Source organism: Primulina eburnea, chromosome 5, assembly GCF_022965805.1.
Source record: "Primulina eburnea isolate SZY01 chromosome 5, ASM2296580v1, whole genome shotgun sequence".
NCBI lineage: Eukaryota > Viridiplantae > Streptophyta > Magnoliopsida > Lamiales > Gesneriaceae > Primulina > Primulina eburnea.
Window position 1 is genome coordinate 27,983,805 of NC_133105.1, and position 71,190 is coordinate 28,054,994.

Genomic DNA, 71,190 nt, shown 5'->3' on the forward strand with positions numbered 1-71,190 from the left:
CCGAGAGGAGTCAGCAGTAAAGTCATCCATTTTCACCGGGTTGCCCAAAATCTTAGCAAGGGCAAAAAGACTTTTCTTGTTAAACAGGTGAATGGGCAAACCCGGGAGACGCACCCAGACAGGGGCGATGGGAGATTCTTCCTGTAGATTGAATTCCGGGGTCCATTTGGAGAAACGGATCCCGAGAGGTCCCACCATCATCTGCCCACGCGTCCAAAAAAACGCATAATCCTCCTCACAATGAAGTGAGAGGATCAGAAAACCCCGAGGCAAAAACCTCAAATCAAAAGATCGCTTCAATCCCAAACGAGCAAATGCCTTAGAAATTTCCGAATTTGGGACTAAGGATTTATTACCAGAAATCTTCCCAACTAAAGAAAACTTAAAAGGCTCGGTCAGGGAAGACATTACCTCATCCGGGAAAAAAATACCCAGTTTCCCATCCTTGAGAGTCGATGGGGGCATTTCTTCCATAGCATTCACGACATCTCCAAAGCCATTCTTCCCCGAGCGAGGGGAAGTAGGGGCCAGAGCATCCCTAAATGACACCGGAAACGTCTTTGTCGCACGAGAATCAGATTTAGAAGCCATACCCGAGTTGTTGACCACTGAGTTGACCCGGTCAACGCGCTGAATTGACCCGCCCGAGTTGACCGGCGAGTTGACCACCGGAGACGTACCAAAGATCGGCGACGGCGAGGAGATCACGGAACCGGTCTTCAAACCACTAGAACCGGCCGGCAGAGGGGTCGATTGAACCAAGGAAAGTGATGAAATTCGAATATCACCTTGAAATTGGGGGTTTCCGACCGGTGGCCGGAACCGAAAATTGATTGAGGCAAAACACGACCCATGGCCGGACGAAGATCTTGGCCAGAGGAATTGAAGAAATACGCCGGAACAACGCCGGAAATCGGCGGTGAATTGGACGGCTGATTCGCGACTGGGGCCGAGAGAGTAGATCTGAAATTGCCGTCGACGGTGAACGGCGTTGGGGCTGAAAATGGTGCCATCTGAATCGTCTGACTATTGGCATTATAGATCGGGGCTTGTATTGGATCGAGGTTGCAAGAAACGGCCGGAATCGAAGAAATTAATTCCGGCGAGCTCGTGAATAGTACAGTCGGGACTTTGATCGGTGATTGTGGTGGATATACAAGGTTATTGAAGGCGAGGGTGGTACCAAACGAACCGTCTGGACGAGGCGAGTCCAACGGTTGGTGGTCGGCGCCGAGAGGAGCAGTAACCGGCGCCGACGAAAAAGTTGACGGAATTTGCGAGTTTTTGAACGTGAAATTGAGAGTGTTACCGGACTCCGATGCGTCTGATTTTTGGATATGTGGTTCGCCTTGAGGAGGCGGTTCTGGTGGTATGTGTCGCCGGTCAGGATCCGGCGGCGGTGACGTGGCGGCTTTGGAACGTGAATAGTGAGAAATTTAGTGTGTTTTTTCGCACCTTTTAGTGTGTGTTTTTTCAGAGAAAATTTTAGGGTTTGGGGTTTGGGGTTTGGGGTCTAGGGTCTAGGGTTTTAGGGTTTAGGGTTTAGGTTTTTTTTTTTTATTTTTATTTTTTTATTAGGGTTTAGGGTTTTTTTTTTTTTTTTTTATATATCCACAAAATAAAAAGTAACAGCAGAAAGAAAACCTAAAAGAGGAGGGGGACTAAACCAAGACCTCCTCAAAAAGGCTAATGCAGTAAAACATAAATACCAAGTAGCCTAGGGACATAAATACATAAGCAAAAATAACCCTAGACTACGACAAAAAGTGCGCCAGAAACTAATCAACTACGAGCTGCGCTAAGAGTCAACACGCCGAAGAAGACCAAATGATAACTGGGAGATGAGTGCAGAATCCATGAAGAAATTCTCATCTCTAAGCCATCACCCTGAAGAATCCAATATGTCAAAACGACTCTAATCTGAAACCGGGTAACTGTATGAATCCCAGCAGTCAAAATAAGATAAGGCCAGGAAATCATTGTACAATGACGATAGAAGAGCAAAATGAAGATCGAAATCCAGCCAGAACAGAAAATATCCAGCATCTGAAGTATAAATCTGACGAAGGTATCATAACCATGAAGAGGATCGTCCGGAAAGAGTCCCTGGAACCACCACGACATCCAGTAAACTCCTGAAAAAGAACTGAGACGGAGGACAAGGAGAAACTGCAGTAAACGCCCGCCAGGGACCAGAAGTGGACCAAAGAGAGGCCCAAACAGAAATAGCGCTCCAGGGAATATGAGAGGGCCAAAGAAGAGCACCAAGAGAGTAAGTGCGAGAGCCCACGCAATCCCGAGGAGACCAAACATGTAGTGTGCGAGTGTCTGGGCCCACTCACACCAGACTGGCAAAACGGGGGAAAAGAGAAACCCCCTAAGTAACAGTACCTGCAAAGAAAAAATATACATATACATATAGAAATATCGAAGAAATGGGTCCAAAAGAAGGGATGGGCTGCAAGCGGCTAAGAACATCGATATCTCAGGTAGGGAAGTCCGGAGGTATCCGAACGTGCAAGTATGGAAATGTGCCTAGGGAGGGAGGGACCTAACTCTAAGGTAAAGTGCCTAAGGGTATGTGCCCTCGCCGCCAACGCATCCGCCACCGAATTACCCTCCCGAAATATATGCGAAATATGAACAGACCGCCCCCTCAAAAGGACAACAATCCTGGATATAATGTGATCAAGACCCCAGCAACATCGACGGGAACGAATGAGCTGAATAGAAGTCAGAGAATCAAGCTCGATCCAAAGAGGGAAGAAAGAATGATCCGAACAAAGGAGAAGACCCCTCCAAACCGCCCAAAGCTCAGCCCGGAGAGAAGACCCAGCTCCGATGAACTCGCTGAATGAGAGCACGACCCTCCCGGAATCATCCCGAACAACGCCACCAGCAGAGGAGTCCTTAGATGTACCACGCGAGCTCCCATCAACATTAAGCTTGAAGCACCCGGACGGCGGCCGCAGCCAGCGAACAATCGCCGTCCTATGAAATCTGTGGAGAGCAACCGAAATACCCAGCAATCTCGCCACATGAAACACACCCAGCCAATGTCTGGGCTTGACAGTACGCGCAGAGTGGGCGAGACGCAGGTAAGACAAAATCTGAAACTTCACCGTCTCCCCAGAGATGGGAAGATGACGGTGCTTAGCATCGTTCCGCGCAGTCCAGAGGAACCACAGGACAATGCCGGGAAGAAACTCCCGTACATGGCCCCCCCAGGACCAGACCAAATCTCTCTTCCACGCACTGAGGAACAAACTGAAATCCTCAGTGTCGGGAATACGAACCCGAAACACGGCGCCAAAGAAGTGCCAGACAGACCGAGCAACCGGGCTGCGAATGAATATGTGTGTGAATGTCTCAGACAAATCACAACACTGACATCTCGAGGCTAACGCAAAACCACGGCGCTGGAGCACCACATCAACTGGGAGCCATTGATGCCAGAATCTCCAGAGGAAGAACGACATGGTAGGCCTCAACCAGCTCCCCCAACACGGGCGCAATATATCAGAAGACGGAGCACGCTGACGGATCAGCTCCCAAGCAGATCTCACAGAGAAAGCACCATCGGAGCTATGGATCCATGGTGCCAGATCAGGGTCACCCGAAAGAACAGGAATCAAAACAACTCCTCGGCAACCGAAGGAGGAACAACCGCACAGAGGCGATCAAAATCCCAGGACCCCTCAGAAAGAAAATGAGAGACCCGAACATCACGGCCCCCGCGGACCACACACCGGGAGGACAAAGGAACGTCCCCAAACCAAGTGTCATCCCAAAAGGAAACATCTCCGAGACCAACTCGCCAGCGAATGCCAGGCTCCGCGCGAGGGCGGATCCTGAGGAGACGACGCCAAATGGGGGAAATAGAAGCACGGGCGGGGACACAGGCAGGAGCATCCAGCCGGCAATACTTTCGGAAAAGGAATCTCGCCCATAAAGAAGAGCCCTGCCGAAATCTAAACCATAATTTGATAGAGAAACATTCCACGAGATCTTTCAATCTGCGGAATCCGAGTCCCCCCTCAAGCACGGGGAGGCAAGCCCGGGACCACCGGGCCTAGTGCCACTTCCTTTCCAAGGGTCTCAACCCCCAGAGGAAGGCGTTGAAGGCCCGCTCAAGCTTCTCCACGACAGCCAGAGGTGGCTGAACCATCTGAAACAGATAAATCGGCATGGAGAGGAGGACGCTACGTATCAGGGTCATGCGGCTCCCCGGGGAAAGGGTCTGAATCTCCCAACCCTATAACTTCCTACGAACAGACTGTAGGAGGGGCTCAAAAAGGGAGCACGGGCAATTACCCCGATAAAGGGGAACTCCGAGGTACTTGAGGGGCAGATGACCCTCGGCGAACCCAGTGATGCGCAAAAGCCGGGAGCGGAGGCGCCCAGAGCACCTCGGAGGCAAAATCAAAGAACTCTTGGCAGCATTCACCCGCTGCCCCGAACAGTTCTCGTAGTGATGCAGAAAATCAACAAGGCGCTGCATACCACGAGTCCCACCACTGGCAAAAATAATGACATCATCAGCGTAAGCCAGATGGGAAATCAAAATATCACAATCAGAACGGTACCTGAGCGCAGGATGCTGCAGGTAGAGGCGGTCAAGGCCACGAGAAAGATACTCCGCCCCCAAAACGAAGAGAAGGGGAGACAATGGATCGCCCTGCCGGAGTCCTCTGGTGGAAACAAAAACCCCGATAGCGAACCATTGATGTTCACGGAGAAATGACAATGGGAAATACAGGCCGAAACCAAAGCCACGACACGCTCTGAAAAACCAAAATGTCTCAAAACGTCGAAGAGGAAATGCCACTGGACCCGATCATAGGCCTTGGCCATATCCAACTTCAATATGACATTACCACCACGAGTGGGGAGAGTAATGCTGTGAGTGAGCTCCTGGGCAAGGAGAATATTATCCGAGATCATCCGACCCGGAACGAAGCCACTCTGATTCGGGAAAACAAGTCTCTCAACCACATCCCTCAACCGAGAGTACAACAGCTTAGAGATGATTTTGTTCGTGACATTGCACAGGCTGATCGGACGGAAGTCCGACCAGGCGCGTGCACCCTCGACTTTGGGAAGAAGAATGATCGTGGTGGCGGTAAAACCCTGAGGCATAGGAGAACCCTGGAAAAAATCAAGAACAGTACCAAAAACATCCTGATGGACAATCTCCCAGCAATGCTGAAAGAACGCCGAGGAAAAGCCATCAGGGCCAGCAACGCTATTAGGGTGAATGGAGAAGACGGTCGCGCGGACCTCCTCCAAAGAGGGAATCGCAGCAATACCATCATTCTCCACGACAGAGATAACCGAGGAAAAACCCGAAAAATCAGGGCAATCGAGCGCAGAGGGCTCCCCGGTAAGAAGATCCTGGAAAAACAAGGCTCCCGACTGCTGAATCAAATCCTGAGACGTCAGGCAAACCCCATTCTCCCATATGCGGAAAATTTTATTTGTCACACGCTTTTTCCTCACCATATCATGGAAGAGTCTGGTGTTCTGCTCGCCATCCTCAAGCCCATGGCAAGCCGCTTTCTGTTTCCAAAAATCCACCTCCATGGCGGTGATACGAGCCAGATCCTCATTGCGATCGGACAGGGAAGTCCAATTCGCGTCAGAAGGGTCAGCCTCACAGACATCCTCAGCTGAACGAACAGCCCTCTCAGCCTCAGTGAGTCTATCAAAGATGTTACCAAAAACATCCCGATTCCACCACCGGAGGTGATGCTTGAGACGCTTCATCTTGGCAAAAAGCCGAGGCATGCCGCTCAGACTGCAAGGCAGATTCCAATTAAGCCTCACAGTCTGCAAAAAACCATGGTGCCTAACCCACATTCGCTGGAAGCGAAAAGAGCTCGACCCACGGGCAAAAACAGGAGCGGTAACCAAAAGCGGACAGTGATCCGAGATAGTACGGGCGAGATGTTCAACCCGAATCGAGCTGAAATGATCTCCCCAATCAACAGAAACCAAGACCCTGTCCAATCGCTTCCAAATGGTCTTATTCGTCCAGGTGAACGAAGATCCCTCAAAACCAGCATCCATAAGACCAGAATCAAGAATAAAATTATTGAACTCCTCCATGGGTAGCAACCTACCACCACGGGAGCCCAAGCACTCGGACGCATCCCTGAAGACATTAAAATCGCCCCCAACCAGCCAGGGACCCAAAACAGGCTTAACCAAAAGCAAAGAAGCCCACAGATCTCTACACTGGACATAATCACATCTAGCATAAACAAAAGAACAAAATATCTCTGTCGGAAAGAAAGAGGCAGAGACTCTGATGTGAAGGAACTGAGCATGATCAAAAACACACTCCGCCCTCACATCAGCAGCAAAAAATACCCAGATATGACCGGAGAGATTAGAAATGACTCCAGAAAACCCCAAACGGCGAGTCATGAATCTCGGATCCAGATCAATCATGGGCTCCAAAACAGCCAAAACCTTAACCTGTTTCTCCTTCACAAAGGCATGAAGCCTCTGCTGGGACTCCGAACTCCGAAGTCCCCGGATATTCCAGATCAAACAATTCATGGGGAACGGGTGGAAGAAGGACCCGATCGCTTTTTATGCGATCGCCGACCATCATCCTGAGGTCTTTTTCTGGGGTTGGACATGTCAGTGTCCAAAATACTACACTCGGACCCACAGCTAACTCCAGACACAGAATGTCGATCAAAATCCTGATCAGGATCATCAGCCGACATGTGACTGGGGGTCATCTCGAGAGTAGGGGGGTCCCTGTCGAGCAATCAACTCGTCCAGCATAGAAGTGGCATCAGCAGGGGATGCAGGAAAAGATGGGACCGAGTGGCTGCTATGATTTTCAACACAAGCCTCCGGGATGCAGGAAAAGATGGTATTTTCTCATACACAACATCAATCTCCTGGGTATGATCACCCCAACCCACCCAAATTTGATTAACGGGTGGTTCCAACACATTCAACTCCACACAGACTCGAGCAAAAGCGCTCCGAGAGGAGTCAGCAGTAAAGTCATCCATTTTCACCGGGTTGCCCAAAATCTTAGCAAGGGCAAAAAGACTTTTCTTGTTGAACAGGTGAATGGGCAAACCCGGGAGACGCACCCAAACAGGGGCGATGGGAGATTCTTCCTGTAGATTGAATTCCGGGGTCCATTTGGAGAAACGGATCCCGAGAGGTCCCACCATCATCTGCCCACGCGTCCAAAAAAACGCATAATCCTCCTCAGAATGAAGTGAGAGGATCAGAAAACCCCGAGGCAAAAACCTCAAATCAAAATATCGCTTCAATCCCAAACGAGCAAATGCCTTAGAAATTTCCGAATTTGGGACTAAGGATCTATTACCAGAAATCTTCCCAACTAAAGAAAACTTAAAAGGCTCGGTCAGAGAGGACATTACCTCATCCGGGAAAAAAATACCCAGTTTCCCATCCTTGAGAGTCGGAGGGGGCATTTCTTCCATAGCATTCACGACATCTCCAAAGCCATTCTTCCCCGAGCGAGGGGAAGTAGGGGCCAGAGCATCCCTAAATGACACCGGAAACGTCTTTGTCGCACGAGAATCAAATTTAGAAGCCATACCCGAGTTGTTGACCGCTGAGTTGACTCGGTCAACTCGCTGAGTTGACCCGGCCGAGTTGACCACCGGAGATGTACCAAAGATCGGTGACGGCGAGGAGATCACGGAACCGGTCTTCAATCCACTAGAACCGGGCGGCAGAGGGGCCGATTGCATCAAAGGATGAGAGTAAATTCGATTTTGCCCTAGAAATTGGGGGTTTCCGACCGGTGGCCGAAAACCAGAAATTGATTGAGGCAAAACACGACCCATGACTGGACGATCATGTTGTGAAGAGGAATTGAAAATATTCGCCGGAACACTACCTGAAATCAGCGGTGAAGTGAACGGAATCTCACCGATTTGGGGGTTTTTGATCGACGGCGAATTTTCTGAAATTGATGGAATGGTTGTAGAACCCATGGATAGATGAGTATACGATAGTGAGGAATTAGCCAAAGAAACCGCCACGCCGGAGTAATTTGAGAAACATTCCGACGCAGCTAGGGTTTGAGGGTGGAAATCGGTAGATCTAAAATTGCCGCCGGAGTAGAACACCGTTGGGAACGGGGCCTGTGGCAATGGAATCGTCTGGCCCTCGCGATTTTAGATCGGGGCTTGTTGTGGAAAATGGTGACCGGAATCGGCCGGACGAAGCGGAATAGTGCTCGCCGCCGCGAGCAACAGTGCAGGCGCAACTTCAGAAGACGATTCCGGTGAAAATACTGAGTGGTTGAGAGCGGGGCTGGTACCATTGGCTTCGTCTGGTCGAGGCGCGTCTACTGGTATGTGCCCGACGCCATGAGGAGCAGCGGTCGGCGACGGCATGATTTTGGACGAAAATGGCACAATTTCGATCGGAAAAAAAGGTGGGTTGCCGGACTCCGATGACTGTGAAATTTGAGTATGTTGGTCGCCGTGAGGAGGCGGTTCAAGAGGGGTGGTTGGCCGGCCGAGATCCGGCGGCGGCGGCATGGCGGCAGGTAGGGCGTGAATAGTAACGGGTTTAGTGTGTTTTTTCTCACCTTTTACTGTGTGTTTTTTCAGAGAAAATTTTTTGGAGGCAAATGGTTGGTGGTTTTGGTTTAGGGTTTAGGGTTTGGGGTTTAGGTTTTTGGGTTTAGGGTTTCGGGTTTGGGGTTTGGGGTTTGGGGTTTAGGGTTTTGGGTTTTAGGGTTTAGGGTTTAGGGTTTAAGGTTTTTCTTTTTTTTTTTTTTTTTTTTGACCGGAAAACACCGCCGGATGCGGGGGGGTTAGGCAGACCCCTACCTGTATATATCCAAAAAATAAAAAGTAACAGCAGAAAGAAAACCTAAAAGAGGAGGGGGACTAAACCAAGACCTCCTCAAAAAGGCTAAAGCAGTAAAAACATAAATACGAAATAGCCTAGGGACATAAATACATAAGCAAAAATAACCCTAGACTACGACAAAAAGTGCGCCAGAAATTAATCAAATACGAGCTGCGTTAAGAGTCAACACGCCGAAGCAGACCAAATGATAACTGGGAGATGAGTGCAGAATCCATGAAGAAATTCTCATCTCTAAGCCATCACCCTGAAGAATCCAATATGTCAAAACGACTCTAATCTGAAACCGAGTAACTGTATGAATCCCAGCAGTCAAAATAAGATAAGGCCAGAAAATCACTGTACAATGACGATAGAAGAGCAAAATGAAGATCGCAATCCAGCCAGAACAAAAAATATCCAGCATCTGAAGTATAAATCTGACGAAGGTATCATAACCATGTAGAGGATCGTCCGGAAAGAATCCCTGGAACCACCACGACATCCAGTAAACTCCTGTAAAAGAACTGAGACGGCGGGCAAGGAGAAACTGCAGTAAACACCCGCCAGGGACCAGAAGTGGACCAAAGAGAGGCCCAAACAGAAATAGCGCTCCAAGGAATATGAGAGGGCCAAAGAAGAGCACCAAGAGGGTAAGTGCGAGAGCCCACCCAATCCCGAGGAGACCAAAAATGTAGTGTGCGAGTGTCTGGGCCCACTTACACCAGACTGGCAAAACGGGGGAAAAGATAAACCCCCTAAGTAACAGTACCTGCAAAGAAAAAATATACATATACATATAGAAATATCGAAGAAATGGGTCCAAAAGAAGGGATGGGCTGCAAGCGGCTAAGAACATCGAAATCTCAGGTAGGGGAGTCCGGAGGTATCCGAACGTGCAAGTATGGAAATGTGCCTAGGGAGGGAGGGACCTAACTCTAAGGTAAAGTGCCTAAGGGTATGTGCCCTCGCCGCCAACGCATCCGCCACCGAATTACCCTCCCGAAATATATGCGAAATATGAACAGACCGCCCCCTCAAAAGGACAACAATCCTGGATATAATGTGATCAAGACCCCAGCAACATCGACGGGAACGAATGAGCTGAATAGAAGTCAGAGAATCAAGCTCGATCCAAAGAGGGAAGAAAGAATGATCCGAACAAAGGAGAAGACCCCTCCAAACCGCCCAAAGCTCAGCCCGGAGAGAAGACCCAGCTCCGATGAACTCGCTGAATGAGAGCACGACCCTCCCGGAATCATCCCGAACAACGCCACCAGCAGAGGAGTCCCCAGATGTACCACGCGAGCTCCCATCCACATTAAGCTTGAAGCACCCGGACGGCGGCCGCAGCCAGCGAACAATCGCCGTCCTATGAAATCTGTGGAGAGCAATCGAAATACAAAGCAATCTCGCCACATGAAACACACCCAGCCAATGTCTGGGCTTGACAGTACGCGCAGTGTGGGCGAGACGCAGGTAAGACAAAATCTGAAACTTCACCGTCTCCCCAGAGATGGGAAGATGACGGTGCTTAGCATCGTTCCGCGCAGTCCAGAGGAACCACAGGACAATGCAGGGATGAAACTCCCGCACATGGCCCCCCCTGGACCAGACCAAATCTCTCTTCCACGCACTGAGGAACAAACTGAAATCCTCAGTGTCGGGAATACGAACCCGAAACACAGCGCCAAAGAAGTGCCAGACAGACCGAGCAACCGGGCTGCGAATGAATATGTGTGTGAATGTCTCAGACATATCACAACACTGACATCTCGAGGCTAACGCAAAACCCCGGCCCTGGAGCACCTCATCAATTGGGAGCCATTGATGCCAAAATCTCCAGAGGAAGAACGACATGGTAGGCCTCAACCAGCTCCCCCAACACGGGCGGAATATATCAGAAGACGGAGCACTCTGACGGATCAGCTCCCAAGCAGATCTCACAGAGAAAGCACCATCGGAGCTATGGATCCATCGTGCCAGATCAGGGTCACCCGAAAGAACAGGAATCAAAACAATCTCCTCGGCAACCGAAGGAGCAACAACCGCACAGAGACGATCAAAATCCCAGGACCCCTCAGAAAGAAAATGAGAGACCCGAACATCACGGCCCCCGCGGACCACACACCGGGAGGATAAAGGAACGTCCCCAAACCAAGTGTCATCCCAAAAGGAAACATCTCCGAGACCAACCCGCCAGCGAATGCCAGGCTCCGCGCGAGGGCGGATCCTGAGGAGACGACGCCAAATGGGGGAAATAGAAGCACGGGCGGGGACACAGGCAGGAGCATCCAGCCGGCAGTACTTTCGGAAAAGGAATCTCGCCCATAAAGAAGAGCCCTGCCGAAATCTAAACCATAATTTGACAGAGAAACATTCCACGATATCTTTCAATCTGCGGAATCCGAGTCCCCCCTCAAGCACGGGGAGACAAGCCCGGGACCACCGGGCCTAGTGCCACTTCCTTTCCAAGGGTCTCGACCCCCAGAGGAAGGCGTTGAAGGCCCACTCAAGCTTCTCCATGACAGTCAGAGGTGGCTGAACCACCTGAAACAGATAAATCGACATGGAGAGGAGCACGCTACGTATCAGGGTCATGCGGCTCCCCGGGGAAAGGGTCCGAATCTCCCAACCCTCTAACTTCCTACGAACAGACTGTAGGAGGGGCTAAAAAAGGGAGCAAGTGCGATTACCCCGATAAAGGGGAACTCCGAGGTACTTGAGGGGCAGATGACCCTCGGCGAACCCAGTGATGCGCAAAAGCTGGGAGCGGAGGCGCCCAGAGCACCTCGGTGGCAAAATCAAAGAACTCTTGGCAGCATTCACCCGCTGCCCCGAACAGTTCTCGTAGTGATGCAGAAAATCAACAAGGCGCTGCATACCACGAGTCCCACCACTGGCAAAAATAATGACATCATCAGCGTAAGCCAGATGGGAAATCAAAATATCACAATCAGAACGGTACCTGAGCGTAGGATGCTGCAGGTAGAGGCGGTCAAGGCCACGAGAAAGATACTCCGCCCCCAGAACGAAAAGAAGGGGAGACAATGGATCGCCCTGCCGGAGGCCTCTGGTGGAACCAAAAAACCCCGATAGCGAACCATTGATGTTCACGGAGAAATGACAATGGGAAATACAGGCCGAAACCAAAGCCAGGACACGCTCTGAAAAACCAAAATGTCTCAAAACGTCGAAGAGGAAATGCCACTGGACCCGATCATAGGCCTTGGCCATATCCAACTTCAATATGACATTACCACCACGAGTGGGGAGAGCAATGCTGTGAGTGAGCTCCTGGGCAAGGAGAATATTATCCGAGATCATCCGACCCGGAACGAAGCCACTCTGATTCGGGGAAACAAGTCTCTCCACCACATCCCTCAACCGAGAGTACAACAGCTTCGAGATGATTTTGTTCGTGACATTGCACAGGCTGATCGGACGGAAGTCCGACCAGGCGCGTGCACCCTCGACTTTGGGAATAAGAGTGATCGTGGTGGCGGTAAAGCCCTTAGGCATAGGAGAACCCTGGAAAAAATCAAGAACAGCACCAAAAACATCCTGATGGACAATCTCCCAGCAATGCTGAAAGAACGCCGAGGAAAAGCCATCAGGGCCAGCAACGCTATCAGGGTGAATGGAGAAGACGGTCGCGCGGACCTCCTCCAAAGAGGGAATCGCAGCAATACCATCATTCTCCACGGCAGAGATAACCGAGGAAAAACCCGAAAAATCAGGGCAATCGAGCGCAGAGGGCTCCCCGGTAAGAAGATCCTGGAAAAACAAGGCTCCCGACTGCTGAATCAAATCCTGAGACGTCAGGCAAAGCCCATTCTCCCATATGCGGAAAATTTTTTTCGCCACGCGCTTTTTCCTCACCATATTATGGAAGAGTCTGGTGTTCCGCTCACCATCCTCAAGCCAATGGCAAGCCGCTTTCTGTTTCCAAAAATCCGCCTCCATGGCGGTGATACGAGCCAGATCCTCATTGCGATCGGACAGGGAAGTCCAATTCGCGTCAGAAGGGTCGGTGATGCGATCATGGACAGCCAAGCGCCGAGGAAAGCATGGAAACACATGGGAGTGGCGTTTGGGAACCAAAAGAAAATCATTCAAGCATTGTTGGAGAAACCCGAGGCTACACGGACGTGTACACGGACCTGTACACGGGGTCCGTGCCTAGCGTTTTCTGCGCGGATTTGTTTCCTTTTCTAGAGTTTTATTATTTTGGGAGACTAGATTTTTGATATCTTTTGATATATAGACTATGTTGGACGAATTTTAACAGAACAATACACATATTATTTTGAGTTTATCAAACTTGTGAGAATTTTCTCTCAACTTTTCAAAGCTTTTAGCTTTGTCAAATCAAATCAAACTTATCAAAGTTTTTAACTTTGTGGCGTTTTTCGATCGTTGCTTGTGCGGATTGTCGTAGGCAAAGTTCTTCGAAGGTTCGTATAGTTCTCAATTGTTTATCCTCGTGTTTATTTGTTGCTAAACTCTTGCTAGTTTAGAGGTGAATATCACATAAAACTTGAATCAAAAGATCGGAAAAACACACGCGTCTTGTTATTGTAATTGAATAGAGGGTGCGATTCACTTTTAATCGTGTTTGCTATTTATTCGTATAGAGATTCACGTCATTTGGTATCAGAGCTCAAGGTTTATAGATTCAAGTAACCGTATCCGTTCAATTCTTCGTAGGATTTTCAATACCGATTTTCGTGTAGCGATTTCTACGTTGTTGTTGAATCTACAAAAAAAAAAAAAAAAAAAAATCGCGATTACTGTTCATCACCGGAATTACTATTTACGACGGAGTACTGTTCACGCGGAATTTACTGTTCACGATCGGTACTGTTCATGTCAAAAAAATTACTGTTCATGTTGGTACTGTTCAAATCTGAATTTACTGTTCATCGCGGCGGGATTTACTATTCATCGAGTCGGATTTACTATTCACGCAACAATATTTTTTGGATTCACTATTCACGCGAGTTACTGTTCACGGATTTTATTATTCATCGAATTTACTGTTCATGAATTTTCGAAAGTCCTGCACCTCCTCTGAATTGTTCTTGGTGGATCTAGTTTAGTCGTTGATAGATCTGATATTGAGAAAAAAAAAAAAAAAAGGGAGAATCTCGAAAAAAAAAGGGTAATTTGAGTTGTGTAAAAAAAAAAAAAAAAAAAAAAATTTCTCCCTATATTCGAATTTCTTATCTACACAGTCCAAGTGAGTCGGTCGCATTTGTTCACAAGTTTGAACTTTGATTGTTTGATATACCCACAATACAAAGCTTGAGCACACTTTTGAGAGTACTATCAAATTCGAGTGGAAACATTTGAGTGTGAGTATTATTTCTTTGGAGTGACTAGTGAGTATTTGTTGTGAGCAAAAAAAAAAATAAGAGAGGAGAGACGAGTGAATTTCTTTGGAGTGACCGGTGAGCTTTTGGGTGAGGAGTTATTTGTTTTCTACTAACATTTTCTTGCAGGTACAATTCTAAGAATTAGATGGATAGAAGGTGGGAGAATAAACGAGGTCGTAGAGTTGGAGGAGATGCGTTGTTGAACATGGATCGTTATAGGAGATTTGATGAGGATAAGGGGTATAGAAGCCGGGAAGGGTATAGACTTAGTGGCACGAAGATGACCATTCCATTTTTCAGTGGGGAAGCCGATCCAAAGGCGTACCTTGAGTGGGAAGAGAGAATGGAGTGTGTATTTGAGAGTCGGGAGAATTATACCGAAGCAATGAAGGTAAGACGAGCTTGTAGTGAGTTTACCAACTATGCTACTACTTGGTGGGATAAATTAGTACTGCGTAGGAGGCGATGTGGGGATGACCCTATAGTTACATGGGATGAAATGAAAATGGTGATGAGGAAGCAGTTTGCTCCAAAGCACATTCATAGGAGAGGTGTTCGGAGAGATGAGCATGGCTTGTATGAGGATTCATGGGCATCCAATTGGAGGACGAGCTTGGAAAAGAAAATCATTGCCAGGCCAAAGAAGGAGTCGAGACGTGAAGCTAGCAAATATGAATATCAAGGTGCATCTAAAATCTCAAATGTTAGTACTTATGATATTCAATGTATTTGGTGTCTAGAGTTTGGGCATAATATCACCCAGTGTCCAAGGGAGGAGATGACTGTAGTAAAATCGCCAGTTGAACTTAGATCCCAAAGGGAGGTTGCGGATGAGGTTGAGGTGGTAGTTGAATGTGAATCTAAGGTTGCAGTCGAGTGTGGAGTTGAAGTGAGCATTGATGTTGAGCCTAAAGTGGAGGTTGAGAGGATTGAGGAGGTTGGTACTCCACTAATTTCTGACTTGAGCATAGAGTGTTGTGCGGTGGAGGGTGAATTCTTAGATGGTGAATTTAGTTCTAATGTGTGTGCTATGGAGGAGAAAGAAGAAAGTAGTAATAATTTGTTGCACGCATGCTATGATTCATCATGTACTTTTCTTGATCAACCTATTTCAATTGTAATTACTGATGATCAACTACAATTTAATTGTGAGAGTGAAAAAGAATTTAAAATGGCCGAAAAAAAGAGTGTCCAAAAGAGTGAGATGGCCTTAGAAAAAGAAAAAAGAAAATATATGGTCGAAAGAAAGAGTAAACAAAAAGTGAGATGACCATAGAAAAGAAAAAAGAGAGAGAAAAAGAGGCCAAAGAAAAAGAAAAGAAGAATAATTTGATGGTCCAAAGGAGTGAAAAGAGTGAGGATGAGAGTTGTTTATTATTGCATAAACCATTACATGTACCTTTGTACAAAGTGGTTTATCCATATTGTGATGATATAGCCGGTTCAATCCCGAGCATTGTTAATTTTTCTTTGCAGGATTCTATTGGTGTCATGATGTGGAAGCGAGCAAGTATAGATGGTGTGGGAAAGCCATGGGATGACCCATATGACTTTGAAGGCAATCAAGGTGAGGTAAGGTTAGTTGCCAACGCAACAACCATGAGGTATGATTTGCTTCTTTACCTTAAGTCATTGTTGTTTTGTCTGCAAGAATGGGGAGAACGGGTTGAAAATGTGAAGTTTAGGAGGGATGAATGTGAGTTAATCTTTGTGCCTAGACCTCATAGATTTGAGAATTATGACATATTGAATAGATCAAATTTCAATGTTAGTGATTGCGAACTTTCAAGAGTTGTCAAAGCGATGAGTTTTTGTTATGACAGTGAATGTTATGCATTATGTTCAAATCTTTGTGATGGGTTAACTGTTTACATGGGTAGTACATCTAGTGTGTCCTATTTCCACGATTTATATTTGTTGGGTGATAGTGGTGAAAGGAGCATGAATGAATATAAGAATTTCTATGTTCATGATGAATATATTTTGAAGGAGCTTAAATTGTTCATGTTATGTTCATTTTATGAGTTGATCGCTAGTGGGGCGTACTGTTGTGATTTCATCATTGATGAAATGCATGACTATATGTGTTGGTTGCATATGAAGAGGTATTTCCAGTTGTGTGTTGATAGATGCATTGCATATAGGAAAAAGGCATCTAAGCTTAATTTTTATGTGTGGCATGAAGTAATTCTTACTCCTAGTGAACTATGGTTGTGCACTTGTGTGAAAATTTTTGTGTTGTTAACTAGGTCTAAGAAGGGGAGAAATCTGATCTTTGTGATAGTTAATGATGTCTTATCACTTGGTGTCATTTGTTATTTGATGTTTGGTGTAAGTGACGTTTACAAGAAGAGAGCAACCAAGGAGTTGAGGTTCCAAATGTCAATGGCGCACATGGGGGATAGCACCTACAAAATTGAACTTCGAGGTAAGCATGTTGGTCACATAATCTTTGTTATTACTAACTTGCTTCATTTTTGTGTAGGTAGCACAGATTTGAGGACAAATCCTTTTCAAGAAGGGGAGGATGATGCGATCATGGACAGCCAAGCGCCGAGGAAAGCATGGAAACACATGGGAGTGGCGTTTGGGAACCAAAAGAAAATCATTCAAGCATTGTTGGAGAAACCCGAGGCTACACGGACGTGTACACGGACCTGTACACGGGGTCCGTGCCTAGCGTTTTCTGCGCGGATTTGTTTCCTTTTCTAGAGTTTTATTATTTTGGGAGACTAGATTTTTGATATCTTTTGATATATAGGCTATGTTGGACGAATTTTAACAGAACAATACACATATTATTTTGAGTTTATCAAACTTGTGAGAATTTTCTCTCAATTTTTCAAAGATTTTAGCTTTGTCAAATCAAATCAAACTTATCAAAGTTTTTAACTTTGTGGCGTTTGTCGATCGTTGCTTGTGCGGATTGTCGTAGGCAAAGTTCTTCGAAGGTTCGTATAGTTCTTGATTGTTTATCCTCGTGTTTATTTGTTGCTAAACTCTTGCTAGTTTAGAGGTGAATATCACACAAAACTTGAATCAAAAGATCGGAAAAACACACGCGTCTTGTTATTGTAATTGAATAGAGGGTGCGATTCACTTTTAATCGTGTTTGCTATTTATTCGTATCAAGATTCACGTCAGTCGGCCTCACAAACATCCTCAGCTGAACGAACAGCCCTCTCAGCCTCAGTGAGTCTATCAAAGATGTTACCAAAAACATCCCGATTCCACCACCGAAGGTGATGCTTGAGACGCTTCATCTTGGCAAAAAGCCGAGGCATGCCGCTCAGACTGCAAGGCAGATTCCAATTAAGCCTCACAGTCTGCAAAAAACCATGGTGCCTAACCCACATACGCTGGAAGCGAAACGAGCTCGGCCCACGGGCAAAAATAGGGGCGGTAACCAAAAGCGGACAGTGATCCGAAACAGTACGAGCGAGATGTTCAACCCGAATCGAGCTGAAATGATCTCCCCAATCAACAGAAACCAAGACCCTGTCCAACCGCTTCCAAATGGTCTTATTCGTCCAAGTGACCGAAGACCCCTCAAAACCAGCATCGCTCAAGCCAGAATCAAGAATAAAAGTGTTGAACTCCTCCATGGGTAGCAACCTACCACCACGGGAGCCCAAGCACTCAGACGCATCCCTGACGACATTAAAGTCGCCCCCAACCAGCCAGGGACCCAAAACAGGCTTAACCAAAAGCAAAGAAGCCCAAAGATCCCTACGCTGAACATAATCACATCTAGCATAGACAAAAGAACAAAATATCTCTGTCGGCAAGAAAGAGGCAGAGACTCTGATGTGAAGGAACTGAGCATGATCAAAAACACACTCCGCCCTCACATCAGCAGAAAAAATACCCAGATATGACCGGAGAGATTAGAGATGACTCCAGAAAACCCCAAATGGCGAGTCATGAATCTCGGATCCAGATCAATCAAGGGCTCCAAAACAGCCAAAACCTTAATCTGTTTCTCCTTCACAAAGGCATGAAGCCTCTGCTGGGACTCCGAACCCCGAAGTCCCCGGATATTCCAGATTAAACAATTCATGGGGAACAGGTGGAAGAAGGGTCCAATCGCTTTTTACGCGATCGCCGACCATCACCCTGAGGTCTTTTTCTGGGATTGGACATGTCAGTGTCCAGAATACTACACTCAGACCCACAACTAACTCCAGACACAGAATGTCGATCAAAATCCAGATCAGGATCATCAGCCGACATGTGACTGGGAATCATCTCAAGAATAGGGGGTCCCTGTCGAGCAATCAACTCGTCCAGCATAGAAGTGGCATCAGCAGGGGATGCAGGAAAAGATGGGACCGAGTGGCTGCTATGATTTTCAATACAAACCTCCGGGGGGACAAACACAGTCACCACATCCGGGCGTGGAGAGCCAAGGTCATCCACGCAGTCCACAAAAGGAACACTCTCATCGTCCTCAGCCACCATGACCGCATGGCGGTTAGAAGAAGGGGCCTCCTGATGAGAACTCAAACCGACAGAGGGATCAGGAACACCTAATACAAGCTCCTCAGAGCCAACCTCTGTCTCCTCCAAATGTGAAAGAACTCCAAAAGAGTTCGAAACAAGAGGGTCATCCCTCGGGAGAGCCTGTCGAACAGGCCTCCGTCTCTGTCTACGTCGGGGACCATGGCCATTGACATGAAGCTGGGGCTGTGGTCCCGGGACAATGACAGGGGCTGCACTCTCAGGTGGCGCCTGAGCAGGGGGCGCCTCCGGCTGAGGAGGCTCTCGATCAGCAGGCTTGGATCGAGCAGGTTTAGGATTTTTACCATGAGAGTAGCAAACGTCGGTCGAATGACCCAACATCTTGCAATCCAAGCAATACCCAGGTATTTTCTCATACACAACATCAATCTCCTGGGAATGATCACCCCAACCCACCCAAATTTGCTTAACGCGTGGTTCCAACACATTCATCTCCACACAGACTCGAGCAAAAGCGCTCCGAGAGGAGTCAGCAGTAAAATCATCCATTTTCACCGGGTTGCCCAAAATCTTAGCAAGGGCAAAAAGACTTTTCTTGTTAAACAGGTGAATGGGCAAACCCGGGAGACGCACCCAAACAGGGGCGATGGGAGATTCTTCCTGTAGATTGAATTCCGGGGTCCATTTGGAGAAACGGATCCCGAGAGGTCCCACCATCATCTGCCCACGCGTCCAAAAAAACGCATAATCCTCCTCACAATGAAGTGAGAGGATCAGAAAACCCCGAGGCAAAAACCTCAAATCAAAAGATCGCTTCAATCCCAAACGAGCAAATGCCTTAGAAATTTCCGAATTTGGGACTAAGGATCTATTACCAGAAATCTTCCCGACTAAAGAAAACTTAAAAGGCTCGGTCAGGGAAGACATTACCTCATCCGGGAAAAAAATACCTAGTTTCCCATCCTTGAGAGTCGGTGGGGGCATTTCTTCCATAGCATTCACGACATCTCCAAAGTCATTCTTCCCCGAGCGAGGGGAAGTAGGGGCCAGAGCATCCCTAAATGACACCGGAAACGTCTTTGTCGCACGAGAATCAGATTTAGAAGCCATACCCGAGTTGTTGACCGCTGAGTTGACTCGGTCAACTCAACGGCCGAGTTGACCACCGAGTTGACCACCGGAGATGTACCAAAGATCGGCGACGGCGAGGAGATCACGGAACCGGTCTTCAATCCACTAGAACCGGGCGGCAGAGGGGCCGATTGCATCAAAGGATGAGAGTAAATTCGATTTTTCCCTAGAAATTGGGTGTTTCCGACCAGTGGCCGGAAACCTGAAATTGAAGGTGGCAAAACACGACCCATGACTGGACGACTAGATCCTAAAGAGGAATTGAAGAAATAAGCCGAAACAGTACCTGAAATCGTCGGAGAAGAGGACGGAAACTCACCGATTTGGGGGTTTCCGATTTCCGGCGACTTTTCTGAAATTGATTGAGGCAAAAGATTGCCCATAAGTGGACGATCAGACCCTGAAGAGGAATTGACAAAAGACGTCGGAATCGGGCCTGAAATCAGAGATATATTTGACGGAACTGGGACGATTTCTGCCGGAATCGTAGATCTGAAATTCCCGGCGGAATTGAACGGCGTTCGGGCTGATTCAAGAACCATTGGAATCGTCTGGGGCTCAGCATCACAGATCGGGGCTTGGTTTGAATTTAGGATGGACGAATCGGCCGGAATCGAAGAAACGCGTTGCGGCGAGTGTGTGAACAGTGCAGGCGGCACTTTGAACGACGATTGCGGCTGATCAACGGTGTTGTTGGAGGTGGGGGAGGTACCATTCGAACCGTCTGCCCAAGGCGGATGCACCGGTAGGTATCCGACGCCGGGAGGAGCAGCAGACGGCGACGACGCATTTTTGGACGGAAATAGCGCGATTTCAATCGGCGATTTGGAGGGGTTACCGGACTCCAATTGGACTGAAACTTGGACAGGGTGGTCGCCGTGAGGAGGCGGTTCAAGTGGGGTGGTTCGCCGGCCGGGATCCGGTGGCGGCGGCATGGCGGCAGGTAGGGCGTGAATAGTGACGGTTTTAGTGTGTTTTTTCTCACGTTTTACTGTGTGTTTTTTCAGAGAAAATTTTTGGGGGCAAAATGGTTTAGGGTTTAGGGTTTTTGGTTTTTGGGTTTTGGGTTTAGGGTTTAGGGTTTAGGGTTTAGGGTTTTATTTTTTTTTTTTTTTTCCGGAAAACACCGCCGGAAGCGGTGGGGTTAGGCAGACCCCTACCTGTATATATCCACAAAATGAACAGTAAAAAAATACAGAAGACAATAAAAACCTAAAAGAAGAGGTGGGAAAAACCAAAACCTCCTCAAAAAGGCTAAAGCAGTAGAAACTATAACAACAAAGCAAACTAGGGAAGTAAAGACAAGCGCAAAACTAACCCTAGAAGACTACTAAAGAGCGCCAAACTAAACAAATACAAGCAGCGCTAAAGACCACATACTGATGAAGACAAAATGATAGCTGCGAGATGAAAACAGAAACCAAGCAGAAACTCTCATCCGGAAGCTATCATCCTGGTAAATCGAATCTGATAATGGTATGAAGCCCACCAGTCAAAAGAAGGCCAGACCTAGAAGTCACTGTACAATGGCGATCTAAGACCAAAAAGTAGACCGCAATCCAGCCAGAACAAAGAAGATCCAACATCTGAAGCAAGCGAATAAAGTGATAAAGCCCATGAAATATAAGTCTGACTAAAGTCGCAACAATGCAGAGGGTCATCCAGAAAGAACCCCTGAACCACCACAACCTCCATCAAACATCTATGCAAGAACGAAAGCAGCGGGCAAGGAGAACCCTGCAGTAAACGCCCGCCAAGAACCAGGAATAAATCATAGATGAGCACCAACAGAAAGAGTGTTGTAGCCCACCCGGAACCAACCAGTACAAACACATCATGTGCTAGTGTCCGGGACCACTAGCACAGAGCAAATGAAAATGAGAAACAAACGCCAAGAGCAATATACCTGCAATAAAATACATATATATATATATATATATATTTATATATATATATATAAATATCCAAACATATATGATACAGAAAGAGATCCAAAAAAAGGAAAGGGCACAAATGGCTAAGAGTATCTATATCTGAGGTAAGGGAGCCCTGAACGATCCGAACGGGCAAGGATGGAGATATCTCTAGGTAGTGAAGGACCTAACTCTAAGGTATAATTCATCAGCAAATGAGCCCTCGCCGCCAAGGCATCAGCCACCGAATTCCATTCCCGGTAAATATGCGATAAATGAACTGAACGCCCCCTCATCAGCAAAAGAATCCGTGTAACAATATGCTCAAGACCCCAAGTACACCGGCGGGAGCTAAGGATCAGAAGAGATATACGAGAGTCAGTCTCAATCCAAAGGGGGAAGAAATGAAGATCAGAAGAAATGAGAAGACCCCTCCAAATAGCCCAAAGTTCTGCCCGGATATTGGTCCCAACTCCAATGAACTCACTGAAAGAAACCAGCACCTGACCAGAGGAGTCACGAACAACACCACCGACAGAAGAAGCTCCAGGACTACCTCTCGAACTCCCATCCACATTCAGTTTGAAGCACCCAACCGGCGGTCTCAACCAACGGACAATCGCCATTTTATGTACCCTGCGCATATCAACAAAAAACCTCAGCGTCCTCGCAGCATGCAAAACACCACGCCAGTGCATGGGCTTAACAGTAGACGCAGCGTGAGCGAGACGTAAATAGGACAAAATCTGAGACTTAACAGTCTCCCCAGACATGTGCAAATGACGGTGTTTCGCATCATTCCTAGCTGTCCAGAGAAACCATAACACAATGAAAGGCAAAAACTCCTTCACGTGGCCTCTAGATGTCCACCCCGGATGCCTCTTCCAAGCACTGAGGAAGAGTCTGAAATCACTAGTAATGGGAATACGGACATGAAAAACAGCCCCAAAGTAATGCCATACAGACCTGGCAAGAGGGCTATCAATGAAAATATGCGTGAATGTCTCAGGCATCGCACATCACTGACATTTAGACGCTAGCTCGAAGCCACGACGCTGGAGCACATCGTCAACTGGAAGCCATTGATGCCAAAACCTCCAGAGGAAGAAAGACATAGTAGGCCTCAGCCAACTGCCCCAACAAGGAGTGAAGATATCAGAACTATGCACCCAAATAGCCAAATCAGGTTCCCCCGATGCAATAGGGATCAGAGTGATAGTCTCAGCAACAGAGGGAGGAACAACTGAGCAGAGGAGGTCAAAATCCCAAGCCCCATCTGAAAGAAAGTGAGAAACACAGACACCTCGATCCCCCCTAACCAAAACCTGACTAGACAAGGGAACATCACCACACCAGATGTCATCCCAAAAATTAACATCTCCCATCCCAAGTCTCCATCGAATGCCAGATTCAGCACGAGGCCTAATCTTAAGCAAACAACGCCAAGTGGGAGAAATGAACCCAGCAGATGAAACACAAGCTGGATGCACCAACTGGCAGTATTTTCTCATCATGAATTTGGCCCATAGAGATGAGCCTTGACGAAAACGAAACCATAATTTAATGGAGAAGCTTTCCACAATATCTTTGAGCCTGCGAAATCCAAGACCCCCTTCAGAGACAGGAAGACATGCACGAGACCACCTCGCCCAATGCCATTTCTTATCCAAGGATCTGGATCACCACAAGAAACCATTGAAAACATTTTCAAGCCTCTCCATAACTGCCAGAGGTGGCTGGACTACCTGGAACATGTAAATGGGAACCGAAACGAGAACACTCCTAAGGAGGGTCATACGGCTCCCCGGGGAAAGAGTTTTAGGCTCCCAACCCTCCAACTTCTTACGCACCATCTGCACCAGGGGATCAAAAAGAGAGCAAACTCTATTCCCACGAAACAAAGGAACTCCGAGGTATTTGATAGGAAAATGATCCTCCCCAAACCCAGTGATACGAAGGAGACGAGAACGAGTACGACCAGAACACCTCGGAGACAAAATAATAACGCTCTTAACTGCATTCACCAACTGCCCCGAGCAATTTTCATAGTGATGCAAAAATTCCATGAGACTGTTCATCTCACGGTTCCCACCATTGGCAAAAATAATGATATCTTCAGCATATGCCAGGTGGGAAATAAGGAGATCACAACCAGATCGGTACCTAATCGCAGGATGATGACGATAAAGACGATCAAGACCACGCGAAAGGTACTCAGCCCCGAGAATGAAAAGAAGTGGGGACAAAGGGTCGCCCTGCCGGAGACCCCTAGTGGATCCAAAGAATCCGATGAGTGAACCGTTGATATTAACTGAAAATTGGCAATGAGAAATGCAGGCAGATATCATCGACACTACCTGCTCTGAAAAGCCATAATGCCTCAAAACATCCAACAGAAAAGACCATTGGACCCTATCATAGGCTTTGGCCATATCCAATTTCAAAATGACATTGCCACCACGGGTGGGGAGAGAAAGACTATGAGTAAGCTCTTGAGCAAGGAGGATATTATCCGAAATCACCCTCCCTGGAACAAAGCCACTCTGATTCCACGAAACAAGCCTCTCCGCCACCACCTTCAATCGAGAATACAAAAGTTTTGAAATTATCTTATTGGTCACATTACACAAGCTGATAGGACGAAAGTCCGACCAAGCCTGAGCACCCATGACTTTGGGAATCAATGTGATCGTGGTGGCAGTAAACCCCTGTGGCATGGGACTACCCCGAAAGAAATCAAGAACCGCATCCAAAACATCATGATGGACAATCTCCCAGCGATGCTGAAAGAAGGCCGAAGAGAAATCATCAGGCCCCGCCACACTATCACGATGTATGGAGAAAACAGTCGCCCGCACCTCCTCCAAAGAAGGGGGGGCAGCAATATTGGCGTTCTCCAAATCCGAGATCACCAAGGGGAAGTCAGAAAAATCTGGGCAAGAAAGCACAAAAGGATCCCCAGTAAGCAGGTTTTGAAAAAAGGCGGCCCCAGACTGCTGAATAAGGTCAGGGGAAGTAAGGCAAGAGCCATTATCCCAAATACGGAAAATTTTATTAGCCACCCGTTTTTTCTTGACCATATTGTGGAAGAGTTTGGTGTTCCTCTCACCATCCTCTAACCACCTACAAGCGGCTTTTTGCCGCCAAAAATCCGCCTCCATGGCGGTAACTCGAGCAAGATCGGCATTGCAATTGGACAAAGTAGTCCAATGCAAATCCGAAGGATCAGCCTCGCAAACTGCCTCAGCAACCCGGACAGCCTGCTCCGCCTCCGCAAGTTTGGCAAAAAGATCACCAAAGACACTCTTGTTCCACCACTTCAGATGGCTCTTGAGGCGCTTCAATTTCACAAAAAGACGGGGCATGCCGTTCAAATGACACGGCAAATTCCAATTAAGCCGCACCGTCTGCAAAAAACCATGGTGCCTGAGCCACATGCTCTGAAAGCGAAAAGAACTCGGCCCACTAGCAAAAACCGGGACTGACACAAAAAGAGGACAATGATCAGAGACTGTACGAATGAGGTGCTCCACACGAATAGAATGAAAATGGTCACCCCAATCAACAGACACAAAAACCCGATCAAGACGCTTCCAAATGGTCTTGTTCGTCCACGTGAACGAAGACCCCTCAAAACCAGCATCCACTAACCCATGATCCAAAATAAAATGATTAAATTCTTCCATGGGAAGTAACCGCCCACCAGAAGAACCCAAACACTCAGACGAATTTCTAACTACATTAAAGTCGCCACCAACAAGCCAAGGACCCTGATCAGGCTTAACCTGAAGCAAAGAAGTCCAGAGCTGTCTGCGCTCAATGTAGTCACACTTAGCATAAACAATGGAGCAAAAAACAATGGTCGGCAAAAAAGTAGCAGAAACCCGGAAGTGAAGGAATTGAGTGTGATCAAGGAGACACTCAACCATCACATCCTCAGCAAAGAAAACCCAGATATGACCCGAGGAGTTCGATATAACTCGAGAAAAACCAAAACAACGAGTCATAAACCGAACATCCAGATCAATCATGGGTTCCAAAATAGCCAAGATCTTGACTCTCTTTTCTTTAACATGGGCATGTAGCCTCTGTTGAGACTCCGAGCTCCGGAGCCCCCTGACATTCCATATGAGAAAATTCATGGAGAATGGGCACCAGAACCGCCCTGTCGCTTTTTACGCGACCTATGAAAATCATTCTCCTTCCTTTTCTTAACATCTCCCATATCAGCATCCAGAATACGACTTTCAGACCTACAACCATCACCCGACTCGGAATGCCGATCAAATTCGTGATCAGAATCTCCAGCAGATTCCAGCCGGAAGACCAACTCACTGACAGAAGGCCCCTGCCTAGCAACCAATTCCTCAACCGCAGAGGAAGCATCATCAGGAGACAAAGGAACAGAGGGGATGGAATGACTACTGTGATTCAAAGTGCAAGGCCCCAGAGAACCAAACACAGGCAACTCAGAAGTAGACGGTACCCCAATACCATCCACGCAATCATCCAACTGGACCCTTCCATCAATAACCTCATCACTGAGGGTCACACCCTCAACAAGAACAGACTCCAATTGTTCCTTTCCAGAAGACCCAACACCGGCATCCTCCAGATTACCACATGGAGGATCCGTAGCAACACAATCTAAGCCAACAGGATCAGGCTCCGGATCCTGCCCATGCGAGAGCACCTCAAAAGGATTCAACTCAAGAGGATTCTTTCTTGGAAGAACTTGCCGAAATGGCCTCTTTCTCCCTCTACGTCTGGGACCCGTGCCGGTTTTCTGAAGCTGAGGCTGGGTCCCCAAATTAAAACCAGGAGCAACACCCCCTGGTGGGGCAGGCTCTGTAGAAGTGGGAGACTGACCAGGAGCACGGTCAGCAGGCTTAGGACGAACGAGTTTTGGGTTTTTGCCATGGGAATAACAAACACTGGTCGAATGACCCAGCATTTTGCAATCCGTGCAGTACCCGGGGATGCGCTCATAAATGACTTCAATTTCTTGAGCATGGTCACCCCAACCCACCCAAATTTCTTTGACTGGCGTTTCCAACACATTAATTTCAACACAGACACGGGCAAAAGCACCCCGAGTAGAGTCAGCAGTATGGTCATCCATCTTCACCGGTTTCCCCACAATTTTGGCCAAAGCAAATAGACTTTGCTTAGAAAACAAATGAAGGGGAAGACCCGGGAAGCGGATCCAAACAGGAGCAATGGGTGACTCCTCCCGAAGATTAAACTCTGGCGTCCACTTAGAGAAGCGGATCGACAGAGGTCCCACCTGCATAACCCCCTTAGTCCAAAAGAACGCATATTCTTCTTCACCAGCAAGTGTGAGAACAAGAAAACCCCGAAGCATGAACTTTAAGTCAAAAGATCTAACTAGTCCCAATTTAGCAAAAGCCGCAGAAATACTAGAATTTGGAACTAGAGATCGATTACCTGAAATTTTTCCGACCAGAGCAAATTTGAAAGGTTCTGTCAGGGAAGAAATTACATCTTCCGGGAATAGGATACCCGGTTTTCCATTCCGAAGAGTCGGCACAGGAATGTCATCCATTGAATTGTGCAACTCATCAAAGCTTTTCTTGGCCGTCCGGGGGGACGGTGGAGTCAGGATATCGCGAAATGACACAGTAAGAGGAGTAGGAACACGCGTACCTGTTTTGACCGATTCAGCACAAGGGTTGACTGCCGAGTCAACTCGTTCCACCCGTCGGTTTGACACGACCGAGTTGACTAGTGAGTTACCTGCCGGAGCACCACCTTGGATCGGCGACAGTGAGAGGAGTCCAGAACCGGTACCAATTTGAACAGACTCGGGCATTGGAGGGTTCGATTGAGCCAAAAAAGAAGATGAACTACGATTTTGCCCTAGAAAAGAGGGGTTTCCGATCGGTGGCCGGAAACCCAAAATTGAAGAAGGCAAAACACGACCCAGGCTTGGACAAAGGGACCCTGAAGAGTAATTGAGAAACGGATTTGAAACGGTGGAGAAATTGACTTGAGAAGATGACGGAAAAGTGACACCCGCCTGCAAATTCTCAGATCTAAAATTCCCGGCGCGGGCGAACGGGGATTGTACAATTGGTTGAGGCGTTTTGATCGCCATGCAGTGGGGATCACAGATCGGGCTTTGGATTTGACAGACAATAGGTGAATCGGCCGGAATCGAAGAAAGAAACTCCGACGGTTTCGTGAACAGTGAAGGCGCAACTTTGCAGGTCGATTCCGGCGAAGATACGATGCTACTGGGGTTGGGGCTGGTACCAATCGAACCGCCTGGAAGAGGCGAAGCTAAGGATGTCTGTCCGGCGCCGGGAGGAGCAACCAGCGGCGCCGACGAAGAGTTGGACGGAAATGACGAAATTTCGATCGGTAAAATGGAGGCCTTACCGGACTCCGATGACTGTGAAATTTGAGTATGATGGTCGGCAGGGGACGGCGGTTCAGATGATGGTGGTGGCCGGCCGGGATCCAGCGGCGGAAGCATGGCGGCAGGTGGGCGTGAATAGTGACGAATTTAGTGTGTTTTTTCGCACCTTTTAGTGTGTGTTTTTCCAGAGAAAATTTTTTGGGGGCAAAATGGTTTAGGGTTTAGGGTTTAGGGGTTAGGGGTTAGGGGTTTAGGGTTTAGGGTTTGGGGTTTAGGGTTTGGGGTTTGGGGTTTAGGGTTTAGGGTTAGGGGTTTTGGGTTTAGGGTTTGGGTTTTGGGTTTAGGGGTTTAGGGTTTAGGGTTTAGGGTTTTTTTTTTTTTTTTTTTTTTTACCGGAAAACACCGCCGGATGCGGGGGGGTTAGGCAGACCCCTACCTGTATATATCCACAAAATAAAAAGTAACAGCAGAAAGAAAACCTAAAAGAGGAGGGGGACTAAACCAAGACCTCCTCAAAAAGGCTAATGCAGTAAAACATAAATACCAAGTAGCCTAGGGACATAAATATATAAGCAAAAATAACCCTAGACTACGACAAAAAGTGCGCCAGAAACTAATCAAATACGAGCTGCGCTAAAAGACAACACGCCGAAGAAGACCAAATGATAACTGGGAGATGAGTGCAGAATCCATGAAGAAATTCTCATCTCTAAGCCATCACCCTGAAGAATCCAATATGTCAAAACGACTCTAATCTGAAACCGGGTAACTGTATGAATCCCAGCAGTCAAAATAAGATAAGGCCAGGAAATCACTGTACAATGAAGATAGAAGAGCAAAATGAAGATCGCAATCCAGCCAGAACAGAAAATATCCAGCATCTGAAGTATAAATCTGACGAAGGTATCATAACCATGAAGAGGATCGTCCGGAAAGAGTCCCTGGAACCACCACGACATCCAGTAAACTCCTGAAAAAGAACTGAGACGGAGGACAAGGAGAAACTGCAGTAAACGCCCGCCAGGGACCAGAAGTGGACCAAAGAGAGGCCCAAACAGAAATAGCGCTCCAGGGAATATGAGAGGGCCAAAGAAGAGCACCAAGAGGGTAAGTGCGAGAGCCCACCCAATCCCGAGGAGACCAAACATGTAGTGTGCGAGTGTCTGGGCCCACTCACACCAGACTGGCAAAACGGGGGAAAAGAGAAACCCCCTAAGTAACAATACCTGCAAAGAAAAAATATACATATACATATAGAAATATCGAAGAAATGGGTCCAAAAGAAGGGATGGACTGCAAGCGGCTAAGAACATCGATATCTCAGGTAGGGAAGTCCGGAGGTATCCGAACGTGCAAGTATGGAAATGTGCCTAGGGAGGGAGGGACCTAACTCTAAGGTAAAGTGCCTAAGGATATGTGCCCTCGCCGCCAACGCATCCGCCACCGAATTACCCTCCCGAAATATATGCGAAATATGAACAGACCGCCCCCTCAAAAGGACAACAATCCTGGATATAATGTGATCAAGACCCCAGCAACATCGACGGGAACGAATGAGCTGAATAGAAGTCAGAGAATCAAGCTCGATCCAAAGAGGGAAGAAAGAATGATCCGAACAAAGGAGAAGACCCCTCCAAACCGCCCAAAGCTCAGCCCGGAGAGAAGACCCAGCTCCGATGAACTCGCTGAATGAGAGAACGACCCTCCCGGAATCATCCCGAACAACGCCACCAGCAGAGGAGTCCCCAGATGTACCACGCGAGCTCCCATCCACATTAAGCTTGAAGCACCCGGACGGCGGCCACAGCCAGCTAACAATCGCCGTCCTATGAAATCTGTGGAGAGCAACCGAAATACCCAGCAATCTCGCCACATGAAACACACCCAGCCAATGTCTGGGCTTGACAGTACGCGCAGAGTGAGCGAGACGCAGGTAAGACAAAATCTGAAACTTCACCGTCTCCCCAGATATGGGAAGATGACGGTGCTTAGCATCGTTCCGCGCAGTCCAGAGGAACCACAGGACAATACATGGAAGAAACTCCCGCACATGGCCCCCCCGGGACCAGACCAAATCTCTCTTCCACGCACTGAGGAACAAACTGAAATCCTCAGTGTCGGGAATACGAACCCGAAACACGGCGCCAAAGAAGTGCCTGACAGACCGGGCAACCGGGCTGCGAATGAATATGTGTGTGAATGTCTCAGACATATCACAACACTGACATCTCGAGGCTAACGCAAAACCACGGCGCTGGAGCACCTCATCAACTGGGAGCCATTGATGCCAGAATCTCCAGAGGAAGAACGACATGGTAGGCCTCAACCAGCTCCCCCAACACGGGCGCAATATATCAGAAGACGGAGCACGCTGACGGTTCAGCTCCCAAGCAGATCTCACAGAGAAAGCACCATCGGAGCTATGGATCCATCGTGCCAGATCAGGGTCACCCGAAAGAACAGGAATCAAAACAATCTCCTCGGCAACCGAAGGAGCAACAACCGCACAGAGGCGATCAAAATCCCAGGACCCCTCAGAAAGAAAATGAGAGACCCGAACATCACGGCCCCCGCGGACCACACACCGGGAGGACAAAGGAACGTCCCCAAACCAAGTGTCATCCCAAAAGGAAACATCTCCGAGACCAACTCGCCAGCGAATGCCAGGCTCCGCGCGAGGGCGGATCCTGAGGAGACGACGCCAAATGGGGGAAATAGAAGCACGGGCGGGGACACAGGCAGGAGCATCCAGCCGGCAATACTTTCGGAAAAGGAATCTCGCCCATAAAGAAGAGCCCTGCCGAAATCTAAACCATAATTTGATAGAGAAACATTCCACGAAATCTTTCAATCTGCGGAATCCGAGTCCCCCCTCAAGCACGGGGAGGCAAGCCCGGGACCACCGGGCCCAGTGCCACTTCCTTTCCAAGGGTCTCGACCCCCAGAGGAAGGCGTTGAAGGCCCGCTCAAGCTTCTCCATGACAGCCAGAGGTGGCTGAACCACCTGAAACAGATAAATCAGCATGGAGAGGAGCACGCTACGTATCAGGGTCATGCTGCTCCTCGGGGAAAGGGTCCGAATCTCCCAACCCTCTAACTTCCTACGAACAGACTGCAGGAGGGGCTCAAAAAGGGAGCACGTGCGATTACCCCGATAAAGGGGAACTCCGAGGTACTTGAGGGGCAGATGACCCTCGGCGAACCCAGTGATGCGCAAAAGCCGGGAGCGGAGGCGCCCAGAGCACCTCGGAGGCAAAATCAAAGAACTCTTGGCAGCATTCACCCGCTGCCCCGAACAGTTCTCGTAGTGATGCAGAAAATCAACAAGGCGCTGCATACCACGAGTCCCACCACTAGCAAAAATAATGACATCATCAGCGTAAGCCAGATGGGAAATCAAAATATCACAATCAGAACGGTACCTGAGCGCAGGATGCTGCAGGTAGAGGCGGTCAAGGCCACGAGAAAGATACTCCGCCCCCAAAACGAAGAGAAGGGGAGACAATGGATCGCCCTGCCGGAGGCCTCTGGTGGAACCAAAAACCCCCGATAGCGAACCATTGATGTTCACGGAGAAATGACAATGGGAAATACAGGCCGAAACCAAAGCCACGACACGCTCTGAAAAACCAAAATGTCTCAAAACGTCGAAGAGGAAATGCCACTGGACCCGATCATAGGCCTTGGCCATATCCAACTTCAATATGACATTACCACCACGAGTGGGGAGAGTAATGCTGTGAGTGAGCTCCTGGGCAAGGAGAATATTATCCGAGATCATCCGACACGGAACGAAGCCACTCTGATTCGGGGAAACAAGTCTCTCCACCACATCCCTCAACCGAGAGTACAACAGCTTAGAGATGATTTTGTTCGTGACATTGCACAGGCTGATCGGACGGAAGTCCGACCAGGCGCGTGCGCCCTCGACTTTGGGAATAAGAGTGATCGTGGTGGCGGTAAAGCCCTTAGGCATAGGAGAACCCTGGAAAAAATCAAGAACAGCACCAAAAACATCCTGATGGACAATCTCCCAGCAATGCTGAAAGAACGCCGAGGAAAAGCCATCAGGGCCAGCAATGCTATCAGGGTGAATGGAGAAGACGGTCGCGCGGACCTCCTCCAAAGAGGGAATCGCAGCAATACCATCATTCTCCACGGCAGAGATAACCGAGGAAAAACCCGAAAAATCAGGGCAATCGAGCGCAGAGGGCTCCTCGGTAAGAAGATCCTGGAAAAACAAGGCTCCCGACTGCTGAATCAAATCCTGAGACGTCAGGCAAACCCCATTCTCCCATATGCGGAAAATTTTATTTGTCACACGCTTTTTCCTCACCATATTATGGAAGAGTCTGGTGTTCCGCTCACCATCCTCAAGCCAATGGCAAGCCGCTTTCTGTTTCCAAAAATCCGCCTCCATGGCGGTGATACGAGCCAGATCCTCATTGCGATCGGACAGGGAAGTCCAATTCGCGTCAGAAGGGTCGGCCTCACAGACATCCTCAGCTGAACGAACAGCCCTCTCAGCCTCAGTGAGTCTATCAAAGATGTTACCAAAAACATCCCGATTCCACCACCGGAGGTGATGCTTGAGACGCTTCATCTTGGCAAAAAGCCGAGGCATGCCGCTCAGACTGCATGGCAGATTCCAATTAAGCCTCACAGTCTGCAAAAAACCATGGTGCCTAACCCACATTCGCTGGAAGCGAAACGAGCTCGGCCCACGGGCAAAAACAGGAGCGGTAACCAAAAGCGGACAGTGATCCGAGACAGTACGGGCGAGATGTTCAACCCGAATCGAGCTGAAATGATCTCCCCAATCAACAGAAACCAAGACCCTGTCCAACCGCTTCCAAATGGTCGTATTCGTCCAGGTGAACGAAGATCCCTCAAAACCAGCATCGATAAGACCAGAATCAAGAATAAAATTATTGAACTCCTCCATGGGTAGCAACCTACCACCACGGGAGCCCAAGCACTCGGACGCATCCCTGACGACATTAAAGTCGCCCCCAACCAGCCAGGGACCCAAAACAGGCTTAACCAAAAGCAAAGAAGCCCACAGATCCCTACGCTGGACATAATCACATCTAGCATAAACAAAAGAACAAAATATCTCTGTCGGAAAGAAAGAGGCAGAGACTCTGATGTGAAGGAACTGAGCATGATCAAAAACACACTCCGCCCTCACATCAGCAGCAAAAAATACCCAGATATGACCGGAGAGATTAGAAATGACTCCAGAAAACCCCAAACGGCGAGTCATGAATCTCGGATCCAGATCAATCATGGGCTCCAAAACAGCCAAAACCTTAACATGTTTCTCCTTCACAAAGGCATGAAGCCTCTGCTGGGACTCCGAACTCCGAAGTCCCCGGATATTCCAGATCAAACAATTCATGGGGAACGGGTGGAAGAAGGACCCGATCGCTTTTTATGCGATCGCCGACCATCATCCTGAGGTCTTTTTCTGGGGTTGGACATGTCAGTGTCCAAAATACTACACTCGGACCCACAGCTAACTCCAGACACAGAATGTCGATCAAAATCCTGATCAGGATCATCAGCCGACATGTGACTGGGGGTCATCTCGAGAGTAGGGGGTCCCTGTCGAGCAATCAGCTCGTCCAGCATAGAAGTGGCATCAGCAGGGGATGCAGGAAAAGATGGGACCGAGTGACTGCTATGATTTTCAACACAAGCCTCCGGGGGGACAAACACAGTCACCACATCCGGGCGTGGAGACCCAAGGTCATCCACGCAGTCCACAAAAGGAACACTCTCATCGTCATCAGCCACCGTGACCTCAGGGCGGTCAGGAATAGGGGCCTCCTGATGAGAACTCAAAACGACAGAGGGATCAGGAACACCTAATCCAAGCTCCTCATAGCCGACCTCTGTCTCATGCAAATGGGAAAGAACTCCAAAAGAGTTCGACGCAAGAGGATCATCCCTCGGGAGAGCCTGACGAACAGGCCTCCGTCTCTGTCTACGTCGGGGACCGTGGCCATTGACATGAAGCTGGGGCTGTGGTCCCGGGACAATGACAGGAACAACACCCTGAGGAGGTGCCGGAGCAGGAGGGGCCTCTGGCTGAGGAGGATCTCGATCAGCAGGCTTGGATCGAGCAGGTTTAGGATTTTTACCATGAGAATAGCAAACGTCGGTCGAATGACCCAACATATTGCAATCCAAGCAATACCCAGGTATTTTCTCATACACAACATCAATCTCCTGGGTATGATCACCCCAACCCACCCAAATTTGATTAACGGGTGGTTCCAACACATTCAACTCCACACAGACTCGAGCAAAAGCGCTCCGAGAGGAGTCAGCAGTAAAGTCATCCATTTTCACCGGGTTGCCCAAAATCTTAGCAAGGGCAAAAAGACTTTTCTTGTTGAACAGGTGAATGGGCAAACCCAGGAGACGCACCCAAACAGGGGCGATGGGAGATTCTTCCTGTAGATTGAATTCCGGGGTCCATTTGGAGAAACGGATCCCGAGAGGTCCCACCATCATCTGCCCACGCGTCCAAAAAAACGCATAATCCTCCTCACAATGAAGTGAGAGGATCAGAAAACCCCGTGGCAAAAACCTCAAATCAAAAGATCGCTTCAATCCCAAACGAGCAAATGCCTTAGAAATTTCCGAATTTGGGACTAAGGATCTATTACCAGAAATCTTCCCAACTAAAGAAAACTTAAAAGGCTCGATCAGGGAAGACATTACCTCATCCGGGAAAAAAATACCTAGTTTCCCATCCTTGAGAGTCGGTGGGGGCATTTCTTCCATAGCATTCACGACATCTCCAAAGCCATTTTTCCCCTAGCGAGGGGAAGTAGGGGCCAGAGCATTCTTAAATGACACCGGAAACGCCTTAGTCGCACGAGAATCAGATTTAGAAGTCATACCCGAGTTGTTGACCGCTGAGTTGACTCGGTCAACTCAGGAGTTGACCGGCGAGTTGACCACCGGAGATGTACCAAAGATCGGCGACGGCGAGGAGATCACGAAACTGGTCTTCAATCCACTAGAACCGGCCGGCAGAGGGGCGATTGAACCAAAGGGTGAGAGTAAAATCGATTTTGCCCTAGAAATTGGGGGTTTCCGACCGGTGGCCGGAAACCGGAAATTGAATGAGGCAAAATCCTACCCATGACTGGACGATCAAGCTGTGAAGAGGAATTGAAAAAACTGGCCGTGACGGCGCCGGAATCGGACAGAGAAGGTGACGTGAACGGCGCGACTGTAGCAGAAATCGTAGATCTGAAATTGCCGCCGGAGGAGAACACCATTGGACCCGATTCCAGTGGCAATAGCTTCGTCTCAGAGTGGGCATTCCAGATCGGGAGCCCTTTTTCACAGAGGTGGTCGGAATCAGCCGGAATCGGAGAAAAACCAGTCGCCTGCGCAGTGAACAGTACTGCCGAGGCTTCAATCGGAAAATGCGACGGAACGGCGGGGTTATCCGGTCGCGCAGGTGTGGGAAAATGACGGGGAGGAAGAGGCGAGTCTAATGGATGGTCGCCGGCACCAGGAGGAGCAACGGTGACCGGCGGCGAAGAAGGTGAAGAAACGGCCGGAATTTCAAACGCGAAATCGGAGGGGCAATCGGACATGGAATGATCTGAAATTTTGGTATGTTGGTCGCCGTGAGGTGGCGGTTCAGATGGGGTGGTTGGCCGGCCGGGATCCGGCGGCAGCGGCATGGCGGTGGGTAGTGCGTGAATAGTAACGTTTTAGTGTGTTTTTTCGCACCTTTTACTGTGTGTTTTTTGAGAGAAAAATTTTTGGGGTCAAAAGGGTCTAGGTTTAGGGTTTAGGGGTTAGGGTTTAGGGTTTCGGGTTTGGGGTTTGGGGTTTGGGGTTTAGGGTTTAGGGTTTAGGGTTTTTTTTTTTTTTTTTTTCCCGGAAAACACCGCCGGATGCGGGGAGGTTAGGCAGACCCCTACCTGTATATATCCACAAAATAAAAAGTAACAACAGAAAGAAAACCTAAAAGAGGAGGGGGACTATACCAAAACCTCCTCGAAAAGGCTAAAGCAGTGGAAACATAAAGACAAAGTAGCCTAGGGACATAAATACGTAAACAAAATAACCCTAGACTACGGCAAAAAGTGCGCCAGAAACTAATCAAATATGAGCAGCGATAAGTGGCAACATGCCGAGAAGATCAAATGATAACTGTAAGATGAGTGCGGAATCCATGAAGAAGCTCTCATCTCTGAACCATCACCCTGAAGAAGCCGGTCTGTCAGAACGACGCTAGTCTGAGACCAGGTAACTGTATGAATCCCAGCAGTGAACATAAGATCTGGCCAGGAAATCACTGTCCAATGACGATAAAAGGGCAAAATGAAGATCTCAATCCAGCCAGGACAAAAAAGATCCAGCATCTGAAGTATAAATCTGACGAAGGTATCATAACAATGAAGAGGATCGTCCGGAAATAATCCCTGGAACCACCACGACATCCAGTAAACTCCTGTAAAAGAACTGATACGGCGGGCAAGGAGAACCTGCAGTAAGCGCCCGCCAGGAACCAGAAATGGACCAAAGAGAGCGACAAACAGAAATAGCGCTCAAGGGAATATGAGAGGGCCAAAGAAAAGCACCAATAGGGTAAGTGCAAGAGCCCACTCAATCCCTAGGAGACCAAACATGTAGTGTGCGAGTGTCTGGACCCACTCACACCAGACTGGCAAGACGGGGGAAAAGAGAACCCCCCAAAAGAACAGTACCTGCAAAGAAAAAATAAACATATATATATATAGATAGAAAGTCAGAAGAAATGGATCCAAGTGAAGGGAAGGGCTGCAAACAGCTAAGAACATCTATATCTCAGGTAGGGAAGTCCGGAGGTATCCGAACGTGCAAGTATGGAAATGTGCCTAGGGAGGAAGGGACCTAACTCTAAGGTAAAGTGCCTAAGGGTATGGGCCCTCGCCGCCAACGCATCCGCCACCGAATTACCCTCCCGGAATATATGCGAAATATGAACAGACCGCCCCCTCAAAAGGACCAGAATCCTGGATACAATGTGATCAAGACCCCAGCAACATCGACGGGAACGAATGAGCTGAATAGAAGTCAGAGAATCAAGCTCGATCCAAAGAGGGAAAAAAGAATGATCAGAACAAAGGAGAAGACCCCTCCAAACCGCCCAAAGCTCAGCCCGAAGAGAAGACCCAGCTCCGATGAACTCGCTGAATGAGAGCACCACCCTCCCGGAATCATCCCGAACAACACCACCAGCAGAGGAGTCCCCAGATATACCAACCGAGCTCCCATCCACATTAAGCTTGAAACACCCTGACGGCGGTCGCATCCAGCGAACAATCGCAGTCCTATGGAATCTGTGGAGAGCAACCGAAATACCCAGCAATCTCGCCACATGAAACACACCCAGCCAATGTCTGGGCTTGACAGTACGCGCAGAGTGGGCGAGACGCAGGTAATACAAAATCTGATACTTCACCGTCTCCCCGGAAACAGGGAGATGACGGTGCTTAGCATCGTTCCGTGCAGTCCAGAGGAACCACAGGATGATGCAGGGGAGAAACTCCCGGACATGGCCCCCCCGGGACCAGACCAAATCTCTCTTCCACGCACTGAGGAACAAACTGAAATCCTCAGTGTCGGGAATACGAACACGGAACACAGCGCCAAAGAAATGCCAGACAGACCGAGCAACCGGGCTGCGAATGAATATGTGTGTGAATGTCTCAGCCATATCACAACACTGACATCTCGAGGCTAACGCAAAACCCCGGCGCTGGAGCACCTCATCAACTGGGAGCCACTGATGCCAGAACCTCCAAAGGAAGAACGACATGGTAGGCCTCAACCAACTCCCCCAACACGGGCGGAAAATATCTGAAGACGGAGCACGCTGACGGATCAGCTCCCAAGCAGATCTCACAGAGAAAGAACCATCAGAGCTATGGATCCATCGAGCCAGATCAGGGTCTCCAGAAAGGACAGGAATCAAAACAATCTCCTCGGCAACCGAAGGAGCAACAACCGCACAAAGGCGATCAAAATCCCAGGACCCCTCAGACAGAAAATGAGAGACCCGAACATCACGGCCCCCGCGGACCACACACCGGGAGGACAAAGGAACGTCCCCAAACCAAGTGTCATCCCAAAAGGAAACATCTCCGAGACCAACTCGCCAGCGAATGCCAGGCTCCGCGCGAGGGCGGATCCTGAGGAGACGACGCCAAATGGGGGAAATAGAAGCACGGGCGGGGACACAGGCAGGAGCATCCAGCCGGCAATACTTCCGTAAAAGGAATCTCGCCCAAAGAGAGGAGCCCTGCCGAAATCTGAACCATAATTTTATAGAGAAACATTCCACGAGATCTTTCAATCTGCGGAATCCAAGGCCCCCCTCAAGCACGGGGAGGCAAGCCCGGGACCACCGGGCCCAGTGCCACTTCCTTTCCAAGGGCCTCGACCCCCAGAGGAAGGCATTGAAGGCCCGCTCAAGCTTCTCCATGACAGCCAGAGGTGGCTGAACCACCTGAAACAGAAAAATCGGCATGGAGAGGAGCACGCTACGTATCAGGGTCATCCGGCTACCCGGAGAGAGGGTCCGAATCTCCCAACCCTCTAACTTCCTACGAACAGACTGTAGGAGGGGCTCAAAAAGGGAGCAAGTACGATTACCCCGATAAAGGGGAACTCCGAGGTACTTGAGGGGCAGATGACCCTCGGCGAACCCGGTGATGCGCAAAAGCTGAGAGCGGAGGCGCCCAGAGCACCTCGGAGGCAAAATCACAGAACTCTTGGCAGCATTCACACGCTGCCCAGAACAGTTCTCGTAGTGATGCAGAAAGTCTACAAGGCGCTGCATACCACGAGACCCACCACTGGCAAAAATAATGACATCATCAGCATAAGCCAGGTGGGAGATCAAAATATCACAGTCAGACCGGTACCTGAGCGCAGGATGCTGCAGGTAGAGGCGGTCTAGGCCACGAGAAAGAAACTCCGCCCCCAAAATGAAGAGAAGGGGGGACAATGGATCGCCCTGTCGGAGGCCCCTGGTGGAACCAAAAAACCCCGATAGAGAACCATTGATGTTCACGGAGAAATGACAATGGGAAATACAAGCCGAGACCAAAGCCACAACACGCTCTGAAAAGCCAAAATGTCTCAAAACGTCAAATAAGAACTGCCACTGGACCCTATCATAGGCCTTGGCCATATCCAACTTCAAGATCACATTACCACCACGAGTGGGGAGAGTAATGCTGTGAGTGAGCTCCTGGGCAAGGAGAATATTATCCGAGATCATCCGACCCGGAACGAAGCCACTCTGATTCGGGGAAACAAGTCTTTCCACCACATCCCTCAGCCGAGAGTACAACAGCTTTGAGATGATTTTGTTCGTGACATTGCACAGACTGATCGGACGGAAGTCCGACCAGGCGCGTGCACCCTCGACTTTGGGCATAAGAGTGATCGTGGTGGCGGTAAAACCCTGAGGCATAGGAGATACCTGGAAAAAATCAAGAACCGCACCAAAAACATCCTGATGGACAATCTCCCAGCAATGCTGAAAGAACGCCGAAGAAAAGCTATCAGGGCCAGCAACGCTATCAGGGTGAATGGAGAAGACGGTCGCACGGACCTCCTCCAAAGAGGGAGTCGCAGCAAAACCATCATTCTCGACGTCAGAGATAACCGAGGGGAGACCCGAAAAATCAGGGCAATCGAGCGCAGTGGGCTCCCCGGTAAGAAGATCCTGGAAAAACAAGGCTCCTGACTGCTGAATCAAATCCTGAGACGTCAGGCAGACCCCATTCTCCCATATGCGGAAAATTTTATTCGCAACGCGCTTCTTCCTCACCATATTATGGAAGAGTCTGGTGTTCCGCTCACCATCCTCAAGCCAATGGCAAGCCGCTTTCTGTTTCCAAAAATCCGCCTCCATGGCGGTGATACGGGCCAGATCCTCATTGCGATCGGACAGAGAAGTCCAATTCGCGTCAGAAGGGTCGGCCTCACAGACAGCCTCGGCTGAACGAACATCCCTCTTAGCCTCAGTAATTCTATCAAAGATGTTACCAAAAACATCCCGATTCCACCACCGGAGGTGATGCTTAAGACGCTTCATCTTGGCAAAAAGCCGAGGCATGCCGCTCAGACTACAAGGCAGATTCCAATTAAGCCTCACAGTCTGCAAAAAACCATGGTGCCGAACCCACATACGCTGGAAGCGAAACGAGCACGGGCCACGGGCAAAAACAGGAGCGGTGACCAAAAGCGGACAGTGATCCGAGACAGTACGAGCGAGATGTTCAACCCGAATCGAGCTGAAATGATCTCCCCAATCAACAGAAACCAAGACCCTGTCCAACCGCTTCCAGATGGTCTTATTTGTCCAAGTGAACGAAGACCCCTCAAAACCAGCATCAATCAGGCCAGAGTCAAGAATAAAAGTGTTGAACTCCTCCATGGGTAGCAACCTACCACCACGGGAGCCCAAGCACTCAGAAGCATCCCTGACGACATTAAAGTCGCCCCCAACCAGCCAGGGACCCAAAACAGGCTTGACCAAAAGCAAGGAAGCCCAAAGATCCCTACGCTGAACATAATCACATCTAGCATAGACAAAAGAACAAAATATCTCTGTCGGTAAGAAAGAGGCAGAGACTCTGATGTGAAGGAACTGAGCATGATCAAAAACACACTCCGCCCTCACATCAGCAGCAAAAAATACCCAGATATGACCGGAGAGATTAGAGATGACTCCAGAAAACCCCAAACGGCGAGTCATGAATCTCGGATCCAGATCAATCATGGGCTCAAAAACAGCCAAAACCTTAATCTGTTTCTCCTTCACAAAGGCATGAAGCCTCTGCTGGGACTCCAAACCTCGAAGTCCCCGGATATTCCAGATTAAGCAATTCATGGGGAACGGGTGGAAGAAGGATCCGATCGCTTTTTATGCGATCTCCGACCATCACCTTGAGGTCTTTTTCTAGGATTGGACATGTCAGTGTCCTGAATACTACACTCAGACCCACAACTAACTCCAGACACAGAATGTCGATCAAAATCCTGATCAGGATCATCAGTCGACATGTGACTGGGAGTCATCTCAAGCATAGGGGGTCCCTGTCGAGCAATCAACTCGTCCAGCATAGAAGTGGCATCAGCAGGGGATGCGGGAAAAGATGGGACCGAGTGGCTGCTATGATTTTCAATACAAACCTCCGGAGGGCCAAACACAGTCACCACATCCGGGCGTGGAGATCCAAGGTCATCCACACAGTCCACAAAAGGAACACTCTCATCGTCCTCAGCCATCGTGACCTCAGGGCGGTCAGAAATAGGGGCCTCCTGATGAGAGCTCAAACCGACAGAGGGATCAGGAACACCGAATCCAAGCTCCGCAGAGCCTACCTCTGTCTCCTGCAAATGTGAAAGAACTCCAAAAGAGTTCGAAGCAAGGGGATCATCCCTCGGGAGAGCCTGACGAACAGGCCTCCGTCTCTGTCTACGCCGGGGACCATGGCCATTGACATGAAGTTGGGGCTGTGGTCCCGAGACAATGACAGGGGCTGCACCCTCAGGGGGTGCCTGAGCAGGAGGCGCCTCCGACTGAGGAGGCCCTCGATCAGCAGGCTTGGATCAAGCAGGTTTAGGATTTTTACCATGAGAATAGCAAACGTCGGTCGAATGACCCAACATCTTGCAATCCGTGCAATACCCAGGTATTTTCTCATACACAACATCAATCTCCTGAGTATGATCACCCCAACCCACCCAAATTTTCTTAACGGGTGTTTCTAACACATTCAGCTTCACACAGACACGAGCAAAAGCGCTCCGAGAGGAGTCAGCAGTAAAGTCATCCATTTTCACCGGGTTGCCCAAAATCTTGGCTAGGGCAAAAAGACTTTTCTTGTTAAACAGGTGAATGGGCAAACCCGGGAGACGCACCCAAACAGGGGCGATGGGAGATTCTTCTTGAAGATTGAATTCTGGGGTCCATTTGGAGAAACGGATCCCAAGAGGACCCACCATCATCTGCCCACGCGTCCAAAATAACGCATAATCCTCTTCACAATGAAGTGAAAGGATCAGAAAACCCCGAGGCAAGAACCTCAAATCAAAAGATCGCTTCAATCCCAAACGAGCAAAAGCAGTAGAAATTCCCGAGTTCGGGACTAAGGATCTATTACCAGAAATCTTCCCAACTAAGGAAAACTTAAAAGGCTCGGTCAGGGAAGACATTACCTCATCCGGGAAATGAATACCCGGTTTCCCATCCTTAAGCATCGGTGGGGGCATTTCGCCCATAGCATCGACGACATCTCCAAAGCCATTCTTCCCCGAGCGAGGGGAAGTAGGAGCCAGAGCATCCCTAAATGACACTGGAAATGTCTTAGTTGCACGAGAATCAGATTTAGAAGCCATACCCGAGCTGTTGACTTTTGAGTTGACTCGGTCAACTCGCTGAGTTGACCCGGCCGAGTTGACCACCGAGTTGACCACCGGAGATGCACCAAAGATCGGCGACGTCGAGGAGAACACAGAACCGGTCTTCAATCCACTAGAACCGGGCATAAGAGGGGTCGATTGAACCAAAGAAGGGGAGGAAAATCGAATTTGCCCTTGAAATTGGGGGTTTCCGACCGGTGGCCGGAAACCTAAAATTGAAGGTGGCAAAACTCGACCCATGACTGGAAGACTAGATCCTAAAGAGGAATTGAAAACATACGCCGGAACAGTACCTGAAATCGGCGGCGAAGTGAACGGAATCTCACCGATTTGGGGGTTTTTGATTGGCGGGGAATTTTCTGAAATTGATGGAATGGTTGGAGAACCCATGGAATGTGGAGTATACGGTAGTGAGGAATTAGTGAACGGAGCCACCACGCCGGAGTAATTTGAGAAAGATTCCGACGCAGCTAGGGTTTGAGGGTGGAAATCGGTAGATCTAAAATTGCCGCCGGAGGAGAACACGGTTGGGAACGGGGCCTGTGGCAATGGAATCGTCTCAGTCTCGTGATTCCAGATCGGGGCTTGTTGTGGAAAAAGATGACCGGAATCGGCCGGACGAAGCGGAAGAGTTCCCGCCGCCGCGATGAACAGTGCAGGCGAAGTTTCAGAAGATGATTCCGGCGAAAATACTGAGTGGTTGAGAGTGGGGCTGGTACGAATGGACTCGTCTGCTCGAGGCGAGTCAGATGGTAGGTAGTCGGCGCCGGGAGGAACAGTGCACGGCGACGACGCGATTTTGGACGGAAATGGCGCGATTTCAATCGGCGATTTGGAGGGGTTACCGGACTCCGATTGGACTGAAACTAGGACAGGGTGGTCGCCGTGAGGAGGCGGTTCAGGTGGGGTGGTTCGCCGGCCGGGGTCCGGCGGCGGCGGCATGGCGGCAGTTAGGGCGTGAATAGTGATGGTTTTAGTGTGTTTTTTCTCACATTTTACTGTGTGTTTTTTTCAGAGAAAATTTTTTAGGGTTTAGGGTTTAGGGTTTCGGGTTTCGGGTTTAGGGTTTTTGGGGTTTAGGGTTTAGGGTTTTTGGGGTTTAGGGTTTAGGGTTTAGGGTTTAGGGTTTTTTTTTTTTTTTTTTCCGGAAAACACCGCCGGAAGCGGGGGGGTTAGGCAGACCCCTACCTGTATATATCCACAAAATAAACAGTAACAAAATACAAAAGACAGAATAAAAACCTAAAAGAAGAGGTGGGAAAAACCGAAACCTCCTCAAAAAGGCTAAAGCAGTAGAAACTAGAAAAACAAAGCAACCTAGGGAAGTAAAGACAAACGCAAAACTAACCCTAGAATACTACTAAAAAGCGCCAAACTAAACAAATACAATCAGCGCTAAAACCCACATACTGAGGAAGACAAAATGATAGCTGCGAGATGAAAACAGAAGCCAAACAAAAACTCTCATCCGAAAGCTATCACCCTGGTAAATCGAATCTGATAACAGTATGAAGCCCACCAGTCAAAAGAAACCCTGGCCTGGAAGTCACTGTACAATGGCGATCAAAGAACAAAATGTAGATCGCAATCCAGCCAAAGCAAAAAGGATCCACCATCTGAAGCAAGCGAATAAAGTAACAAATCCCATGAAGTATAAGTCTGACTAAAGTCGCAACAATGCAGAGGTTCATCCAGAAAGAACCCCTGAACCACCACAACCTCCAGGAAACATCTATACAAGAACGGGAGGAGCGGGCAAGGAGAACCCTGCAGTAAACGCCCGCCAAGAACCAGGAATAAATCATAGATAAGCACCAACAGAAAGAGTGCTGAAGCCCACCCGGAACCAACCCGGACAAACACATCATGTGCCAGTGTCTGGGCCCACTAGCACAGATCAAATGATAATGACAAACAAACTCCTAGAGCAATAAACCTGCAATAAAATACATATATATATAAATATATATATATATATATATATAAATATCCAGACAGATGAGATAGAAAGAGATCCAAAAAGAGGAAAGGGCTCAAATGGCTAAGAGTATCTGTATCTGAGGTAAGGGAGTCCGGAACGATCCGAACGGGCAAGGCTGGAGATATCACTAGGTAGAGAAGGACCTAACTCTAAGGTATAATTCCTGAGTAAATGAGCCCTCGCCGCCAAGGCATCCGCCACTGAATTCCCTTCCCGGTAAATATGCGATAGATGAACTGAACGCCCCCTCATCAGCAAAAGAATCCGTGTAACAATATGCTCAAGACCCCAAGTACACCGGCGGGAGCGAAGTATAAGAAGAGATATACGAGAATCAGTCTCAATCCAAAGAGGGAAGAAATGAAGATCAGAAGAAATGAGAAGACCCCTCCAAATAGCCCAAAGTTCTGCCCGGATATTGGTCCCAACTCCAATGAACTCACTGAAAGAAACCAGCACCTGACCAGAGGAGTCACGAACAACACCACCAACAGTAGAATCTCCAGGACTACCTCTCGAACTCCCATCTACATTCAATTTGAAGCACCCAACCGGCGGTCTCAACCAACGGACAATCGCCATTTTATGAACCCTACGCATATCAACGAAAAATCCCAGCGACCTCGCAGCATGCAAAACACCACGCCAGTGCATGGGCTTAACAGTAGACGCAGCGTGAGCGAGACGTAAATAGGACAAAATCTGTGACTTAACAGTCTCCCCAGAAATTTGCAAATGACGGTGTTTCGCATCATTCCGAGCTGTCCAGAGAAACAATAAAACAATGAAAGGCAAAAACTCCTTCACGTGGCCTCTAGGTGTCCACCCCGGATGCCTCTTCCAAGCACTGAGGAAGAGTCTGAAATCACTAGTAAGGGGAATACGGACATGAAAAACAGCCCCAAAAAAATGCCATACAGATCTGGCAATAGGGCTATCAATGAAAATGTGCGCGAATGTCTCAGGCATCTCACAACACTGACATTTAGACGCCAACTCGAAGCCACGACGCTGGAGAACATCGTCAACTGGAAGCCATTGATGCCAAAACCTCCATAGGAAGAAAGACATAGTGGGCCTCAGCCAACTGCCCCAGCAAGGAGTGAATATATCAGAAACTTGGTCTCTCAGCCGGACAAGCTCCCAGGCAGATTTTAGCGAAAAAACACCGTCAGAACTATGCACCCAAATAGACAAATCGGGCTCACCCAAAGCAATAGGGATCAGAGCAATAGTCTCAGCAACAGAGGGAGGAACAACTGAACAGAGGAAATCAAACTCCCAAACCCCATCTGAGATAAAATGAGAAACACGGACACCTCGATCCCCCCGAACCGGTAACTGACTAGTTAACGGAACCTCCCCACACCAGATATCATCCCAAAAATTAATATCTCCCATTCCAACTCTCCATCGAATGCCAGATTCAGCACGAGGCCTAATCTTAAGCAAACGACGCCAAGTGGGAGAAATGAACCCAGCTGATGAAACAGAAGCTGGATGCACCAACTGGCAGTATTTTCTCATCATGAATTTGGCCCATAGTGATGAACCTTGACGATAACGAAACCATAATTTAATGGAGAAGTTTTCAACAATATCTTTGAGCCTGCGAAAGCCAAGACCCCCTTCAGAGACAGGAAGACATGCACGAGACCACCTCGCCCAATGCCATTTCTTATCCAAGGGTCTGGACCCCCACAAGAAACCATTGAAAACTTTCTCGAGCCTCTCCATAACTGCCAGAGGTGGCTGGACTACCTGGAACATGTAAAGGGGAACCGAAAGGAGAACACTCCTAAGGAGGGTCATACGACTCCCCGGGGAAAGAGTTTTAAGCTCCCAACCCTCCAACTTCTTACTCACCATCTGAACAAGGGGATCAAAAAGAGAGCAAACTCTATTCCCACGAAACAAAGGAACTCCGAGGTATTTGATAGGAAGATGACCCTCCCCAAACCCAGTGATACGAAGGAGACGGGAACGAGTACGACCAGAACACCTCGGAGGCAGAATAATCACACTCTTAAATGCATTCACCAACTGCCCCGAGCAGTTTTCATAGTGATGCAACAAATCCATTAGACTTTTCATCTCACGGGTCCCACCAGTGGCAAAAATAATGATATCATCAGCATAAGCCAGGTGGGAAAGAGGGAGATCACAACCAGAGCGGTACCTAATCGCAGGATACTGACGATAAAGACGATCAAGCCCACGCGAAAGGTACTCAGCTCCCAGAATGAAAAGAAGAGGGGACAAAGGGTCCCCCTGCCGGAGACCCCTAGTGGATCCAAAGAATCCGGTGAGTGAACCATTGATATTAACTGAAAAATGGCAATGAGAAATGCAGGCAGATATCATCGACACAACCTGCTCTGAAAAACCATAATGCCTCAAAACATCCAACAGAAAAGACCATTGGACTCTATCATAGGCTTTGGCCATATCCAATTTCAAAATAACATTGCCACCACGGGTGGGGAGAGAAAGACTATGAGTAAGCTCTTGAGCAAGGAGGATATTATCCGAAATCACCCGACCTGGAACAAAGCCACTCTGATTCCACGAAACAAGCCTCTCCGCCACCACCTTCAATCGAGAATATAAAAGCTTGGAAATTATCTTATTGGTCACATTACACAAGCTGATAGGACAAAAGTCCGACCAAGCCTGAGCACCCATGACTTTGGGAATCAATGTGATCGTGGTGGCAGTAAACCCCTGTGGCATGTGACTACCCCGAAAGAAATCAAGAACCGCATCCAAAACATCCTGATGTACAATCTCCCAGCAATGCTGAAAGAAAGCCGAAGAGAAACCATCAGGCCCCGCCACACTATCACGGTGTATGGAGAAAACAGTCGCCCGCACCTCTTCCAAAGAAGGGGGGGCAGCAATATTGGCGTTCTCCAAATCCGAGATCACCAAGGGGAAATCAGAAAAATCTGGGCAAGAAAGCACAAAAGGATCCCCAGTCAGCAGGTTTTGGAAAAATGCGGCCCCAGACTGCTGAATAAGATCAGGGGAAGTAAGGCAAGAGCCATTATCCCAAATACGGAAAATTTTATTAGCCACCCAATTTTTCTTAACCATATTGTGGAAGAGTTTGGTGTTCCTCTCACCATCCTCTAACCACCTACAAGCGGCTTTTTGCCGCCAAAAATCCGCCTCCATAGCGGTGACCCGAGCAAGATCTTCATTGCAATTGGACAAACTAGTCCAATGCAAATCCGAAGGGTCAGCCTCGCAAACTGCCTCAGCAACCCGGACAGCCTGCTCCGCCTCAACAAGTTTGGCAAAAAGATCACCAAAAACACTCTGTTCCACCACTTCAGGTGTCTCTTGAGGCGCTTCAATTTCACAAAAAGACGGTGCATGCCATTCAAATGACACGGCAAATTCCAATTAAGCCGCACCGTCTGCAAAAAACCGTGGTGCCTGAGCCACATGCTCTGAAAGCGAAAAGAACTCGGCCCACTAGCAAATACCGGTTTTAGGGTTTGGGGTTTTGGGTTTTGGGGTTTGGGGTTTAGGGTTTAGGGTTTAGGGTTTTTTTTTTTTTTTCCGGTAAACACCGCCGGAAGCGGGGGGGTTAGGCGGACCCCTACCTGTATATATCAAACAAAATAAAGGTACTGAAGAGAAAGCCTAAGGGGGAGGGGGACTAGACCAAGACCTCCCCAAAAAGCTAAAAGACCAATAAATACATACAATCCATAATCCACTAAAGGCTAGGGTAGAATAAAGTACAACTGCTAACCCTAGTAAAGAAATAAAGCTCGCAAAGTACTAAAAACGAGAAAAACCCGAGCCGATAACATCAAAACGATCAAGTCGAAAGTAGATGCTCCGAGAGAGGCGAGAAAGCCAAGGAGAAGCACCCAACTCTGATCCATATGACCTGTATAGCTCAATCAATCTAATAATGCACTGAAGATGATCAAAAGGAGCCACCAGTAGAGTACCAAATGATAAAGTACTGAAATCCATCGCATGAGAAGCCAAAGACCACAAAAACATGCAAGTGTCTGGTCCCACTCGCACTATAGAACACACGCCTGTCACCGGGTGGAAATCCAAAGAAGATACCAAAGGAAAAAATAACGGAATCCAACCCTCGAAAACCAAGAACCGCAGAAAGTGCCAGTGTCTGGGCCCACTGGCACTGAAGTAAGCAATCAATGTGAAAAACAGCTCATCAAGAGAGCTCCGTGGGCAAGGAGAAGCCTGCAGTAAACGCCCAGCTGAAACCGGGGTGGGGCCAAAAGAAAGCACCAACCGAGAAGGTACTGGGGCCCACCCTGAACTTGCACGTAGAATGTGCATGAATCCCTCGTGACTGATAGTCCTCGAAAGGCGGAAGGTTCAAGTGTGTGAACCCACTTGCACAAAACACAAGAGGATGGGAAAATAATTCCTCAAAAGCAAAGTACCTGCAAAGAAACGATACATACATACATATATATATATATATATATATATATATATATATATATATATATAAAGAAATAGATCCAAAGAAAGAAGGGCTGCAAAAAGCTAAGAAGAACGAGATCTGAGGTAGGGAAACCCTGAAAAATCAGAGCGGGCTAGGGTGGAGACATGGCTCGATAGGGAAGGACCTAAAACTAGGGAATACCGTCTAAGAGTGTAGGCCTCTTCCGCCAAAGCATCCGCCACCGAATTCCCTTCCCGGAATATATGTGATAGATGAACAGAACGCCCCCTCAAAAGAACTAGGATCAGAGTAACAATATGATCAAGGCTGCAACAACATCTACGAGAACGAAGGATCTGAAGGGAAATCTGAGAATCAGTCTCAATCCAGAGGGGAAAAAGACCAAGATCGGAACAGATAAGAAGACCCCTCCAAACCGCCCAGAGCTCAGCGCGAACATTGGTCCCAGTCCCGATAAACTCACTGAAGTATAGCACAATCCTGCCAGAAGAGTCACGAACAACACCACCAACCGACGAATCCCCAGGATTGCCTCTCGAGCTCCCATCAATATTGATCTTGAAACACCCAGAAGGTGGACGAAGCCACCGAACAAGCACCAGCTTATGAACCCTCTGAAAAACAACTGATATACCCAACAGTCTCGCCGCCTCAAAAAACCCAAGCCAGTGCTTAGGCTTAACAATGAACGCAGCATGGGCGAGACGCAAGTAAGATATAATCTGAGACTTCACAGTCTCCCCTGAAATACGTAACTGACGGTGCTTCGCGTCATTACGAGCCGTCCAGAGAAACCATAACACAATAAAGGGAACAAACTCTTTGACGAGGCCCCCAGGTGTCCAATGAAGATTTCTCTTCCAAACACTGAGGAACAGTCTGAAATTCCCAGTGCTGGGAATGCGGACATGAAATATAGCCCCAAAGAAATGCCAGACGGATCGAGCAACAGGGCTATCAATGAAAATGTGAGTGAATGTCTCTGGCATATCACAACACTGGCATCGAGAAGCCAAATCAAAGCCACGACGCTGGAGCACATCATCAACCGGGAGCCATTGATGCCAAAACCTCCAAAGGAAGAATGACATGGTAGGCCTCAACCATCTACCCCAGCAAGGAGTCAAAATATCAGAACTCTGGTCTCTCAAACGAACAAGCTCCCACGCAGATCTCAGCGTAAAAACACCGTCAGAATTATGAATCCAGCGAGCAACATCAGGCTCACCAGAGGCAATGGGAATCAGAAAGATCGCCTCAGCCACAGAGGGGGCAACAACAGAGCAAAGAAGATCGAAGTCCCAGGCCCCCTCTGTCAAAAAATGAGAAACCCGAGCACCGCGGCTCCCTCGAACCGCATACTTACTAGACAGAGGAATGTCACCAAACCAAATATCATCCCAAAATGATACATCTCCAAGACCAACACGCCAGCGAATGCCAGGCTCCGCGCGAGGCCGAATCTGAAGGAGACGACGCCATGTAGGAGATATAAAACCACAAGCGGGAACACAAGCAGGAGCTGCAATCTGGCAATACTTCCGTAAAAGAAATTTCGCCCAGAGAGAAGAACCCTGTCGAAATCTGAACCACAATTTTATGGAGAAGCTATCCACAAGATCTTTCAATCTGCGGAAGCCAAGACCACCCTCAAGCACAGGAAGACAAGCCCGAGACCAACGAGCCCAATGCCATTTCTTCTCCAAAGGTCTCGACCCCCATAGAAAGGCATTAAAAGTAAGCTCAAGCTTCTCCATAACAGCCAGCGGTGGTTGAACCACCTGAAACAAGTATATAGGCATCGAGAGGAGCACACTCCGAATGAGTGTCATGCGGCTGCCCGGAGAAAGAGTCCGGGTCTCCCACCCCTCTAATTTCCTACGAATCAACTGTAGGAGGGGCTCAAAAAGTGAACAAACACGATTTCCCCGAAACAAGGGAACACCGAGGTACTTGAGAGGCAAGGGACCCTCCACAAACCCAGTGATACGCAAAATACGAGAACGGAGGCGCTCAGAGCACCTCGGCGGCAAAATAAGAGAACTCTTGGCAGCATTAACCAGCTGCCCCGAACAGTTCTCATAGTGATGCAGCAAATCCATAAGTCGCTGCATCCCACGAGACCCACCATTGGCAAAAATAATGATATCATCAGCATAGGCCAATTGGGAAATCAAAATATCACAACCGGAGCGATACCGGAGCGCAGGATGCTGCAGGTTTAGGTTTAGGGTTTAGGGTTTAGGGTTTAGGGTTTTTTTTTTTTTTTTTTTTTGTTTTTTTGTTTTTTGTTTTTTGTTTTTTTGTTTTTTTGTTTTTTTGTTTTTGTTTTTTTTTTTTTTTTTAAAGAAAATTTTATTTATATACAACAAAAGAGCAGTACAAAGAAAGCCTGATGGGAGGAGGACTAGGCCAAGACCTCCGCAGAAAAGGCTACACAAGCATAACATCATAACAAAAGTAACGACATACTACAACAGAGCAACCGAGAATAAAGCAAAACACAAAAATAAAAACTATCGGGTGCCCCGGAATACATCAGACAAACTAATAACACTGATGGGCAAGGAGAACTCTGCAGGGAACGCCCATCAGAAAATCCTATCAACCTGAATCAGGCGGTCGCCCATAGGGTAACCCCGCCTGACTCTTCTGAGTCCTGTAAAACCGACGCTGCTGTGAGCGCGTGCGACCTGGTAATGGCAAGGACTGACAGGCAGTAGTAGGAGGAAGATCTAAATGAGCCTCTCGAGAACCATTCCCAGGGTCGATGTGTAACGAAGTAATGGGACCCGAAGCTGTAGGAACAACCATCTGTTCCGGAACAGTGGAAATAATCATCGGGTCTGATACCACTGGAACAACATCCACCAGAGAAGAGCTCGCCCCAGAACCAGACCCCTGAGCATCACCTGCAAGAACTGATGTAACAACCACAGATATAGCAGGAGGAGAATGCATCGGAGCCACAACAACCTGAGGCACCAATGGAACATCCTCAACAATAGCCTCTAAAACATGAGAAGAAGCCGATGGACATGAAGATGAACCAACACCAGAATTACCACCTGGAAAGGAATCTCCTGAAATGGAATGAAGAGCCGCAAACTGATTACTCGAAATAGGAGACTGTGGAGTAACCTGACTAGAAGCCTGGCGGCGCCTACGTCTCTGCTGAACCCATCCTGGCTCAGTACTCCTAGAACCAGGACCACTAGAAGGAACCGAGCCAGGCGGAAAACCTTGAGGCTGACCCGAAGAAGGAGGCCGCTTCCCCTGAGCAAAAGAACGGCCAACAGGAGCCTTATAACCAGAACGAGAACAACACTGCACCGAATGACCTAGCATCTTACAATCCGTGCAAAAATAGGGGACTTTTTCATAAACCACCCCCAAAGTCTGTCGGTGGCTGCCCCAACCGACCCAGATCTCATCCAGACGAGGAAGCAACACATCAATCTCAACACAAATACGAGCAAAAGATCCCCGAGATCCATCAGCGGTGATCTCATCCACCATAACAGGGTTCCCTAAGAGCTTACCAATCTGATAAAGACACTTCTTGTCATATAAATGCAACGGTAGATCAGGAATACGAACCCAAACCGGAGCAATCGAAGACTCAGCCTCAAATTTAAACTCTGGTGTCCATTTGAAAAAACGTATCGACACTGACCCAATAGAAACTAAATCCTGAGGCCAGAACTTCAAATAATCTTCCTCGCTAGAGAAAATAAGAACCAGAAATCCTCGGGGAAGAAATTTCAATGTAAATGAGGCCAAAAAGCCAAAACGAGAAAAAGCAGCCAAGATATCAATATTAGGTGTAACACCCCGGTTCCCTGTAACACGGCCAATCAACGCAAATTTAAAAGGCACAGACAGTGAAGAAATAACCTGATCCGGGAATAGAATACCCGGTATACCATCAACAATGGCCGGTTCAGGAATCTCGCCCACCAAACCACCAAACCCGGCAAAACTCTGTCTGGCTGGAGAAGGAGCAGTAACATCCCTAAAAGAAGCCAAGGGAGTAGCTGAGGAAGCGGTAACAGAAGCCGGAATTGCATTTGCAAAAGAAACCGAAGAGTTGACCATCGGTTGACCCCCAAAAACCGGCGACGGCGAGACAACCACCGGAGCACCACCAACCACCGGCGACGACGAGGGTGTCACGGAACCGGTGACCAAAGATGAAGAACCGGACGGAAACGGCGGCAATTGACCGGAGAAGCTCGCCGGAATCGAACCAAACACTTGATTTTGTGCGTTTCCGATCGGCGATGGAGTTTCCAAAATTGAAGGCATAGATATCTTACCCATGGCTAGATGAGTTTGTAGTAGAGAGGAATTGCAAAAATCAGCAACCGATCTGGAGTAATTGAGTTTTGAAGCCATCGCATATATAGCTTGGGGGCTGAAATTCGTAGATCTGAAATTCCCGCCGCCACCTGACTCCGATGATGCAATTGAAGACACCAATGGACGCGACTGGTCATGGGCATTCCGGATCGGGGTCTTGATCGGAGAACCAAGACTGAAGCTGGCCGGAATCGGAGCCGAAACATACGGCGTCGCGGTGAACAGTACCGACGGAACTACGCCGGACGATTTGGGGATGCAAATGAACTCCGTTTGGGCTGCTTTTTGGACCAGAGGATCGACTGGAGGAGACGATTCGAATGGTTTAAGAATCGTCACCGGACGATGATCGATGACAGGTGTGATTCCGGGCGACGGAATCTGCGCTATTTCCGGTGCTTTGACTGTCGATTTGGCCGGAGAAACGACCTCCGTTGGACCTGAAATTTGGACAGCAGCCTCGTCTCGCCGAGGCTCACCTGATCGTACCGGTGGCCGGCCGGAAACCGGCGCCGACATGGGGGCGATTTTTAGGGCGAAATTGGGGCTTTTTTGACACTATTCACAAATAAGAGAACAATTAGGGTTTAGGGTTAGGGGTTTAGGGTTTAGGGTTTAGGGTTTTTTTTTTTTTTTTTTTTTTTCCGGAAAACACCGCCGGAAGCGGGGGGGTTAGGCAGACCCCTACCTGTATATACCCACAAAATAAACAGTAACAAAATACAGAATACAGAATAAAAACCTAAAAGAAGAGGTGGCAAAAACCAAAACCTCCTCAAAAAGGCTAAATCAGTAGAAACTAGAAAAACAAACCAATCTAGGGAAGTAAAGACAAACGCAAAACTAACCCTAGAATACTACTAAAGAGCGCCAAACTAAACAAAAAACAAGTAGCGCTAAAGACCACATACTGAGGAAATCAAAATGATAGCTGTGAGATGAAAACAGAAACCAAGCAGAAGCTCTCATCCTGAAGCTATCACCCTGGTAAATCAATCTGATAACGGTATGAAGCCCACCAGTCAAAAGGAAATCTGGCCTGGAAGCCACTGTACAATGGCGATCAAAGAACAAAAAGAAGATCGCAATCCAGCCAGAACACAAAAGATCCGCCATCTGAAGCAAGCGAATAAAGTGATAAAGCCCATGAAGTATAAGTCTGACTAAAGTCGCAACAATGCAGAGGTCATCCAGAAAGAACCCCTGAACCACCACAACCTCCATCAAACATCTATGCAATAACATCAGCAGCGGGCAAGGAGAAGCCTGCAGTAAACGCCCGCCAAGAACCAGAAATAAGTCATGGATAAGCACAAACAGAAAGAGTGCTGTAGCCCACCCAGAACCAATCAGGACAAACACATCATGTGCCAGTGTCTGGACCCACAAGCACAGAGCAAATGAAAATGACAAACAAACTCCCAGAGCAAAATACCTGCAATAAAATACATATATATATATATATATATATAAATACCAGACATAAGTGATATAGAAAGAGATCCAAAAAGAGGAAAGGGCACAAATGGCTAAGAGTAACTATATCTGAGGTAAGGGAGCCCGGAACGATCCGAACGGGCAAGGATGGAGATATCACTAGGTAGGGAAGGACCTAACTCTAAGGTATAATTCCTGAGTAAATGAGCCCTCGCCGCCAATGCATCCGCCACTGAATTCCCTTCCCGGTAGATATGCGATAAATGAACAGAACGCCCCCTCATCAGCAAAAGAATCCGTGTAACAATATGCTCAAGACCCCAAGTACACCGGCGGGAACGAAGTATCAGAAGAGATATACGAGAGTCAGTCTCAATCCAAAGAGGGAAGAAATGAAGATCAGAAGAAATGAGAAGACCGCTCCAAATAGCCCAAAGTTCTGCTCGGATATTGGTCCCAACTCCAATGAACTCACTGAAAGAAACCAGCACCTGACCAGAGGAGTCACGAACAACACCACCAACAGTAGAGTCTCCAGGACTACTTCTCGAACTCCCATCCACATTCAGTTTGAAGCACCCAACCGGCGGTCTCAACCAACGGAAAATCGCCATTTTATGAATCCTGCGCATGTCCACAAAAAACCCCAGTAATCCTGTGCATGCTCGGGAACGAGTACGACCAGAACACCTCGGAGGCAGAATAATCCCACTCTTAAATGCATTCACCAACTGCCCCGAGCAGTTTTCATAGTGATGCAACAAATCCATTAGACTTTTCATCTCACGGGTCCCACCAGTGGCAAAAATAATGATATCATCAGCATAAGCCAGGTGGGAAAGAGGGAGATCACAACCAGAGCGGTACCTAATCGCAGGATACTGACGATAAAGACGATCAAGCCCACGCGAAAGGTACTCAGCTCCCAGAATGAAAAGAAGAGGGGACAAAGGGTCCCCCTGCCGGAGACCCCTAGTGGATCCAAAGAATCCGGTGAGTGAACCATTGATATTAACTGAAAAATGGCAATGAGAAATGCAGGCAGATATCATCGACACAACCTGCTCTGAAAAAACCATAATGCCTCAAAACATCCAACAGAAAAGACCATTGGACTCTATCATAGGCTTTGGCCATATCCAATTTCAAAATAACATTGCCACCACGGGTGGGGAGAGAAAGACTATGAGTAAGCTCTTGAGCAAGGAGGATATTATCCGAAATCACCCGCCCTGGAACAAAGCCACTCTGATTCCACGAAACAAGCCTCTCCGCCACCACCTTCAATCGAGAATATAAAAGCTTGGAAATTATCTTATTGGTCACATTACACAAGCTGATAGGACGAAAGTCCGACCAAGCCTGAGCACCCATGACTTTGGGAATCAATGTGATCGTGGTGGCAGTAAACCCCTGTGGCATGTGACTACCCCGAAAGAAATCAAGAACCGCATCCAAAACATCCTGATGTACAATCTCCCAGCAATGCTGAAAGAAAGCCGAAGAGAAACCATCAGGCCCCGCCACACTATCACGATGTATGGAGAAAACAGTCGCCCGCACCTCTTCCAAAGAAGGGGGGGCAGCAATATTGGCGTTCTCCAAATCCGAGATCACCAAGGGGAAATCAGAAAAATCTGGGCAAGAAAGCACAAAAGGCTCCCCAGTCAGCAGGTTTTGGAAAAATGCGGCCCCAGACTGCTGAATAAGATCAGGGGAAGTAAGGCAAGAGCCATTATCCCAAATACGGAAAATTTTATTAGCCACCCGTTTTTTCTTAACCATATTGTGGAAGAGTTTGGTGTTTCTCTCACCATCCTCTAACCACCTACAAGCGGCTTTTTGCCGCCAAAAATCCGCCTCCATAGCGGTAACCCGAGCAAGATCTTCATTGCAATTGGACAAACTAGTCCAATGCAAATCCGAAGGGTCAGCCTCGCAAACTGCCTCAGCAACCCGGACAGCCTGCTCCGCCTCAACAAGTTTGGCAAAAAGATCACCAAAAACACTCTGATTCCACCACTTCAGGTGGCTCTTGAGGCGCTTCAATTTCACAAAAAGACGGTGCATGCCATTCAAATGACACGGCAAATTCCAATTAAGCCGCACCGTCTGCAAAAAACCGTGGTGCCTGAGCCACATGCTCTGAAAGCGAAAAGAACTCGGCCGACTAGCAAATACCGGGACTGACACAAAAAGAGGGCAATGATCAGAGACTGTACGAATGAGGTGCTCCACACGGATAGAATGAAAATGGTCACCCCAATCAACAGACACAAAAACCCGATCAAGACGCTTCCAAATGGTCTTGTTCGTCCACGTGAACGAAGACCCGTCAAAACCAGCATCCACTAACCCAGAATCCAAAATAAAGTGATTAAATTCTTCCATGGGAAGCAACCTCCCACCAGAAGAGCCCAAACACTCCGACGAATTCCTAACTACATTGAAGTCGCCACCAACAAGCCAAGGACCCTGATCAGGCTTCACCTGAAGCAAAGAAGTCCAAAGCTGTCTGCGCGCAATGTAGTCACACTTAGCATAAACGAAAGAACAAAAGACAGTAGTAGGCAAAAAAGCGGCAGAAACCCGGAAGTGAAGGAATTGAGTGTGCTCAAGGAGACACTCAACCATCACATCCTCAGCAAAAAAAACCCAGATATGACCCGAGGAGTTCGATACAACTCGAGAAAAACCAAAACGACGAGTCATAAAACGAACGTCGAGATCAATCATGGGTTCCAAAATAGCCAAGATCTTGATACGCTTTTCTTTAACATGGGCATGAACCCTTTGTTGAGACTCCGAGCTCCGGAGCCCCCTGACATTCCAAATGAGAATAATCATAGAGAATGGGCACCAAAATCGCCCTGTCGCTTTTTACGCGACCGATGAAAAGCATTCTCCTTTCTTTTCTTAATATCCCTCATATCAACATCCAGAATACGACTGTCAGACCTACAGCCATCACCCGACTCAGAATGCCGATCAAATTCATGATCAGAATCACCAGCAGATTCGAGTCGTAAAACAATCTCACTGACAGAAGGACCCTGCCGAGCAACCAATTCCTCTATCGTAGATGAAGCATCATCAGGAGACAGAGGAACAGAAGGGATGGAATGACTACTGTGATTCAATGTACAAGGCCCCAGAGAACCAAACACAGGCAGCTCAGAAGTAGACGGTACCCCAATACCATCCACACACTCACCCAACTGAACCCCTCCACCAATAACCTCATCAGTGGGGTTCACCCCCTCATCAAGAACAGACTCCAATTGGTCCTTACCAGAAGAACCAACACCGCCATCCTCCATAAGACAAAGTGGAGGATCCGATCCACCTAAAGCTAAGCCAACAGGGTCTTGCTCCTCCTCCTGCCCATGCGAGAGCACATCAAAAGGATTCGAAGCAAGAGAATCCTTACCCGGAAGATTCTGTCTAACTGTCCTCTTCCTCCCTCGGCGCCTGGGACCCAGGCCATTTCTCTGAAGCTGGGGCTGGGGTCCCAGGTTAAAGCCAGGGTTCACACCCCCTTGAGGTGAAGGCTCTGTGGAAGGGGAAGGCTGACCAGGAACACGGTCAGTAGGCTTGGGGCGAACAGGTTTCGGGTTCTTCCCATGGGAATAACAAACACTGGTGGAATGACCCAGCATTTTACAATCCGTGCAGTACCCGGGGATCCGTTCATAAATGACTTCAATAACTTGAGTGTGATCACCCCAACCCACCCAAACTTCTTTGACTGGGGGTTCCAACACATTAAGTTCAACACAAACACGAGCAAAAGCTCCTCGAGAAGAATTAGCAGTATGATCGTCCATTTTCACCGGTTTCCCCACAATTTTGGCTAAAGCAAAGAGACTTTTCTTAGAAAACAAATGAAGGGGAAGACCCGGGAAACGAACCCAAACAGGAGCAATGGGTGATTCTTCCTGGAGATTAAACTCTGGCGTCCACTTAGAAAAACGGACCGACAGAGGACCCACCTGCATAATGCCCTTGGTCCAAAAGAGCGCATAGTCTTCTTCACACGCAAGGGTAAGAATGAGAAAACCCCGGGGCATGAACTTCAAATCAAAAGATCTGATAAGTCCCAACTTAGCAAATGCAGCCGAAATACCATAATTTGGAACAAGAGATCGATTCCCTGAAATTTTCCCAACCAGAGCAAATTTAAAAGGTTCTGCCAGGGAAGAAATCACCTCTTCCGGAAATAGGAGACCCGGTTTCCCATCTCGAAGAGTCGGCACGGGCATATCCTCCATTGAATTGTGCAACTCATCAAAACTATTTTTAGCTGTCCGAGGGGACGGGGGAGTAAGGATATCACGAAACGAAACAGTAAGCGGAGTAGGAACACGCATACCTCGATTGACCGCAGCATCACTAGGGTTGACTGCCGAGTTACCACGCTCAACTCGGTGAGTTGACTCGACTGAGTTGACCACCGAGCCACCTACCGGAGAACCACCGTGGAATGCCGACGCTGTGCTGAGTCCAGAACCGGGACCAATCAAACCAGAACCGGCCAACGGAGGGGTCGATTTGACTGAAAAAGACGTAGAAACCCGAGTTGACTCACGAATTTGGGGGTTTCCGACCGGTGGCCGGAAACCTGAAATTGAACATGGTAATCGCCGACCCATGACTGGACGAAGCTCTGGTCCAGAGGAATTGAAGAAAGACGCGGGATCGGCGCCGGAAATCGGAGGAGAATATGACGGGAAGATCGCGGAATGCATAGAATTCTCAGATCAGAAATTCCCGCCGGCGGTGAACGTCATTGGGCCTGAAATTGGTGCAATCTGAATCGTCTGTGCATGGGCATCACAGATCGGGCTTTGGAAAGAACCGAGGTTGCATGAATCGGCCGGAATCGAAGAAACAATCTCCGGCGAGCTCGTGAACAGTGAACGCGTAACTTGCATCGACGATTGCGGTGGATTGACGGAGTGTTTGAAGGTGAGGCTGGGTTCATTCAACTCGTCTAGTCGAGGCGAGTCTAGGGGTGTATGTTCGGCGCCGATTGGAACAGTGAACGGCTCCGGCGACGATTTGGACGGAATGGACGAAATTTCAATCGGAAAATAAACAGGGTTACCGGACTCCGATGCATCTGATTTTTGGATATGTGTGTCGCCGTGAGGAGGCGGTTCCGGTGGTATATTTCGCCAGTCGAGATCCGGCGACGGTGACATGGCGGTAGGTGAGCGTGAATAGTGCCAAAGGTAGTGTGTTTTTTCTCACGTTTTTAGTGTGTGTTTTTTTGAGAGCGTTTTTCTCGGTTTGGTTTTGGTTTTTGGTTTAGGGTTTTGGTTTAGGGTTTAGGGTTTAGGGTTTTTTTTTTTTTTTTTTTTTCCAAGAAAACACCGCCGGGAGCGGGGGGGTTAGGCGGACCCCTACCAGTATATACAACAAAAGAGCAGAATAAAACACCTAATGGGAGGGGGACATGGCCAAAACCTCCGCAAAAAGGCTATACAATCAAAACATCAAAGCATAAATAAAGACATACTACAACAGGGCAACCCGAAATACAACAGAACAAAAAGCAAACAAACCAGCGGGTGCCCCGGAATACATCCAGCAAAGTAAAACAAAATGATGGGCAAGGAGAACTCTGCAGTGAACGCCCACCACATGTCGCCCAAAAGGCGAAAAAACAATATCATCCTGGATCAGGAGGTCGCCTATAGGGCAAACCTGCCTGATCCGCCTGCTGTCTTTCATACCGCCGCTGCTGAGAACGCGTACGGCCTGGAAGCGGTAAAGAGAAACTGGCAGTGGTAGAAGAAGACACACCACCCTCCTCACATCCCGTACTCCCCGAACCCACCGCGAATGAAGTCATCACAATAGAAGTAGGAGTATCAACCACAGAATCTTGAACGGTAGAAACAAGCTCAACCACTGGAATCGGAACATCCTCAGGTGCAGGAACAGCTGTAACAGAAGAAGTCACGACATCAACTGTAGCTGTGGTCTGAGACGAACTAGCCCGAGCCGAAGCTGGCTGATACGGATAACCTGCCTCAGCATTCCTCTCTACCGCGAGCTTACTAAGAAGTGACTTGACCCTATGGGGACGGGATTTAACAGTACCCGATGTCTGACCAGGACCTGAATCAGAAGGCAAGTCCTGCAGTACCTCGTAATAATTCTTCGTGGAAATAGGCCGATTCGGATCTTTCCTCACAACAGGCCGACGACGGGGACGCTTAACAACCTGCTCTGGAAAATCAGAGTCACTGGACAAGGCCATCTCAGAAGTAACACCCTGTGAAGGCATGCTAGAATCCTGAAGTGGAGATTCAGAAACAACACCCTTACCATGAGGACGTAAACCCTGGTCATGCTGACCCGAAGACTGAGGTGCATGAGCAGCCGGACGCTGAAGCCCACCCCGCCTCGGCTTAAACGACTTAACCGTCCTGGAACAAAACTCAACCGAATGTCCAAGCAGCTTACAGTGAATACAGAAATGAGGTACCTTCTCATAAATGACCTCAACAACTTGACAATGATCACCCCATCCTACCCAAATCTTCCCCGGACGAGGCTGAAGAACATCCATCTCAATACAGACCCTAGCAAAAGAACCTCTGGAACCATCAGCGGTAATCTCATCAACCTTAACTGGATTACCTAAGATCTTCGCAATCGGATAAAGACTTTTTTTAGCATAAAGATGGAGTGGCAAATCAGGAAATCTAACCCAAACCGGAGCAACAGAAGAATCCTCTTCATATTTGAATTCCGGAGTCCATTTAGAAAACCGAATAACCACAGACCGAATAGAAACCAAAGGCCTCTCCCAAAACTTCAAATAATCCTCCTCGCAAGAAAGAGTAAGAACCATATACCCATGAGGAAGAAATCTAACAGTGTGGGAGCCGAGTAAACCAACGCAAGAAAGGGCAGATAAAATATCCTTATTTGGGGTCAGGCCCCGGTTCCCAGAAATACGCCCTATCAAAGCAAATCTAAAAGGAGCAGACAGAGAAGATATTACCTGATCCGGAAATAAAATACCAGGAATTCCATCACGATCGGTCGGAGCAGGTACCTCATCCATCGAATCAACAACATCAGCAAAACACTGAGCCTGCGAAGGTGGAGAGGATCGATGCAAAATATCCCGAAAAGTTACGGTAGGAGGCACATGACTAACAGAAGCAACCGCCGGAGCGACTTGAGCAGCTGGAGAACAATTAAAAACAAAAGGAAATGCCGAGTTGACTCGGCTGAGTGGAGAAGGAGACTCAACTGAGTCAACTCGGTCCTCCGGCATCGGACAAGAACCGACGGCCGGCGAAGACAAGAGAACACCGGAACCGGCCTCAGAACGCATAAACTCGGACGAACTCGTGCCCAAGAAAGACGAACTCGGCGATGAACTCACCTTCAATCCATGAATTTGGGCGTTTTTGATCGGCAAAGAATTACCAGAAATTGAGGGCAAGGAACGATTACCCATAACGTGAGGAGACGATCCACGAAAGGAATTTGATTTTGGAGCAGCGACGGCGGCGCAATCGACTGTAGAAGTCTTCGCCGCTAGGGTTTCAAGGCCCAAAATCGTAGATCTGACATTAACGCCGGAATCGGAACTTTCAGATAACGGGGCCTGAACCATTAGACTCGATTTTTCACAAGAATTCCAGATCTGGTCTTGGATTTTACAAACGACGTCGGAGCCGGCCGGAATCGACGAAAACGTGGACGGAATCTGTGTGAACAGTAACGGCGTGACTTTGCCGGCCGATTTGGAAGGGCAAACGGACGTCAAATGATCTGAAATTTCAACCATAGAAGCGTCTTGAGGAGAGGAATCCAACGATGTAAGACTCGTTGCCGGACGATGAACGGACGGCGGGGCGATTGAAATCGCCGGAAAATGCGCAATTTCCGGGCATTTGGCCATCGATTTGGAAGGGCAAACATGCTCTGTTGTGCCTGAAACTTGGACAGTCACCTCGTCTCGACGAGGCGCACCAGATCGTACAGGTGGCCGGCCGGAAACCGGCGCCGACATGGGGGCGATTTTTAGGGGATTTTTTGGCAAATATTTGTCACTATTCACTTGAGAGAAAAAAAATTGGGGGCAAGTTTAGGGTTTAGGGTTTAGGGTTTAGGTTTTTTTTTTTTTTTTTTTTTTTTTTTTTTCGAAAAACACCGCCGGAAGCGGGGGTTTTAGGGTTTAGGGTTTAGGGTTTAGGGTTTAGGGTTTTTTTTTTTTTTTTTTTTTTTACCGGGTTTAGGGTTTAGGGTTTAGGGTTTAGGGTTTTTTTTTTTTTTTTTTTTTTTCCGGAAAACACCGCCGGATGCGGGGGGGTTAGACAGACCCCTACCTGTATATATCCACAAAATAAAAAGTAACAGCAGAAATAAAACCTAAAAGAGGAGGGGACTAAACCAAGACCTCCTCAAAAAGGCTAAAGCAGTAAAAACATAAATACCAAGTAGCCTAGGGACATAAATACATAAAAACCCTAGACTACGACAAAAAGTGCGCCATAAACTAATCAAATACGAGCTGCGCTAAGAGTCCACACGCCAATGAAGACCAAATGATAACTGGGAGATGAGTGCAGAATCCATGAAGAATTTCTCATCTCTAAGCCATCACCCTGAAGAATCCAATATGCCAAAACGACTCTAATCTGAAATCGAGTAACTGTATGAATCCCAGCAGTCAAAATAAGATAAGGCCAGGAAATCACTGTACAATGACGATAGAAGAGCAAAATGAAGAGCGCAATCCAGCCAGAACAAAAAAGATCCAGCATCTGAAGTATAAATCTGACGAAGGTATCATAGCAATGAAGAGGATCGTCCGGAACGAATCCTTGGAACCACCACGACATCCAGTAAACTCCTGTAAAAGAACTGAGACGGCGGGCAAGGAGAAACTGCAGTAAACGCCCGCCAGGGACCAGAAGTGGACCCAAGAGAGGCCCAAACAGAAATAACGCTCCAGGGAATATGAGAGGGCCAAAGAAAAGCACCAAGAGGGTAAGTGCGAGAGCCCACCCAATCCCGAGGAGACCAAACATGTAGTGTGCGAGTGTCTGGGCCCACTCACACCAGACTGGCAAAACGGGGGAAAATAGAAGCCCCCTAAGTAACAGTACCTGCAAAGAAAAAATATACATATACATATATAAAGATCGCAGAAATGGATCCAAATGAAGGGAAGGGCTGCAAACAGCTAAGAAGATCGATATCTCAGGTAGGGAAGCCCGGAGGAATCCGAGCGAGCAAGTATGGAGATGTGCCTAGGTAGGGAAGGACCTAACTCTAAGGTAAAGTGCCTAAGGGTATGAGCTCTCGCCGCCAACGCATCCGCCACCGAATTACCCTCCCGGAATATATGTGAAATATGAACAGACCGCCCCCTCAAAAGGACCAGAATCCTGGACACAATGTGATCAAGACCCCAGCAACATCGACGGGAACGAATGAGCTGAATAGAAGTCAATGAATCAAGCTCGATCCAAAGAGGAAAAAAAGAATGATCAGAACAAAGGAGAAGACCCCTCCAAACCGCCCAAAGCTCAGCCCGGAGAGAAGACCCAGCTCCAATGAACTCGCTGAATGAGAGCACAACCCTCCCGGAATCATCCCGAACAACGCCACCAGCAGCAGAGTCCCCAGATACACCACGCGAGCTCCCATCGACATTAAGCTTGAAGCACCCGGTCGGCGGTCGCAGCCAGCGAACAATCGCCGTCCTATGTAATCTATGGAGAGCAACCGAAATACCCATCGATCTCGCCACATGAAACACACCCAGCCAATGTCTGGGCTTGACAGTACGCGCAGAGTGGGCGAGACGCAGGTAAGACAAAATCTGGTACTTCACCGTCTCCCCAGAAACAGGGAGATGACGATGCTTAGCATCGTTCCGCGCAGTCCAGAGGAACCACAGAACAATGCAGGGGAGAAACTCCCGCACATGGCCCCCCTGGGACCAGACCAAATCTCTCTTCCACGCACTGAGGAACAAATTGAAATCCTCAGTGTCGGGAATACGAACCCGAAACACGGCGCCAAAGAAGTGCCAGACAGATCGAGCAACCGGGCTGCGAATGAATATGTGTGTGAATGTCTCAGCCATATCACAACACTGACATCTCGAGGCTAACGCAAAACCCCGGCGCTGGAGCACCTCATCAACTGGGAGCCACTGATGCCAGAATCTCCAGAGGAAGAACGACATGGTAGGCCTCAACCAGCTCCCCCAACGCGGGCGGAAAATATCAGAAGACGGAGCACGCTGACGGATCAGTTCCCAAGCAGATCTCACGGAAAAAACACCATCGGAGCTATGGATCCATCGAGCCAGATCAGGCTCTCCCGAAAGAACAGGAATCAAAACTATCTCCTCGGCAACCGAAGGAGCAACAACAGCACAAAGGCGATCGAAATCCCAGGACCCCTCAGACAGAAAATGAGAGACCCGAACATCACGGCCCCCGCGGACCACACACCAGGAGGACAAAGGAACGTCCCCAAACCAAGTGTCATCCCAAAAGGAAACATCTCCGAGACCAACTCGCCAGCGAATGCCAGGCTCCGCGCGAGGGCGGATCCTGAGGAGACGTCGCCAAATGGGGGAAATAGAAGCACGGGCGGGGACACAGGCAGGAGCATCCAGCCGGCAATACTTCCGTAGAAGGAATCTCGCCCAAAGAGAGGATCCCTGCCGAAATCTGAACCATAATTTAATAGAGAAACATTCCACGAGATCTTTCAATCTGCGGAATCCAAGGCCCCCCTCAAGTACGGGGAGGCAAGCCCGGGACCACCGGGCCCAGTGCCACTTCTTTTCCAAGGGTCTCGACCCCCAGAGGAAGGCATTGAAGGCCCGCTCAAGCTTCTCCATGACCGCCAGAGGTGGCTGAACCACCTGAAACAGATAAATCGGCATGGAGAGGAGCACGCTACGTATCAAGGTCATGCGGCTACCCGGGGAGAGGGTCCGAGTCTCCCAACCCTCTAACTTCCTACGAACAGACTGTAGGAGGGGCTCAAAAAGGGAGCATGTGCGATTACCCCGATAAAGGGGAACCCCGAGGTACTTGAGGGGCAGATGGCCCTCGGCAAAACCGGTGATGCGCAGAATCCGGGAGCGGAGGCGCTCAGAGCACCTCGGAGGCAAAATCAAAGAACTCTTGGCAGCATTCACACGCTGCCCCGAACAGTTCTCGTAGTGATGCAGAAAATCGACAAGGCGCTGCATACCACGAGACCCACCACTGGCAAAAATAATGACATCATCAGCATAAGCCAGGTGGGAAATCAGAATATCACAATCAGAACGATACCTAAGCGCAGGATGCTGCAGGTAGAGTCGGTCAAGGCCACGAGAGAGATACTCCGCCCCCAAAACGAAGAGAAGGGGAGACAATGGATCGCCCTGCCGGAGGCCTCTGGTGGAACCAAAAAACCCCGAGAGAGAGCCATTGATGTTCACAGAGAAATGACAATGGGAAATACAGGCCGAGACCAAAGCCACAACACGCTCTGAAAAACCAAAATGTCTCATAACGTCAAATAGGAAATGCCACTGGACCCTATCATAGGCCTTGGCCATATCCAACTTCAAGATGACATTACCACCACGAGAGGGGAGAGTAATGCTGTGAGTGAGCTCCTGGGCAAGGAGGATATTATCAGAGATCATCCGACCCGGAACGAAGCCACTCTGATTCGGGGAAACAAGTCTCTCCACCACATCCCTCAACCGAGAGTACAACAGCTTCGAGATGATTTTGTTCGTGACATTACACAGACTGATCGGACGGAAGTCCGACCAAGCGCGTGCACCCTCGACTTTGGGAATAAGAGTGATCGTGGTGGCGGTAAAGCCCTGAGGCATAGGAGAACCCTGGAAAAAATCAAGAACAGCACCAAAAACGTCCTGATGGACAACCTCCCAGCAATGCTGAAAGAACGCCGAAGAAAAGCCATCAGGGCCAGCAACACTATCAGGGTGGATAGAGAAGACGGTCGCGCGGACCTCCTCCAAAGAGGGAATCGCAGCAATACCATCATTCTCCACAGCAGAGATAACCGAGAGAAAACCCGAAAAATCAGGGCAATCGAGCGCAGAGGGCTCCCCGGTAAGCAGATCCTGGAAAAATAAGGCTCCCGACTACTGAATCAAATCCTGAGACGTCAGGCAAACCCCATTCTCCCATATGCGGAAAATTTTATTCGCCACACGCTTTTTCCTCACCATATTATGGAAGAGTCTGGTGTTCCGCTCACCATCCTCAAGCCAATGGCAAGCCGCTTTCTGTTTCCAAAAATCCGCCTCCATGGCGGTGATACGAGCCAGATCCTCATTGCGATCGGACAGGGAAGTCCAATTCGCGTCAGAAGGGTCGGCCTCACAGACATCCTCAGCTGAACGAACAGCCCTCTCAGCCTCAGTGAGTCTATCAAAGATGTTACCAAAAACATCCCGATTCCACCACCGGAGGTGATGCTTGAGACGCTTCATCTTGGCAAAAAGCCGAGGCATGCCGCTCAGACTGCATGGAAGATTCCAATTAAGCCTCACAGTCTGCAAAAAACCATGGTGCCTAACCCACATTCGCTGGAAGCGAAACGAGCTCGGCCCACGGGCAAAAACAGGAGCGGTAACCAAAAGCGGACAGTGATCCGAGACAGTACGGGCGAGATGCTCAACCCGAATCGAGCTGAAATGATCTCCCCAATCAACAGAAACCAAGACCCTGTCCAACCGCTTCCAAATGGTCTTATTCGTCCAAGTGAACGAAGACCCCTCAAAACCAGCATCGATAAGACCAGAATCAATAATAAAATTGTTGAACTCCTCCATGGGTAGCAACCTACCACCACGGGAGCCCAAGCACTCAGACGCATCCCTGACGACATTAAAATCGCCCCCAACCAGCCAGGGACCCAAAACAGGCTTAACCAAAAGCAAAGAAGCCCAAAGATCCCTACGCTGGACATAATCACATCTAGCATAGACAAAAGAACAAAATATCTCTGTCGGTAAGAAAGAGGCAGAGACTCTGATGTGAAGGAACTGAGCATGATCAAAAACACACTCCGCCCTGACATCAGCAGCAAAAAATACCCAGATATGACCGGAGAGATTAGAAATGACTCCAGAAAACCCCAAACGGCGAGTCATGAATCTCGGATCCAGATCAATCATGGGCTCCAAAACAGCTAAAACCTTAATCTGTTTCTCCTTCACAAAGGCATGAAGCCTCTGCTGGGACTCCGAACCGCGAAGTCCCCGGATATTCCAGATTAAGCAATTCATGGGGAACGGGTGGAAGAAGGACCCGATCGCTTTTTATGCGATCGCCGACCATCATCCTGAGGTCTTTTTCTGGGGTTGGACATGTCAGTGTCCAGAATACTACACTCGGACCCACAACTAACTCCAGACACAGAATGTCGATCAAAATCCTGATCAGGATCATCAGCCGACATGTGACTGGGAATCATCTCAAGAATAGGGGGTCCCTGTCGAGCAATCAACTCGTCCAGCATAGAAGTGGCATCAGCAGGGGATGCAGGAAAAGATGGGACCGAGTGGCTGCTATGATTTTCAATACAAATCTCCGGGGGGACAAACACAGTCACCACATCCGGGCGTGGAGATCCAAGGTCATCCACGCAGTCCACAAAAGGAACACTCTCATCGTCCTCAGCCACCGTGACCGCAGGGCGGTCAGAAGAAGGGGCCTCCTGATGAGAGCTCAAACCGACAGAGGGATCAGGAACACTTAATCCAAGCTCCTCAGAGCCAACCTCTGTCTCCTGCAAATGTGAAAGAACTCCGAAAGAGTTCGAAGCAAGGGGATCATCCCTCGGGAGAGCCTGACGAACAGGCCTCCGTCTCTGTCTACGCCGGGGACCATGGCCATTGACATGAAGCTGGGGCTGTGGTCCCGGGACAATGACAGGGGCTGCACCCTCAGGTGGTGCCTGAGCAGGAGGCGCCTCCGCCTGAGGAGGCCCTCGATCAGCAGGCTTGGATCGAGCAGGTTTAGGATTTTTACCATGAGAATAGCAAACGTCGGTCGAATGACCCAACATTTTGCAATCCAAGCAATACCCAGGGATTTTCTCATAAACAACATCAATCTCCTGGGTATGATCACCCCAGCCCACCCAAATTTGCTTAACGGGTGGTTCCAACACATTCAACTCCACACAGACTCGAGCAAAAGCGCCTCGAGATGATTCAGCAGTAAAGTCATCCATTTTCACCGGGTTGCCCAAAATCTTAGCAAGGGCAAAAAGACTTTTCTTGTTAAACAGGTGAATAGGCAAACCCGGGAGACGCACCCAAACAGGGGCAATGGGAGATTCTTCCTGTAGATTGAATTCCGGGGTCCATTTGGAGAAACGGATCCCGAGAGGTCCCACCATCATCTGCCCACGCGTCCAAAAAAACGCATAATCCTCCTCACAATGAAGTGAGAGGATCAGAAAACCCCGAGGCAAAAACCTCAAATCAAAAGATCGCTTCAATCCCAAACGAGCAAAAACCGCAGAAATTTCCGAGTTTGGGACTAAGGATCTATTACCAGAAATCTTCCCAACTAAAGAAAACTTAAAAGGCTCGGTCAAAGAAGACATTACCTCATCCGGGAAGAAAATACCCGGTTTCCCATCCTTAAGAGTCGGTGGGGGCATTTCTTCCATAGCATTGACGACATCTCCAAAGCCATTCTTCCCCGAACGAGGGGAATTAGGAGCCAGAGCATCCCTAAATGAGATTGGAAACGTCTTTTTCGCACGAGGGTCAGATTTAGAAGCCGTACCCGAGTTGTTGACCGTTGACCGTTGACCGTTGACCGTTGACTTTCCGGCCAAATTACCACCGTGGGACGGCGCCGGCGTGATGAGCACAGAACCGGTACCAACCGGAGCAGAACCGGACGGCGGAGGGGTCAAATCGGAATGAACAGTAGCCGGAAATTGAGGGGAAATTGAAATTTGGGCGTTTCCGATCACGATCGATTTTTCAGAAATTGAAGATACAGGGCTCTTACCCATGTCCAGACGATCAATTGGTGAAGTTTGATTGAAACAATTCGCCGGGACGACGCCGGAATCAGAAGAAGAGTGGGACGTGTGCTGCGCGTCCAAGGCGGGAATCGTAGATCTGAAATTAACGCCGGAGGAGAACACCGTTCGGGCTAATTCAGGTGTCATTGGAATCGTCTGTGAGTGGGCTTTCCAGATCGGGGTCCCGTTTGAACAAAGGTGACCGGAATCGGACGCCGTAGACTGAAACGTGAAAGGCGACGCAGTGAACAGTGCCGTCGCGACTTTGGAGCTTAAATCGGAGGGGCAAATGGTTTCCGATCGACCTGAATTTTTAGCACAAAGGTCGCCTTGAAGAGGCGAATCTAGTGGTATATTTGTTTCGTCGATCGGAACGGTGGATGAAGTCGGCGGGAAAATGGCCGGAATTTTCGAGATTTCAATCGGCGATTTGGGGAGGCAATCGGGCATGGAATGGTCTGATTTTTGGATATGTTGGTCGCCGTGATGAGGCGGTTCAGATGGTGTGGTTGGCCGGCCGGGATCCGGCGGCGGCGGCATGGCAGTGGCTAGGGCGTGAATAGTGTCGAATTTTAGTGTGTTTTTTCGCACATTTTACTGTGTGTTTTTTGAGAGAAAATTTTTTGGGGTCAAATGGGTTTTTGGTTAAGGGTTTAGGGTTTAGGGTTTAGGGTTTAGGGTTTTTTTTTTTTTTTTTTCGGAAGCGGGGGGTTTAGGGTTTAGGGTTTAGGGTTTTTTTTTTTTTTTTTTTTTTAAATAAAAACACCGCCGGAAGCGGGGGGGTTAGGCAGACCCCTACCTGTATATATCATCAAAACAAAGATACAACATAAAACCTAACGAGAGGGGGACTATACCAAGACCTCTCGAAAAGCTACTACACAACACACAAAAAACAAAAATCTAGGGTGGCAAGTAAATGAGCCAAAAGCTAATCCCTAGGTAAAGCGCATAAAACATATGAAGATCAAGAAGCAACGCTAAATACATGGAAATAAAACGAAATCTATCTAAGCAGTAGAGATCCGGCTCAGAAATAGGTGCAAAAGACCACCGATGGTACCCATATCTGAGCCATCTGCCAGTGTAATACCAAACTGAAGAATATAACCTACACCGAGATCGATCTGCTGTACCCGATCTGGTTGTCAAAATAGTAAGCAGCTGGAAAATCACTGTGCAAAAACGGTCAAAACACAAAAGGAGGACCGTAATCCAGCTCAAGTCAGTGAAGCTCGAAGACCTAAGGAGAGGGAGATAGCTGACGGAGCACATAAAATCAGAAA

The 71,190-nt window shown here is 48.5% G+C and overlaps 5 protein-coding genes across 5 annotated transcripts; all 5 read right to left on the bottom strand.

Annotated features, from left to right (window-relative positions):
* Positions 1–9,025: 9,025 nt before the first annotated feature.
* LOC140831483 (uncharacterized) lies at positions 9,026–12,828 on the bottom strand. Its single transcript, XM_073195238.1, has 3 exons — positions 11,585–12,828; positions 9,829–11,215; positions 9,026–9,634 (listed from the first exon to the last, which is right to left on the bottom strand). The coding sequence occupies exons 1-3, from the start codon at positions 12,826–12,828 to the stop codon at positions 9,026–9,028; spliced, it is 3,240 nt and encodes a 1,079-aa protein (XP_073051339.1).
* Positions 12,829–17,380: 4,552 nt separating this feature from the next.
* On the bottom strand, positions 17,381–18,300 carry LOC140831484 (uncharacterized). The gene is made up of 2 exons (XM_073195239.1): positions 18,109–18,300; positions 17,381–17,974 (listed from the first exon to the last, which is right to left on the bottom strand). The coding sequence occupies exons 1-2, from the start codon at positions 18,298–18,300 to the stop codon at positions 17,381–17,383; spliced, it is 786 nt and encodes a 261-aa protein (XP_073051340.1).
* A 10,444-nt stretch (positions 18,301–28,744) lies between these two features.
* On the bottom strand, positions 28,745–33,528 carry LOC140831486 (uncharacterized). Its single transcript, XM_073195240.1, has 2 exons — positions 29,548–33,528; positions 28,745–29,353 (listed from the first exon to the last, which is right to left on the bottom strand). Exons 1-2 carry the CDS (start codon positions 33,526–33,528, stop codon positions 28,745–28,747), a joined length of 4,590 nt encoding a protein of 1,529 aa, XP_073051341.1.
* Positions 33,529–44,065: 10,537 nt separating this feature from the next.
* On the bottom strand, positions 44,066–48,897 carry LOC140831487 (uncharacterized). The gene is made up of 4 exons (XM_073195242.1): positions 48,378–48,897; positions 44,806–47,921; positions 44,307–44,474; positions 44,066–44,203 (listed from the first exon to the last, which is right to left on the bottom strand). The coding sequence occupies exons 1-4, from the start codon at positions 48,895–48,897 to the stop codon at positions 44,066–44,068; spliced, it is 3,942 nt and encodes a 1,313-aa protein (XP_073051343.1).
* Positions 48,898–63,360: 14,463 nt separating this feature from the next.
* On the bottom strand, positions 63,361–68,144 carry LOC140831488 (uncharacterized). The gene is made up of 3 exons (XM_073195243.1): positions 67,029–68,144; positions 64,245–66,974; positions 63,361–63,969 (listed from the first exon to the last, which is right to left on the bottom strand). Exons 1-3 carry the CDS (start codon positions 68,142–68,144, stop codon positions 63,361–63,363), a joined length of 4,455 nt encoding a protein of 1,484 aa, XP_073051344.1.
* Between the last annotated feature and the right edge of the window lie 3,046 nt (positions 68,145–71,190).

Coding starts and splice junctions, on each gene's coding strand:
- LOC140831483 (XM_073195238.1), bottom strand. CDS start 12,828: ATGGAGGCGGATTTTTGGAAACAGAAAGCGGCTTGCCATTGGCTTGAG. Junction 11,216..11,584: donor GAGGGTCATCTGCCCCTCAA/GTACCTCGGAGT, acceptor ATTATGGTTTAG/ATTTCGGCAGGGCTCTTCTT. Junction 9,635..9,828: donor CGGATGCGTTGGCGGCGAGG/GCACATACCCTT, acceptor TTTTCTTTGCAG/GTACTGTTACTTAGGGGGTT.
- LOC140831487 (XM_073195242.1), bottom strand. CDS start 48,897: ATGCACATTCTACGTGCAAGTTCAGGGTGGGCCCCAGTACCTTCTCGG. Junction 44,475..44,805: donor TGCTGATGAGGGGGCGTTCA/GTTCATCTATCG, acceptor GATCTGTGCTAG/TGGGCCCAGACACTGGCACA. Junction 44,204..44,306: donor TGTATAGATGTTTCCTGGAG/GTTGTGGTGGTT, acceptor CGCTTGCTTCAG/ATGGTGGATCCTTTTTGCTT.
- LOC140831484 (XM_073195239.1), bottom strand. CDS start 18,300: ATGAATTGTTTAATCTGGAATATCCGGGGACTTCGGGGTTCGGAGTCC. Junction 17,975..18,108: donor ATCTCTCCGGTCATATCTGG/GTATTTTTTCTG, acceptor GATTATGTTCAG/CGTAGGGATCTTTGGGCTTC.
- LOC140831486 (XM_073195240.1), bottom strand. CDS start 33,528: ATGAATTGTTTGATCTGGAATATCCGGGGACTTCGGAGTTCGGAGTCC. Junction 29,354..29,547: donor CGGATGCGTTGGCGGCGAGG/GCACATATCCTT, acceptor TTTTCTTTGCAG/GTATTGTTACTTAGGGGGTT.
- LOC140831488 (XM_073195243.1), bottom strand. CDS start 68,144: ATGAATTGCTTAATCTGGAATATCCGGGGACTTCGCGGTTCGGAGTCC. Junction 66,975..67,028: donor TCCGCATATGGGAGAATGGG/GTTTGCCTGACG, acceptor TTATTTTTCCAG/GATCTGCTTACCGGGGAGCC. Junction 63,970..64,244: donor ACATTGTGTCCAGGATTCTG/GTCCTTTTGAGG, acceptor TTTTCTTTGCAG/GTACTGTTACTTAGGGGGCT.